Source organism: Amblyomma mixtum, chromosome 8, assembly GCF_055824585.1.
Source record: "Amblyomma mixtum isolate Tamu chromosome 8, ASM5582458v1, whole genome shotgun sequence".
NCBI classification, from domain to species: Eukaryota; Metazoa; Arthropoda; class Arachnida; order Ixodida; family Ixodidae; genus Amblyomma; species Amblyomma mixtum.
The window spans coordinates 100245046-100306542 of NC_143019.1; the positions used below are offsets into that span (position 1 = coordinate 100245046).

General features: G+C 50.1%; 1 protein-coding gene across 1 annotated transcript; it reads right to left on the minus strand.

The window, feature by feature from the left end:
- Positions 1 to 29213: 29213 nt before the first annotated feature.
- LOC149333726 ((3R)-3-hydroxyacyl-CoA dehydrogenase-like) lies at positions 29214 to 40677 on the minus strand. The gene is made up of 4 exons (XM_089556104.1): positions 40555 to 40677; positions 36824 to 36989; positions 33285 to 33481; positions 29214 to 29895 (listed from the first exon to the last, which is right to left on the minus strand). Exons 2-4 carry the CDS (start codon positions 36987 to 36989, stop codon positions 29497 to 29499), a joined length of 762 nt encoding a protein of 253 aa, XP_089412230.1. The 5' UTR covers positions 40555 to 40677; the 3' UTR covers positions 29214 to 29496.
- Positions 40678 to 61497: the final 20820 nt, after the last annotated feature.

Consider the following 61497-nt stretch of genomic DNA (forward strand, 5'->3'; position numbering starts at 1 on the left):
GGAGCTCCTCTCGCACAACTTGACGTATAACCTCCCGCAGGTCATTGCTGTTAGCGGTGTCCAGGCAGCTTGCTGAGAAAACGCGCTGCTGGCGGCCATACTGGCGGGCTCGGGCATCAAGAGTTTTTTCCATCGTGGATGCCTCTTCTACAAATTCCGCGACAGTTTTCGGTGGGTTGCGGACGAGGCCGGCAAAGAGCTGCTCTTTAACTCCTCGCATGAGCAGCTTTACTTTTTCTTCTTCCTCCATGTTTGCGTCGGTACGCCGGAAGAGACGCTTCATTTCCTCAGTGTACACAGTAACGGTCTCGTTTGGGTGTTGTATGCGAGACTGTAGCAGCTGCTGGGCTCTCTCCTTTCGCACGACGTTCGTGAAGGTCTTTAGAAGCTGCTCCTTGAAGGTTTCCCAGTTCGTGAGGTTAGCTTCCTCATTCTCAAACCAGACTTTTGCTGGTCCCTCCAAGGCGAAGAACACGTACCTAAGTTTCGTGGCATCGTCCCAGTTGTTGAAGATAGCCACACGGTCGAACTGCTCCAGCCATTCTTCGGGGTCGGCGCCAGGCGAAGCGTCGAAGGTTGGTGGCACCCGGGGCTGCTGAAGAATGATTGGAGTCATCGTCTGGGGCAGGCTCATGGTAGATGTTGCTGCTGGCTTTCGCTTCCGGGTAGGGTCCGGCAGAATCCCGAACTCAGGTTCGTCCCCCTGCAGGCGTCGGCTTGCGCGCTGGACTGGACTCAGGTCCTGCGGTAGATGACTCAAAGGGCTGGCGTCACGACTTGTAGGGGGTGTCCGGAACATGGGAGGCTACCCAGCACCTCCACCAGATGTCACGTTGTAGTGACGGCAGTCCAGTGGTCAGGAAGACACCAGCCAGTCTTGGAAATGAAGCTCTTTATTAGGGCTGACTTGCGCCCGCAAAATAACTGAATCACTCGGCGGCGGCGTAAGCAACAAACGTGCTCGTCGGTCGTCGAACTACGAATGTCCGCCGCTCGCGGCATCGCTCAATTTAAAGCCGGCAAGGAAACTTCCAGATAACAGGTCAAGATCATCTACGGTAATCTGGAAAAACCTAGATGCAGCCTTTCATGGCTGCGAACAATCGAGATTAGTCTGGTCGCTTCTCGCGCCACGAACAAAAGTGATAACGACCCTTTCCTGCTGCCTTGAGCGTGAACGAACACACACTGCAATGATACGTGGCAATATTCTGCAGCATCTACGTATGTGAGTGTTGGATTACTAGCGTAGTCCTTGTGTACGGCTGCTGCCGGAGCTGTGCGACGATCTTGATCGTGCTCAGGATGGGTGTTTCTGGGCAGACGGGGAATATAAAGATTTTTTGCAAGGTCTAGAGAAATGTCATGCTGATCCGAAATTTTGTTGTCGAGGGTGATTTTGAGTCTTTTCAGAAGATTCTGTTCAGTAGGTGTTCTAGATAGGCGATACCATTGCCCCGTGAAGTGGGCTTCAATTAGTTCTACCAGGGTGTTTATTATGCCTAGTTTGAGGAATTTGCTTGTGGGCATTGAATTCGGGAGGTGAAGGGCAGCCTTATATATACCCCTGATCATTCTATCTATCTGCTCCTCGTCTGTCCGAGTGAGGTACAGATAGGGGACAGTAAAAATTAGTTTACTGATACAGAAAAAAATAAAAAATAAAAAATAAATAAAAAAAAAACAAAAAAAAGGCTTGAACGAGGCGTCGCGTGTCTGCCTCCCTCTTGCCTCGGTGTTTATTATTAATTCTACGAATGATCGCAGTCGTATTCTGGACAGTGCGGTGGAGTGATTTAATGGTGGTCGTGTTGAAGCCCTCATTCGTGATGAGCATACCCAATACCCTTATGAGAAGTTTAATTGGAATTGATATGTCTTCAAGTTTGATGACAATTTGTGGCGGGTCAGGATCCGGGTATTGGGGTCTGATTCGAAGTAGTTCTGATTAAGCAGGGGAACATGCGAGGCCTATACTTTGTGCATAATTTTGAACCACGTCTGTTGCATTTTGTAATGTTTCCTCTATTTCACCGCAGTTTCCTGCGCTAGTCCATACGGTAATATCATCCGCATAGATCGAGTGATAGAGGTGGGGGACTTTAGACAAGATTTTAGCAAGGGGGATGAGTATGATGTTGAACAAAAAACTCGCTGTGGCTTAGCTTGGTTAAGCCCGGTAATTGCGAAAGCAATATCCGCACCTACGCCATGGTTCAGCTGGTAGTGTAGCTGGTGGTGGTGCTTGTGGTTATACTTGTGGCGATGCATCTGTTATACAATCCAATGTAATCTAATGTAATCTAATCTAATCTATTCTAATCCAATTAAATCCAATCCAGTCCAGTACAATCCAGTCCAGTAAGGCCGCCGTTCATGTGCACCGCCGTCGCACACGGACGGCGCGAGATCGCGAAGCAATGTTAAGCCGCTGGTAGTTGGCACAGCTACTGCTTTCTAGCGACGTGAGTCGAGCCTAATCTCTTCAGCGTAACGCCACAATCGCACTCCTAGCGGAGAGCGCAGAAGTTCGGCGGCAGTGGTGGCACCGCCGCGGCTTGCGACGGCGCGAGTCGGTCGCCCTTCTCTTCGACGTGACGTCACAACACCTGTTACGCTCCTAGCGGAGAGCGCAGCAGTTCGGCGCCGGTGGTGGCACTGCCGCGGCTTGCGACGGCGCGAGTCGGTCGCCCTTCTCTTCGGCGTGATGTCACACATGACGTAACACAGAGGTCAACTAAAGGTCAATGGTGGCACCGCCGCGCCACGGCAAAGGCTGAAAGTGCAAGTAGTAAAGCTTTCGCCTTAAAAGGTGAGAGAACTGCACCTTTTGGCGTGTCTCGGCTGCCTAGTGGGAAGGTAGATGTGAGTGATCCGATTTGCAACATCTTGGCCCTGCCTTTAAGGAAAGCGGTCGCACTGCTAATTTCTTCCGAATAGAATATTCAGTGGCTTCATTGAAGACTGGCTTCTTCGCAGCCTGCAGCTCCACTACTTGCATGTTTTCCGGGCCGTAGCCCTGTGAAAGACTCATGGTGGCCGTCTAGAGGCCCTGAACAAATTCCTCTACTACATTCCTTACTACCCCCCTTAGAAGTACACACCAAGACAAACTAGCCCCAGCCCTCAATACGCTATATAAAGCAATACTAGGACTCCCCCCTTCAGGCTTCTGCAGACACCATGTACAAAACAACCCTTTTCCATCCCTTCAAGCCCTACTTGATCTGCTCCGGGAGGGACAAATCATCTGCCTGTCCAGCTCACTAGCTGGGCAGTGGATACTATCCCCGACCGCCTACGCACCAATCTCATTCCCAGACCCACCGCAGTCTCCGATCTACCCCCCTAACCTCCGCCTCGCACCCATTCCCCTCAACATGCCCGCATTCACGCACTCAGCCCTTTTGCAGGGGCCGGGAAAAGGCGGTGGTTGTCGCTATAATTTGTTAATATTTCCATGAATCGCAGCAGCGGCTGATTAGTCTCCGAGCCAGAAGAGCTGAGATGAGGAGCCCGGTGAGTAAGCGCTCGGGCAGCCGCGTCAGCGGCCTCATTACCTCGTAAGCCCTGGTGGCCAGGAGCCCAAATGATTCGTTTGGGTGTTGGATCAGTGGCAGTCCGTCGTAGAAAACAAGCAGCTAAGGGGGAGATCTCCCCTGCCAAGTAATGTTCACATGCTTTTCGGGAGTCCGTGATGATTATTCTCGAATTGGCGTGGGCGGCAGCAAGCGCGATCGCTACTTCCTCGGCCCGCATTGAATTCGGGGCTCGAAAGGAGAGTCCATCAAAGTGCATTTCCTGGTGAACGACAGCGGCCGAGTAAAATCCCGTGGGCGATGGCCCTGCTGCGTCTACATAATATACACCGGGGCTGAGTAAGACGGAGGAGCGAACTTTAAGGCGCCTGCAGACAGGTACTCTACTCTGTCCTGCAATAATAAAACATTACGATCCTAACACGGATGGGCGATGCCCACACTGTGGGGAGACCTGTGATATCTTCCACATGGTGTGGGCATGTACTCAAAATCCCCACCTCCCCCCTTCCCCTACCCCTTCCAGAGAGGCATGGGAGACTGCCCTCCTCAACTGCTCCTCGCTTGAGTCCCAAAGGACTCTGGTGAAACGGGCGAGAGACGGGGCCTCGTCGTGCGGTGTCCCGGACTAGGGACGCCGACCATGTAGCGGGGCCACTCTGTGGCTCCCAAACTCTTTTTCACAAAATAAAAGTTTTCACCACCACCACCACCACACGCAGGCCGCCGCCAAGCATAAGCATACAACCACAAGCAACCTTTGGGCGCTGCGGCGGTGGCCTACACAGACGCCTGCCTCACGCAAAACGCGGGCTCCACAGCAGCCTTCTTGCTCCACCCTTGCCTGTCTACAACCAGCACTCACAGAATCGGTCTATACATTCCACCTCCACTCTCGGCCTAGAAATACATGCGGTTCTTTAACGCGCACTGACATCGCACAGTACACGGGGCTCTGTAATTTCGCCTCCATCGAAATTCGGTCGCTGCGGCCGGGTTCGAACCCGCGTCTTTCTGGTCAGCATCAGCGCCGTATTCACTGATCCACCGCGGCGGGTAGGTGCGCCAACGTGATCAACAGACAAAAGAACGTAAAATCGCGAAAAACAGGCCTACCTGGATGAAAACGATGTGTACGGGTGCGTGGTAACCTGCTGGACAATCTTCAACTAATGTTGAGCGCTGCAGATCAATGATTTGGCAGTAGGGCATCGGTTTCGCATAGCCAACGTGAAGCGCATATTCTGTCTTTGACAGCTCGCAGCGCACCCCACCCCCAATCTCAATAGAAAACACATATCACGTCTTAGAAAATCGGTGGCCAATTTTCATCGCCCTTACATCAGGAACTCAAATCAGAAGTCATCAGAAATATCTGATGAGTGTAATCTCTGAAATTAATGACTGTTTATCAGAAACTCATTCCAAATTTTACGCAGTGAGAGCAGCGCGCTGCCTTGGCTGCGGAGCTGGTTACGAGGGAGAACGACAACGCCGCAAATGTCGGAAGCAACGGGGCAGCAATCGCATGCTGCGGCGGCATCTCTACAGTGCGTAGAGGCAAAAACGTTTTTCCACCCAACTTTGACTGCCTCTGTGTCACTGACTACGAGACCAGTGGATGACGCAACACATAAATAAGCACCAATTACTAAGCAATAAACAAATTACTAAGTAATTACTTATGACTCATTACTGACTGAATACTAATTAACTAATAATTAATGACGCTTAAGCTTGGTCTTAGGAGTGGAACGCGAAAGCGTGTTGTAGCGCTGCCAAGGAGTGCACGGAAGGCCAAAACCCGTTTCGCGCGATGCCTTGCCCTTTGAACGCACCGCTTTTGGAGGAAAGGAAATGGTGCAGTAATTCTCTGTTATCTTGGTGGACACCTGAACCGCACCGTCACGACTATTTCGACCAATCTGAAAAGCGGACAAATTTGCTAACACGTCTTGGTCACGAGAGTATGAGCCATTAAAGGCTTCCACCTTAATTATGAAGAGCAGTTTATTGACTTCCAAACGATCAGGACAAAAAGGTCGTGACAGGAGCGCTGGTCACTTACAGGCCAAAAAGACAGTAAAATTGTGCAATGCATGACTAATACATGACTAATTACTAACAATACAGACCCGGAAGGAAGGCCGTGGTCTAGACGGCGCATGAAGCCGCCTGTTCAGCACTGCGCTAGAGCGCACGTACAAAGATAACACCAAACTATGCGCTGGGTTACCTGACACCACATGGTGGACTAGTTGCCAAATGTATTTTGTGCTAAACCCTTGACTAGGCGCGGTGTTTCACTCAAAGAGCGGCAACTCATTGTTATCTGCCCGAAAATCACTTATGCGAAATTAACTAAAAAAATGGCTGAGGGTTAACTTGGTTAAGCCTGGAGAATGCGAAGCATCATCGTGTCGCGTAATTTGGAGACGCACAACCACAGCGACGGCGCGAGGAGGGCCCCCGTTTCTCCACTGTCGTGACGTCATCAAGTGACGTGGCGTGACGTCATGTATCACGTGATTTGGAGGCGCACAACCACAGCAACGGCGCGAGGTGGGCCCCCGTTTCTCCACTGTCGTGACGTCATCGAGTCACGTGGTGTGACGTCGTTGTCGTGACGTCATCGTGTCACGTGGTGTGACGTCGTGTCACGTGATTTGGAGGCGCACAACCACAGCGACGGCGCGAGGTGGGCCCCCGTTTCTCCACTGTCGTGACGTCATCGTGTCACGTGGTGTGACGTCATGTATCACGTGATTTGGAGGCGCATAACCACGGTGAAGGGCTGAAGTGGTAGCTAAAGTAGTATGCTTCGCATAAAAAGAAATTGGCGGGGGCTTAGCTTTGGTTAAGCCTGGTAGGTTGCGAAAGCAAAAGCGCAGCGCCTCCAACTAAAGGAACGCAGTGCGCCGCTTCTACACTTCACGCGTGGCTACCAGCCGCCGCTGCGCGACGACTCAAAGCGTCTTCGGTAATTTTTAAGGCGGAAGCCTCTAATGTCTCATCGTTGTAAGCAGCAGTTGTCGACAGAAAATGTCACGCTTTTCAATTGGTCGAAAAGGCCATGCCGTCACAGTGCGCGAATTTCAAACGGGGCCAATTGTACTTTGGCTAGTAACCATGCAACCAAATGAAGGGATCGTATAGTGATGCTCCAAGTAAGCGGGACTGAGCTTAGTTAATTGCTTAATTACTCAATTAGCCTAATTAGCTTTACTAGTCAGGCCATATAAATAAACAAAACTGATTAAGAAATTGGTCGAGCTCAGGAATCGAACCCCGGTCTTCGGCGTGAGAGACGAGCATGCTATCCACTCCGCCATGCCAGCTCGATGGTTTGGAATGAACAAAGGCGCGTCTAGTGAATACGGTGTCTTCACTCACTCTCATCCTCCTCCATTCCCTTCCGGTGAGGTTTAGCTGTCCACCGACAAATGAGAGACAGATACATTTCCTTTCCTCAAAAACTAATTTACCGACGAGCGAGGCGTAGAACCGAATGGGCGATGGCGTTCTATGGACTCCTTGGTAGCGTTGCAAGACGCTGTCGCGTTCCACTCTTAGGGGCGAAGCTTAACATCTTGACCACACATCAGTGACCACACTTTAGGTCAGAAAAGTGCCCCCCCCCCCCCCCCTGGATTTTGTGACACAGTTACTGCGTAATTTCCTTTCCTCAAATACAATTTTCATTTTCTTCATTACGGCTCCTCTTTATCTATCTTCCTTCACTCCCACTTCCTCCCTTCCTCTACGGTGCAGTCCAGGTGTCCACCGATGACAGAGAATTACTGCGTCATTTCCTTTCCTCAAAAAGCGATGCGTTCAAAGGGCAAGGCATCGCGCCGAACGGGTGGTGGGGTTCCGTGGACTCCCTGGCAGCGCTACAACGCGCTGTCGCGTTCCACTTCTAAAGGCGAAGCTTAAGCGTCATTAATTAGCAGTTAATTAGTATTCAGGCATTAAGCAGTAATTAACCATTAATTAGTGATTTGTCATCACTTAGAAATTAGTACTCAATTACATGTGACGCCACCAGTGCCACAGAAACAGCGAAGGTGGTGCGGAAGACGCTTCCGCCTCTACCCACTTTAGACAGTCAAAGTGCCCCCTGAATTTTTTTATGCGAAGCATACTAAAATAGCCCAACCCAGCTCCTCGAGCGCGGCGGTGTCGTTACCATTGACCTTTCGTGACCTCCATGTCATACCACGTCATGCGTGACGTCACAGCAGATGAAAAACGGGGGCCCAAGTCGCGCCGTCGCGCGAGGCGTCGTGACCAAGGATGACCACGGGGTGCGTGACGTCACAGAAGATGAGAAACGGGGGCCCAGCCAATACCTCCTAGAAAGAATTTCTAGGAGGTATTGGCCCAGCTCGCGCCGTCGCGCGAGGCGTCGCGTCCAAGGAGGACCACGTGGTGCGTGACGTAACGACATAGGAGAAACGGGGCCCGAGCCAATACCTCCTAGAAAGAATTCTTTGTAGGAGGTATTGCCCCAGCTCGCGCCGTCGCGCGAGGCGTCGTGACCAATGTGTTTCCTGCTTCTGCCGCTAGGTGCGCTGTAGTGAACACGTGATGCTGGAGCGGCGGTATACAAGGGGGTGCGCCTGCCTCTGCAAGGCGTACACGGGATAGAGATGCCTCCTGGAGACAGGGCTGCTCGTTGGAATGAGAAGCAAAAGTTGTGAGTGCTACAGAGACTGATGAAGTGCGTGAAGAACGTCTAGCCAAGCGGCGTGCTCGATATGCAACTCGGCGGCAATATGTTTCGCATCTGACTAGGCTTAACCTAATCTAAGCCTCAGCCATTTTTTAATTTTGTTTTTGATGTTGTTGCAACTGAGAGAAAGAAAAATTGGCGCGCCGTCGCGCGACGCCTCGCGCGACGGCGCGAGCTGGGCCACTACCTCCTAGAAATTCTTTCTAGGAGGTATTGGCTGGGCCCCCGTTTCTCATCTTCTGTGACGTCACGCACCCCGTGGTCATCCTTGGTCACGACGCCTCGCGCGACGGCGCGACTTGGGCCCCCGTTTTTCATCTGCTGTGACGTCACGCATGACGTGGTATGACATGGAGGTCACGAAAGGTCAATGGTAACGACACCGCCGCGCTCGAGGAGCTGGGTTGGGCTATTTTAGTATGCTTCGCATAAAAAAATTCAGGGGGCACTTTGTCTAAAGTGGGTGGAGGCGGAAGCGTCTTCCGCACCACCTTCGCTGTTTCTGTGGCACTGGTGGCGTCACATGTAATTGAGTACTAATTTCTAAGTGATGACAAATCACTAATTAATGGTTAATTACTGCTTAATGCCTGAATACTAATTAACTGCTAATTAATGACGCTTAAGCTTCGCCTTTAGAAGTGGAACGCGACAGCGCGTTGTAGCGCTGCCAGGGAGTCCACGGAACCCCACCACCCGTTCGGCGCGATGCCTTGCCCTTTGAACGCAACGCTTTTTGAGGAAAGGAAATGACGCAGTAATTCTCTGTCATCTCGGTGGACACCTGGGTCCGTATTACCGAACTTTGTCAAAAACCTGTCAAAAGTTATTGACAGTGACGTCAAAATGACGAAACAATGTGACGTCGACACTTGACGCAAAATTGACGTAACGAGGGATCAGCCAATTGCAGCAGAGCGGCGCCCCGGAAGCATTTGTCTGCACGACGAGGGACCGTCTGCTAAATTTTTGCTAAAAGAGTAAAGAAATGCTCACCAATAAAAATAATTATTATTTTCTTTTGCCAAAAAAATATGTTTAAAGATGAAAAATATCAAGAAAAACAAGAAGCAGAAGAAGTTAGGCTATTAAATTTGCTAGTGGGTAACTATTGCTGCCGCGGGGGTGCGCAGACGGCGGTAAAATGTCAACAAGCCGCTTTGCACGGAGACAGCTGTTCCACGCCTTGATACTGTTTTCTTACGCGGCGTCGAAAATCAAGGTACTGTGCGGTTGATCTAAGTGCGAAAAAATCGACGAAGCCAACTTGTTAAGGCCTGTGTTGTTCGGCTCTTACGATCGATGACAAAAGTGTCAAAGCGTGAAGCGTTGTATGTGATGTGTGGTCGTCTGTTTATTTTTCCTCGACCGGACGACCACGAAGTGCGATTTGCAGGGGAAAATAAAGTTATTTTCCAGCATAAGCATGTTTTATTTGTATGTAGCTGTGGCACAGAGGTGTCGTCGGCTGCCGAAGCTTGCGTGAAAGCCGCCGGTAGCAAATAACCGCTGCCACCCGCCGCTGCACCGACAGCGCATTCGCACGCAAACCTCCAAATTCATCGGCGAGTTCGTCGCACAGCCTCACCGCAGTCTGCCTCTCCAGTCGAAAAAGGCGTCGGAACAGCTCGTCCGGCAAGTCAAACGCGTCTTCGTGCGCCCTCCTTTGCCGTTGCTCGCGTCGCCGCAGCCGCCTCAGCCACATACGACGCCGCTGCCGCCGCCGCCATTTTCTGTCAAAAACGGAACGGTCCAATTTTGACCGCCTCGAAGCCGTCAAAAAAAATCGTCAAAATGCGCCTGCATAATTAGGCGTGCAACGTCACCACTTCTGTCATGTCCGTGACGTAAACGACAGCCACCCATGACGCAAGAAAGCAACATGGCCGCCGGCCACGGCCGACCAATAGGAGCGCGGCTACGGCGGGGCTTTTTGACGAGTTTTTGACGCGTTTTTGACAAGTTTTTGATTTGACAGTTCCGTAATACCGCCCCTGGACTCCACCGTAGAGGAAGGGAGGAAGTGGGAGTGAAGGAAGATAGATAAAGAGGAGCCGTGCTGTGCGATGTCAGTGCACGTTGAAGAACCCCAGGCGGTCGAAATTTCCGGAGCCTTGCACTAAGGCGTCTCTTATAGTCTCAGTCGCTTTGGGACGTTAAACCCCAATAGGTGAGCAGCTGGGCTGAGATCGCCTCCTCTTCCTCCCATCCCTCACCCTCCCCCGTAACCGTCTCCGCACTCGATGCGGAATACAAAAAACAGATAGACGTGCTCCGGGCACAGAATGAGCTTTTGCTCAACAAAATTCAAAATTTAGAGTCAAAATTGGCGTCCGCCGCACCGAGCCCGCAGAACTCGGACGCAATGGAGAGCGACGCGGAGATATCGCCTGCCCTCGTGACAGCCATCTCTGCGATGGAGGAGCGCTTAACCTCTAAATTGCGATATATGATCGAGACCGCCATGGACCAGATCTTGACAAAGGTCAAATCTGCCGTCCCCGCGGTGGTCTCAAAACACATCTCGGACAACCCCCGCCTTCTCCGTCGGACGGGACCCAGTAGGGACGTATCCCGCCCTTCAAAATTCAACCGTCTGATTATTTATTCGGACAATGAGGATAGCTGCCCCGCTCCTTCCGTCATCACCCCCTTGATGGCGCAAGTAGCTGGCTCTGAGGCAGCCAATCCCTCCTCCTCCCCCCAAAAATTTTAAATCATGGCGAGACACCTTAATCAAAGGAGTTCCGCCATCTCCAATTCGGCCATGTCAACTTCAATAACACAGTGGAACTGTCGAGGCTTTAAGGACCGCACTAAGAGGGCCAATTTCCGCCTCTACCTTGAAACTTTCGAGTCCTTACCAGCCGTGATGGCCCTCCAAGAGCCAGGCCTGGGCGCCACAATTTCAATTTACACGACGTTCCAAAAGGATCCCGCGTCTTGTCTTCTCGTTCACAGACTACACAGCCAACCTAGTGGATCTCGACCTCCAACTAGAGTACTCTTATGTAATGGTGACCCTCCTACCAGTCCGCGGCAGGGACCCACCGTTGCATATACTCAACGTGTACTGCTCTCCCAAACTAAAGCGAGTGACTTTTGCGGACCTCTTTAGCCGCGCGCTAAGAGTAGCGGGCCGCGATCCCCTGCTGATTGTGGGCGACTTTAACGCTCCCAGTCAGCAGTGGGGGTATCGCAAGGAGGAGTCGCGCGGGCGTAAGCTGGCGGAGCTTGCGTCCACGTTGGGCCTCACCCTCCACACGGACCCTGTCCACCCAACCCGGCTAGGAAACTCCGTGACACGGGATACGTGCCCGGACTTGACCTTCACTCGCAACATACGACACGCAGACAGGCTCAACACCGAGGAGACCCTCGGTAGACACCACTCCATCATTAACACTACACTACGCACACGCCCCCTCAAGTGTCCCAGAACACAAGCCCATATCCCAGATTGGACGAAATTCAGGCAAAATTTTAACTCACTTGATAATACACCCATTTCCGCACAAGGCTACACAGCATGGTCCCAACAGCTGCTGGCACACCTTTCCTCGCATGAAAAACACATCCAGCTCTCAGAGGCGGTCACGGACGTGGATAACCACCTTTTACACCTCTGGGAAGCCCGTCGCAGCCTCGTCCGCCGTTTTCGACGCCAGAAACACAATAGAAAGCTTAAAGCTCGAATTGCCGAGCTTACCCAGAAAGCGGCAGAGTACGCGGCCCAACTCGCCGACTCCAACTGGGTAGATAGATGCAATACGGCCGCGCGACAAATGTCCAGCCGAAACACGTGGCGTCTCTTTCGAGCCCTAATCGACCCAACCCAAACACGAACCGAAACACAAAAACATTTGCAGCGAGCCATGCACGCTTTTCCTGGCAACACGACTCAACTAGCACAGAAACTTCGGGACCAGTATCTGTGTACAGCCCAAGACCCCCGTGGATCTGCGTACTCTTATGCAGGCAGAGAGAACACGCAGCTGGATCAACCTTTCCAGCTCCATGATCTGCGGGCGGCTCTCGCCAAAATGGAACGGGGCACTGCGCCAGGACGGGATAAGGTCACCGTCAAGCTTTTGACGAACCTGCCCGACTTGGCATACCAGTCCCTCCTGTAATACGTCAATGCGATTTGGCGCGGAGACACCTCCCTGCCAATCGAATGGAAAACGGCTTTGGTCACTTTTATTCTTAAACTGGCAAAGCAATTGACACAGATAACCTCCGCCCCATCTCTCTCACCTCATGTGTGGGCAAACTATTGGCGACGATGGTGCGGGATTGGTTATCTACATATCTTGAACACAAACAGGTCTTTGCGAGCGCTATGTTCGGATTCCGCCCACACAGATCCGCACAGGATGTCCTCCTGCAACGCAATCGGTAAGTCCTTGACCCCCTCGAATGCCCCCATAATGACCGGGTAGTACTCGCCTTGGATCTTAAAGGGGCATTTGACAATGTAACACATGAGATCATACTCACTAACCTAAGTCACACCGACTGTGGCCTCAACACATTCAAATACATATGCCAATTTTTAATGGATCGTCAATCCTACATTCGAATTCAAGATAGAGACCATGGTCCTTACCTACTCGGCACGCGGGGAACCCCTCAAGGCGCGGTACGTTCCCCGCTGCTCTTCAATCTGGCCATGATGCACCTGCCGGCCCAGCTGAGTGGTGTCGCCTAGGTGCAGCACGCCCTGTACGCAGGGCACCACAGGAGACATTGAAACCAGCCTGCAAACAGCGGCGACGATAGTAGACCGCTACGCCCGCCGCTGCGGTCTTCAATGTTCCCCTCAAAAATCGGAATTTGTGCACCTCCGCCCCTCACAGAAGTGCACAACTAAAATATCTCTCTCTCTTGAGAGTGGTCCCATACGCGAAAGTGATGAGATACGGGTACTCGGACTCTACATCCACAAACACAGGCGGCCAGACACTACATTGGCCAAACTCCGTAAGGTGGGGGACCAGGTGGGCCGCATGGTCCGCCGGGTTTCCAACAAACGCGGATGGTTACGAAGTAAGGATGCCTTGCGGCTGGCAAACGCCTTCGTAACTAGTCGAATTCTCTATTCGACTCCTTATCTCCACCTACGGAAACAAGAGGAAGACGCACGTGAGGTCATCCTTCGCAAAATTGTTAAACGTGCCCTTGACCTCCCCATCACTACTTCAAACAGCCGGCTTATGGCTCTTGGGGTGGTGAATACTTTCCGGGAGCTCCGGGAGGCGCACCTTACAAACCAGTACACGCGCTTGTCGCTAACGGAGTCGGATCGCCGCCTTCTTGCTCGACTCCATATCCAACACATCCCTCCAATGGAAGACAGGTTTCGCATCCCGGAACTGTGAAGACGTGCCCTCCACGTGCGGCCTCTTCCAGAAAACATGTCACATGAAGACCATAATGGTCGGTCCTGGCACGAGCGGAAGCGCTAGCCCGACTTTATGGCAACAAAACAGGTGTATACTACGTGGACGCCTCCGGCCCTCACCACGGGGGATGGTACACGGCCGCGGTAGTTCAAAACAGCAACACAGTTAACGGCCTAACTTTCAGAGCCCGCAGTGCAACACAAGCAGAAGAGGTCGCGATTGCTCTCGCGGCCTCACATTCCAATTCAAAATACATAATCACCGACTCGCGAGGGGCCTGTCGGAACGTTGAACAAGGCTGCACTCCTTTCCTAGCCTATCGAATATACCAAAATTGCATACGGGATACGGACCCCGCACACCGTTACCTCATATGGGCCCCTGCTCATCAGGGGTTGGCAGGAAACGAGGCAGCTGAAGCAGCCGCCCGCGCGCTCTCTCACCGGGCTGTTTTCTCCTCCCCATCCGATCAGGAACCCGATTTTAATCCGATCTATACATTCAAAGATATTTCAACATATTATCAAAATTGTCATCGCCTTTACCCTAGCCCATGTAAAGGCCTGAAGAAGGCGGATGAGCGGCTCCTTCTCCGCCTTCTCACCAATACTTTGCTGTGCCCGGCAGCGCTAAAACATTTTGACCCCTCTTTTAGCGGCAGCTGCCCACACTGTAGTGCGGTGTCTTCTGACACCTATCACATGGTGTGGGCCTGCCCTTCCAACCCCGCTATTCTCCCCATCCCCAACCCTACCCGGGAGGACTGGGAGGCGACCCTGCTCGGCTGCCACGACTTACAGGCCCAACAAGCCTTAGTCGGGCGCGCCCGGGCGGCGGCAACCGCCACTGGGGTCCCATACTAGGGACCTCCACCTAGTGTTTGTAAGGATCGGTCCCTTACGGGCTGATGCAAACATACCTCCTGTTCATTCGTAATAAATGTTTTCACCACCACCATTAAGTCAAACCAAACCAAACTTCCTCCCTTCCTCTACAAACGGATGACAAGTTTGCTTTGGTTTATGGGGTTTAACGTCCCAAACTAATTCAGGCTATGAGAGACGCCGTAGTGAAGGGCTCCGGAAATTTCGACCACCTGGGGTTCTTTAACGTGCACTGTCATCGCACAGTACACGGGCCTCAAGAATTTCGCCTTCATCGAAATTGAACCGCCGTGGCCGGGATCGAACCCTCGTCTTTCGGGTCAGCAGCCGAGCGCCGTAACCACTGAGCCACCGCAGCGGGGCTGTCCATCGAGATTAGCGAGATAGATACTGCTTAATTTCCCTTCCTCAAATACAATTTTCATTTTCTTCATTACGGCCAAATTTCTCTTTCTTCTTTCACTCCCACTTCCTCCCTTCCTTTACGGTGCGGATCAGGTGTCCACTGAGAAGACAGATAATTATTGCGCCATTTCTTTCCCTCAAAACCGTTGCGTTAAAAGGGCAAGGCATCGAGCCGAAACGGTGGTGGTGTTCCATGGACTCCCTGGCAGCGCTACAACACGTTGTCGAGTTCTGGTCCTTGCGACTGGCGCATGCATTTGTAACCAGTCGAATTCTATATTCGACTCCATACCTCCACCTGCGGAAGCAAGAAGAGGATTCACTCGAAGTCATCCTAAGCAAAATTATTAAGCGGGCTCTAGGCCTCCCCGTGAACACCTCCAACAAGCGCCTCCTGGAACTGGGCATGGTGAACAGATTTGGGGAGGTCCGGGAAGCCCACTTGACTAACCAATACACACGTCTCTCGAAGACATCGTCGGGTCGCCGCCTCCTTGCCCGACTACACCTCCAACACACCACTCTTATGGAAGAGCGCGTACGTATTCCATCCCAGTGGAGATGCGCCCTCCACATGCGCCCTCTTCCCGCGAACATGAACCGTGAGGACCATAATGGCCGGCGCCTGGAGCGGGCGGAAGCCCTGGCCAACCACTATGGATCGAAACCCGGCGTATTCTACGTGGATGCCCCCGGCCCCCACCATGGGGGATGGTACACAGCCGCAGTCGTCCACCAATCCAATACAGTGAACGGCCTTACTTTCCGAGCCCGTGACATAGCACACGCGAAGGAAGTCGCCATTGCGTTGGCTGCATCTGATTCCAATACAAAAACAGTTATTTCCGACTCGCCAGGGGCATGTCGGAACGTCGAGCAGGACTGGGTACCGTATCTAGCCTACCGCATCCTCCAAAACAGTGTCTACACCGGAGACCCCGCGCACCGGCGTATCATTTGGGTTCCCGCTCACACTGGCCTTGAGGGAAATGAGGCAGCTGACGCCGCCGCCCGCGCGCTCTCTCACCGCACATTCCCGTCCGACCCTGACGACCAGGAACTCGAATTCACTCCCGCTTGCTCTTTTAAAGACATTGTTTTACTTCATTAATCTCACCACGGTCTTTATCCCCTCCCGTGTAAAGGTCTCTCAAAGGCGGAGGAGCGGCTTCTGCTTCGCCTCTATACTAATGCTTTGCTGTGCCTGGCAGCTCTCAAACACTTCGACCCTTCTTTCTCTGGCAGCTGTCCGCTCTGTGCGGAGAAGTCCTCGGGCATCTACCACATTGTGTGGGCCTGCCCCTCCAACCCTGCTATCCCCCCTCACCCCAACCCAACCCGGGAGGACTGGGACGCGACCCTGCTCGGCTGCTCTGACCTGCAGGCCTAACGGGCCTTGGTCACGCGAGTCCGGGCGGCGGCCGACGCCACTGGTGTCCCGAACTAGGGACCTCCACCTAGTATTTGTAATGGCTGGCCCCCTTTGGGTCAGCTCATGCATAACCTTCTGTGTATATTTGTACATAAATGTTTTCCACCACCACCACCACCACCTAAAGGCGAAGCTTAAGCGTCATTAAGTATTAGTTAGTACTTATTGATTAATCAGTAATTAGTCATTAATTAGTAATTTTTTATTACTTGGTGATTAGTCAATAATTGTGTATGACGTCATACAGTGGTGACGTCACCAGTGCCACAGAGGCAGTCAAAGTGGGGCGGAAAACGCTTTCGCCTATAGGCACTTTAGACAGTCAAAGTGCCCCCTGAATTTTTAAGGCGAAAGCCTTAATGCGTCATCGTTGTAAGCAGGAGTTCTCGACAGAAATGTCACGCTTTTCAATTGGTCGAAATGATAGTGATGTCAGAGTGCGCGAATTCCAAACGGGGCCAATTGTACTTTGGCTAGTAACCATGCAACCAATTAAAGGTATTGTATAGTAGTGCTCCAAGTAAGAGGGGATGAGTTTAGTTCATTGATTAATTAACCAATTAGCCTAAATAAGCTTTCTAGTGAGACCAGATAAATAAATAAAACCGAGTAGGAAGTTGGCTGAGTTCGGGAATCGAACCAGGGTCTCCGGAGTGCTAGACGAGCACGCTAACCACTCCGCCATGCGAGCTCGATTGTTTGGAATGAACAAAGGCGCGTGACGAGCACGCTGACCACTCCGCCATACGAGCTCGATGATTTAGAATGAACAAAGGCGCGTCTAGTGAGTACAGTGTCTTCGTTCACTCCCATCTCCCTTCCTTCTTGTTACGGCCAGGTTCAGGCGTCCACCGAGACATACGAAACAGATCCATTTCCTTCCCTTAAAAACCAATTTACCGACAAGCAAGGCGTAGAGCCGAACGGGCGATGGCGTTCTGTGCACTCTCTGGCAGCGCTGAAAGACGCTGTTGCGTTCAACTCTTAGAGGCGAAGATTAACATCCTATCCACACATCAGTGACAAAAGCAGCCACACCGTCATAGCAAAACACTTCGATCGGAACACAGATGGGCGCTGCCCGCACTGTGGAGAGAGATCTGCGGTATCTTTCACATGGTGTGGGCATGTACTCAGAATCCTCACCTTCCCCCTTCCCCCACCCCCTCCCGAGAGACATGGGAGACTGTTCTCCTCAACTGCTCCACACTGTAGTCTCAAACGGCTCTAGTAAAGCGGGCGCGAGATGGGGCCTCGTCGTGCGGTGTCCCGGACTAAGGATACCGACCATGCAGCAGGGGTTTTTGACCCTCAAACTCTCTTTGAATATTATAGTTTTTCACCACCACCACCACCGCACTTTAGGTCAACAAAGCGACCCCAGAATTTTTTTTCTAACTGGCTTCTTTTCGTTGCGGGTGTGATAATCACCCGGTAAATGAAATGTTGTGGTTTAGCTCTGTAGACGTGGTTTGTTGCGAAAGCCACCCCTGCTTTGTTTTTCAAGACGTTCGGTCCGTTGTTCTTCGGTTTCCTCGGCACGTCTTCGTCTGCTTGCTTTATTCCGTATAGCATGGCTGGACTCGCATTCTGCACTTGTGAGTGGCTTGCTTAGCTGCCTCTAATTCTCGTCGTTTCCGAAACGTTCTTCTCATTGTTCCTCTGTTTCCTGGGCACGTTGTTTCCGCTTGGCTTTATTCCGTTTAGCTTGCCTAATCCCAGCTTCTCAACTCGATACAGCTGATTTAGCTGCTTCGGCTTCTCGTCGTTTCCGCAGTCGTTCTTCTGGCTGTTCTTCCGTTTCTTGGGCGCGTTGTAACCTCTTTCTTACATCCTTCCAGCTTGCTTGGCTGTCGCCTTAGAGTTAAAATGTTTAGAAACGGTAGAGCAACTAGATTCAGATATAGACTCTTCTTCTCTGATTTCCACGGCGAGACTCCTCGAGTAGCCCCGCCGCGGTGGCTCAGTGGTTACGGCGCTCGGCTACTGGCCCGAAAGACGCAGGTTCGATCCCGGCCGCGACGGCCGAATTTCGTTAGAGGCGACATTCTAGAGGCCCGTGTACTGTGCGCTATCAGTGCACGTTAAAGAACCCCACGTGGTCGAAATTTCTGGAACCCTTCACTACAGCGCCCCTCATTGCCTCAGTTGCTTTGGGACGTTAAACCCCAGCAATCCAATGCGAACCCCAGGTGGTCGAAATTTCCGGAGTTCTTCACTAAGGCGTCCCTCATAGCCAGAGTTGCTTTGGCACGTTAAACCAAACGAAACTCCTCGAGGAGCGCGGCACAACCGGCTCCTCCTGGCTGCGGTGGAGAGAGCAAGCTGACGTCACGCGTCGCCATAGCAACGGAGAGGTTGACGTCACATGATCTGTAAGGCGCGTTGGAGGCTTCCGAGTAGTAATGGGGTCCGCGGACCACGCGACGAGCAGTTAGACCTGCAATAGTATTGCTTTCGTAATAAAACAGTCCCGTTTTCGAATAAACAGAACACTTGTCAAAGCTACAACCGACGCTGAAGGGTAAAAACAACACACAAAGAGAAGTGTATTGTGCACAAATGCAGTTAGAGCGCCCTCCCTTGGAAGGGAATGTTACAACCGTGCTCACAAGACATCAGGCGCCGAAAAGGACCGAACAACATACGCAATGCATGGATCAAGAAAGGCATACACTGAAGAAAGGCATAGATACGCTGGACAAAAGGCAACACAAAAGGCAAATGCAAAAGACTAAATGCAGCACTCAAAGGCACAGTAAGCCCGGCTTTACACAAACATCAAGGTGAAATCACTTCAAAATGCACTGGGAAGAGGCTAATACAGCACGGCTGGCACTCGAAATGCAGCACTCAAAGGCACAGCAAAGCCGCCCGTACAAAACACTTCAAGGTGAATTCACTTGAACCGAAGATCGGGGACCCGCACGGTGCAAGAAGCGGACTGCTCAACTCTACGCTAGAGCGCACGTTCAGAGATAGCGCAATACTACGTGCTGGATTCGCCGGCATCACTTGGGGAGCTAGTTGCACAATGTTTTTTAAGCATGAAATGCTTTTAGCTCCCGTTGTCGGCAGTGTGGTGACGTCACGCCGAGACCGAGAGCCACTCATCCGGGCTTTAAGAGAAGTTTATTGAACCCAGGACCAAAAAGGGACATCGGTCCCTCTACAAAAACAAACATACATTGCGGCGACTGATATCGCCCGGTGCACACACACACGCGCAGGGCACTCATCCGGGCTCTGAATAAAAGGGAAGTTTATTCAACAGTGCAAACAAACAAAACATTGGAAACACACTCATGACTGAGGGCAAAACAAATGTATACGAAGTGGGTGGCCACCCAGAAACACCATGACCTTATTTTAACACACCGTACATATCACAAATTCCAGCCTATAGTACATAGAACGAACACTGGACAAAGAAGAATCAGCCTCCCGTAGCAACGACGCACGGGGGGGGGGGGGGGGGGGGGGGCAAGGATCTTTCTCAGGGTGATTGGCCCTTTCAAAATTATACACCACCATCCTCGAACAAACCAGCATAGTTGGTAAAGAGAGGGGGGGGGGGGGTGTCGGCACGGCTAATACCGCAGCGCTCTGAAACGAGAATATCCGGGCACCGTACGGGCCTCAACGAGATTTAACGAGACTCTGTAAGCCGTCCTACGCGACCGGCATGCAAGCGCCGGTTGGTCTCCAAACGAGTCACAAAAAATAACTGCTGCCAGTGCCTTCTCAATGTTTTTCAAGATATCAGTCGGGCTGTGCGTTTGATAATGCACGGAATTATAATTTCCGATTTCTAATAACGCGTGCAAAAAGCACATACATGCCACATCCGGGCACCGTACGAGATTTAACGAGACTCTCTAAGCCCTCCTACAGGACCGGCATACAAGCGCCGGTAGCTTCGCGCCGAACGGGTGGTGGCGTTCCTACCTTCCTGTAAGGTGCGGCTCGGATGTCCACCGAGCTGGCAGAGAATTACTGCCTAATTTCCTTTCGTCAAAAAGCGTCGCGTTCAAAAAAAAAAAGGCGCCTTCAGCTCTTGCAGAGACAGACCAAACAGGTCGCTGCACTTATCAGGCGGGTGGCAGCACGCAATCATGGGCTGTCTGAACGCGAGACCCTCAATATGACAAATGCACTAATCATTAGCCGCATTACATATCACCTTCCATACCACATACTCACTCAGCGGCAAAGACAACAGGCAGACATCCTAATACGCACGGCTGTCACCTCTGCCTTACGTCTTCCACGGACGGTTAGCACGAAACGTCTCCTGGCCACTGGTACCCACAATACAGTGACGGAATTAATAGAGGCTCAGCGCACCAACCAATTAGTCCGCCTGAGTCGCACGGAAACAGGACAATGCCTACTGCGACAGCTACGTCTCAATCCTCCAATTCCCACCCCAACAAGTCCTACACCTTACATGATTTCTCTGCACACGCAGGATCACATATATCAGAAGCCCCTACCGCGCAATATGAGTGCTAGTCTCCATCACGGTAGGCGGCAGGCGCGAGCGAGCTATTACACGAAAACATACAGCAACCGCTCCGATATCCTTTATGTCGACGCGGAACAAAATTCTAAACCAGGATATTTCACGGCAGTCGCAGCCTATGAAGACGGCACAGGGGGGGCCGCTGCCACTATTCGAACTAATTCGCCTGCAGAGGCGGAAGGAGCCGCCATCGCACTTGCTCCGGCCCACTCCTTCATTGACAAAAACATAACAGAAATTTGCACAGATTCACAGGCCGCGTACCGCCACTACCTACAGGGCGTGGCGACTCCGGCAACACACCGTATTCTTACCACGGCCACCTCTCTCGACCGAGCCGTTACTCTGTCGTGGGTCCCTGGGCATGCCTCGATCCCCGGTAATGAGCGCGTTCATGCGCTGGCCCGAGAACTCTCCTCCCGGACCCCGGAGGATCAGGCACCCAACCCTGCGCAAGAAGCCCCTTCGGTCCTCTCTACATATCACCAAATTACCACATTTTACAAATTCAGCCGCATGACACTGCCACCACCCCACAGTACCTTGTTGCCCTTATCCAGCGCCACATGGCGGCAATTACAGACAGGCTGCTTTATTTCACCCCACCGCCTCTCATGCTTTCATCCCACCTTTTCTCCTGATTGTAACACCTGTGGCGTGCCCAAATCCACACTTTTCCATTACCTTTGGGAATGTCCTTCCCCAAAGGCAGTATCCCCCATCCCCAATCCCACTCATTCTTCCTGGGAGGCTGCTTTACGGACCGCTCAGCCCGCCGGCCAGAAATGGCTAGTGGATCGGGCTCTACGTGAAGCACTAGCCCGTGGACTCCTGGACCAGTAGGGGACCACCCTGGAAGATTTTTTTTTGTGTAATAAAGTTGTTTCCATCCATCCATCATAAAGGCGCAGCTTAAGGGTCATTAATTAGCAGTTTATTAGTATTTAGTCATTAATCAGTCATTACACACTAATCAGTAATTTGTCATTACTTCGTCATGAATTATGTGTGACGTAATCCAGTGGTAACATCACCAGTGTCACATACGCAAAGTGGTTCTGAAAACGCTTTCGTCTCTACGCACTTCGAACAGTTTCGAACGCGCTGCATACACATTCTTGTCAGGCCTGCGTCTCGTCGTGTCCGCGCGCGCTTCGCATTATGCCCGTAAACATTTCATGCTTACTCTACTCTCGGTTACGGGAGAGGCAGAGATTTTTTTAAGCATGAAATGCTTTTAGCTCCCGTTGTCGGCAGTGTGGTGACGTCACGCCGAGACCGAGAGATATCATCGGGGCACTTAAATCCACTCATCCGGGCTCTGAATAAAAGGGAAGTTTATTCAACAGTGTGGGACGCTTCCGCCACCAACGCCATCATGGAGGTACAGGTGCAGGGAGAGGTTCTAAACCCCAACGACTACGACCCAAGGGACTGGACGCACATTCTTAGTGTGCCTGCCCGCTCCAAGGACGTCCTTTCAACAACCCGACGCCAGGAGGGCGCAGCCTCTGCTGCCGGTACCCCCAAGTATCCATGCCTTGAAAAGTCAGCGCACCTGCAAGCAACGCGCACAGCTGCGCAGCGTTCGCGGCAGCAGCCACCGCTTCCTGCTGCAGATTACAAGATCGTTACAAGAACACCTTACAGGAAGCAGCCACCCTCACCCAAAATTACGCACAGACCATCGGACTGTCTTGCTCCCCAGAGAAGTCCGAACTCTTCCTCATCCGGTCTAAGAACCACCGCTGCCCCCGCTCCCCCATTGCCATTGAACTGAATGGTGACCCGGTACCTGAGGTTGGAACCCTCCGTGCATTGGGCCTGCATATCCAGAACGATGGCAAAAACACCACCACCCTCAAGAAACTCAAGCAGGTTGTAGGCGCGATATCGCACCTCATCCGCAGGGTTTCGGGACGTCATAGAGGCATGAAGGAGCGCGACCTATGTCGCCTCATTCATGCCTTTGTCCTCAGCCGTGTGCTGTACACTACCCAATACTTACACCTATCCAAACATGACATAAACGCTTTGGATGCTTTGATTCGCAAGGCATTCAAGGTAGCACTTCACCTTCCCCTCAACACACCCACAGACAGATTACTAGGCCTGGGCCTCCACAATACGATCGGGGAACTGGTGGAGGCCCACCGACAGGCCCAATACATCAGGCTAACACAAACCTCCACAGGTCGGTATATCCTGGACACCCTCGGAATCAAAATACCGGCCAACGACCCAACCCTCCTCGCCATCCCACGATCCCTTCACCGAGAGCTCCTCATCAGGCCGCTCCCGAGGAATATGCACCCGTCCCACAATGAGCAGCGCCGCAGAGCCCGTGCGAAGGCACTTCATCGAGCGTACGGCCCCCAGCCGGACGCCGTGTGGGTGGACGCTGCCTGCACGGGTGATGAAGCGACAGCAGCTGTGGTGGACTCCTCTTTATCCGCCCTCCTCACACTACCTCTCCCTCCAGACACGTCCCCAGAGGCTGCAGAGGAAGCCGCCATTGCCCTTGCTATAACCCGCACGGAAGCCCGGTACATTTTAAGCGATTCTAAAACTGCGATTCTAAATTTTGCTCGAGGCCGAGTCCATGTCCCTGCTTTTGGCATACTTACTCGCCCGATGCCCCCCCGCCCCGCCAAGTGGAGCTGATATGGGTGCCCGCGCACTCCGGGAATCCCGGAAACGAGGCCGCCAACCTTTTAGCCCGAGGTTCTTTAAACCGGGCTCAGGTGGCTTCTGATCGGGGATTCACGAAGGAGCGCATGCACTCATTCAGTGAGCTGACCCAGGCGCACAGAGCCTTACGCCTGCTCTACCCCCCGCCCCACCCCTCCCTAGATAACAAACACGCAACACTCTGGCGCAGACTACAGACACACACACTCCCTTCACCCCTTACCCTAGCCAATTATCATCCCTCCTTCCCCACTCCGGCATGCACTCTATGCCGTGAACCCTTCGCTTCTTCCCTCCACATCCTTTCCCTCTGCCCGGCGGACCCTCCCCCTTGGGACCTAGAGAACCTCAAGACCTGGGAGGACTGGGAGACCCTGCTGCGCTCGGAGGACTCGGCCGTTCAGACCATCGCCACCGGCCGTGCTGCCAGTGTTATGGACCTTCGGAACATAAACACTTGAGTGCAGTGGGGTCGTGCGGGGACCCTGGGGCGTGCCCCGAATTCCTCTGTAAATAAAGTTTTCTCTCTCTCTCTCTCAACAGTGCAAACAAACAAAACATGTTTAGAAAATATTTATTTACATATGTACACATGCCAAGGTTACAAGATACATTCACATTAACAAAAACACATGACATAAATATGTAAGGTGAGCCAATTAAAGAGGTACCATAAACATTTCTAAGTAACTAACAGCAATGGGCAATGTAAAATAAGAATGCATATATACCGATTAACAGAAGAGCGAAAAGACGATAAAACGAGAACATCCGGGCACCATACGAGACTTAACAAGATTTAACGAGACTCTCTAAGCCCTGCTACGCGACCTGCATGCAAGCGCCGGTTGGTCTCCAAACGAGTCAAACAAAATAACTGCTGCCAGTGCCATCTCAATGTTTATCAAGATATCAGTCGAGCTATGCGTTTGATAATGCACGGAATTATAATTTCCGATTTCTAATAACTCTTGCAAAAAAAGCACATACATTCCACAATATCTAAGCATGAAATGCTTTACGGTGCGGTTCGGGTGTCCACCGCGATGACAGAGAATTACTGCTCCATTTCCTGTCCTCAAAAAAACGTTGCGTTCAAAGCGCAAGGCATCGTGCCGAACGGGTGGCGGCGTTCCTACCTTTCTGTAAGGTGCGGCTCGGGTGTCCACCGAGATGGCAGAGAATTACTGCGTAATCCTTTCCTTAAAAAGCGCCGCGTTCAAAGGACGAGGCATCATGTCGAACGGGTGGTGGCGTTCCGCGGACTGCCTGGCAGCTCTACAACACGCTGTCGCGTTCCACTCCTAAAGGCAAAGCTTAAGCGTCATTAATTAGCAGTTTATTAGTATTTAGTCATTAATCAGTCATTACACACTAATCAGTAATTTGTCAATACTTCTTCATGAATTATGTGTGACGTAATCCAGTGGTAACATCACCAGTGTCACATTCGCAAAGTGTTGCTCAAAACGCTTTCGCCTCTACGCACTTCGGACAGTTTCGAACGCGCTGCATATACATTCTTGTCAGGCCTGCGTCTCGTCGTGTTCGCGTGCGCTTCGCATTATGCCCGTAAACATTTCACGCTTACTCTATTCTCGGTTACGGCAGAGGCAGAGTTTCTTTAATATTTTTCTGCTACAACCCAGGCACGGTGTTTTACTCAAAGAGCTGCAACTAATTGTTAACTGCCCTAAAAACGCTTAGGAGAAATCAACGGTACAAAACAACTCCGCCGCTTCTTACGAACATTATAGTAGATAGCGAGTTCGCCCTTTCCTTGCGCGAAAGCGAAGCCAATTTCCTCGTGTAATTCGCAAAAATCACTCGCGGTTAGGTGTTCCTAAGAACTAGAGATTGCCGCGGTGGCTCTGTGGTTAAAGCGCTCGTCCACTGTACCGGAGTACCCAGGTTCGAACCAGAACGCGGCGGCCGCGTTTGGATGGAGAGGAAACGCAAAAAAATTGGCTGTGGCTTAGCTTGGTTAAGCCTGGTAATTGCGAAGCAATACGTGGTTCTGCTGCCGTTGTTGTCGCTCTTCTTGTGTCTCCGTAGCTCACTGATACTTCCTCTTTGCAACCTGCCGAGACGTATAGGCTGTAGGCGGTATCTCATGGGCTTGACGAGAAGAGTGCCGTCAGGCCGCGGCCGTGGCTATGCGCCGCGCAAGGCAACGGCGTGAGACGGGGGCCCCGTTTTTAAGCAGATGGTAAGACGCCACAAAAATTCGCGGGGGCTCAGGTTTGGTTAAGCATGGTAGGTTGCGAAAGCGAGCGCAGCGCCTCTAACGGAAGGAACGCGGCAGGCCGCATCTAAACAAGGAACGCAGTGCGCCGCATCTACAGGTCACGCGTGGCTACCGGCCGCCGTTACCCGACAAGCCGAGTTGGTAGCCCGTCTCTGGCTCCTGGTATGCCGTCAGACTATAACGTCGCTAGCGCCTCTAGCGGGAGGAGCGCGGCGCGCCGTGACTACCGGCCGCCGCTGCGCGACGAGCCGAGTTGGTAGCCCGTCTCTGGCTCCTGTTATGATGTCACGCTGTGACGTCGCTAGGCATGGTATGACGTCAGGGGTCATTCTAATTGCCACGCGTGGCTACCGGCCGCCGCTGCGCGGGGACTCGAATTGGTAGCTCATTCTCACCCTGGTATGACGTCAGAGGTCATTCTAAAGGTCAAATGGGGCTACCGACCACCGCTACGCGAAAGGCTGTTCCTGAGCGTAGTATTGCTTTCACAATAAAAGCGGCCGTGTGCTGCGCGATGTCAGTGCACGTTAAAGACCCCCAGGTGGTCGAAATTATTCCGGTGCCGACAACTGCGGCACCACTTTCTTCTTTCACTGCCACCTTCCTTCCTTCCATTACGGCTCGGTTCAGGTGTCCACCAACATATGCGCGACAGATACTGCGCCACTTCCTTTCCTAAAAAACGAATTGAGCAGTTTAAAAAAACTATTGTTACTAAGAAATTCGAGGCATGTCCTAAGTTCTAGTTCTTAAAACCGGAGTCTCTTCGGCGGCCGTGGTATTGAGTCCATATTTCCTGAATAAAAAATGAAAATCGGTTTTTAGGAAACGAAAAAGCACTGCACCTGTCTCGCTTATCTCAGTGGATACCCGTACCACGTCGTAAGGGAAGCCATGGAGGAAGTGAAAGAAGAAAGGCAGAAAGAGGTGCCGTAGTGGAGAGGCTCCGGAACAATATCAACCATCTGGCAATCTTTAGCGTGTACTAACCGCACAGCACACGGCCGCCTTTGCATTTGGCCTCCATCGAAACCCGGCCGCCGTGGTCGGGATTGAACCCGGGAAACCTGCACTCTTGAAACTTACCACCACTCCCTCCTAGTGGGAGTGGGATCAACTCCTTAGGAGGCCGGACAAGAGCATTCAAGTGGCATTCGCTTCGTGGGCTCAGGAAATCTCCACCTGGGAGCCGCACGAAGCCCGCCTGCCCTCAATCCCGACATCTTCTGCCAATGAAGCAGCTCGTCTCTCTCTCTCTCTCTCTCTCTGCGGGAACTTTGTCTCAGTAGCCGAGCGCTCTCATCACTTAGCCACCGCAGCCCTCTAACATCTCTTTCAGCTCTCCCTTGTCTGCACGCGGCAGAGATTGTGGCTCAGATCGAGCCAGTGGGCATTTGCGCGCAATTTCTTTTCAGTTCTCCCTTCAGTCACAACACCAGACACGTATACCTCTGGATGCCCACACGAACCCACTGCATTCAGGTGTTTATGTTCCTGAAGCAAATAACATTAGGGGCCTGGCCGGTGGCCATCATTTGCACGGCCGGGTCCTCGGTATTAAGCGGGGTCTAAATCTTTGGTTCGGCTCCGGTAATTTTGCAAAACTGATAAAGTGTTTTTCTGTAACATACTTATTCTCCATTTTTTTTCTGTCCTGGTTCCCCACTCTAGGCTGCAGTATGATAACCTAAAATAAACTGAAGTGTAATAAAACATTTCTTTTAAATAAAAAAGAAAAGTAATACGGATATTGCTTACGGTGGGCTAAACACCTCTCACGAATTGAGCAGCGTAACAATAATAGTCAAAATGCTAACTATTCAATATTACGTAAACAACACACTGAACTTAGTTTTATGCTGATGCAACAAACTGCTGATAATGACAAGCGGAATACAGCACTGTTTTAACTCAAAAAAGCTACTAGAAAGTCTTAGGTGGAACATCCTGTATAAGCTACTGTTGCTGTAGGTAAAATGTTATTATATTTCGATTTTTGTCTGTTATGGAGCAAGAAAGACGGTACACGCCATGCTTATTCGTACGATGCGATTTTCCTCGGCGCAGAGGCTCAAGAGATTTTGTTCAATCCGCTGGGTGTCCAAAAACTGCACAGCAACGCCCATGAGTGCACGTCGTTGCGAGGAGTAAGTGTCAGTTGACCTTCCTGTTTCGCCTGGGCTGGAACTGCAAGAGGAGGTGAACACTGCACGCAAGAGCGATATTGGCAAAAGGAATAAGCTCACAGAAAACGAAGTTATTTCTACAAAAAATACGTCCCTTTGAAACTAGTGAAATCGAGTATCATAGTTGCCCAAATTATAGATAACGGCTCAGGTGATACATTCACGAGCAGAAATGCCTCTTTTCGTCTAAGTGTATACTTCCGGTCGTCATGGGTTAAAAGTTTCTGTGGCTAAGACTGTTTCACTTATGCTGGCGCGAGAGAATGGTTAGGATTCGACGAATCTCTGATCTCATTGTACTGCGTGAACTTCGCTAATGTTGAGAAATAATGGCGTGCAGTTCGATCCCGACCGCGTGGGATGAATTTCGATGGAAATTCTAAAAACCATGTGCAGCGCGAAGCCAGTTCACGCTAAATAACCCCAGCCGGTAGAAATTTTTGGAGCCCTTCTCAGCGGCGTGCCTCAGAGCCTGAGCCATCCTGGTACGTCATCATCATCATCAGCATCAGCCTGACTACACCCACTGCAGGGCAAAGGCCTCTCCCATGTCTCCCTTATTAACCCTGTCCTTTGGCGTTGCGGCCACTGTATCCCCGCACACTTCTTAATCTCATCCACCCACCTAAGTTTCTGCCGGCCCCTGCTACGTTTGCCTTCTCTTGGAATCCACTCCGTTGCCCTTAAGGACCAGCGGTTATCTTGCCTTCGCATTACATGCCCTGTCCAAGCCCATTTCGTCCTCTTGATTTCAACTAGGATGTCATTAACCCGTGTTTGTTCCCTCACCAACTCCGCCCTCTTCCGATCACTTAACGTTCCACCTATCTTTTTTCTTCCCATAGCTCGCTGCGTTGCCCTTAGCTTAGGCTAGACCTTCTGTGTTAGCCTCCACGTTACTGCCCCATACGCGAGTACCGGTAAGGTACAGCGGTTGATACTTTTCCCTTGAGGGATACTGGTAAACTACCATTCATGATCTGAGAGAACCTGCCATATGCGCTCCTCCCCATTCTTATTCTTCTAGTTATTTCCCTCTCATGATGCGAATCAGCGGTCACTACTTGTGAAGTAAAACCCCATAAACCATAACCAGTTTATTTTCTTTCACATTGCGAAAGTCGCTGAGCTAATTCAGTGAACAGAGAAAGCGCTAGATGGAGCAAGGCTTAAAAAACGAAGGTTTATTTCAAAACCAGTTTTTATTTACATTCACGCATATGTTTAACATTATGACTAAAAACTTCAGGTCAACACTAAAAGAACTAATGAGGGATGCCAACTATCACCGCAAACAAAGAGCAAAGAGGGAAATGACCCTCACTTTTCCCTTCCCTCTTACAATAAAAATTTAGTTATTCAATTCCCAAATACACTGAATTAACGGGCCTTTGATATAGACCGAGAAGAATAACTCCAACTCCTGAACGCTTATAAATCGTTCTTTCAGGGCCTTCCTCCGGCCACCAACATGGCAGAGCCCACCACATAGGAACTCTCCGGACAACAGAGGAAACCAATAACTTCGGCTATCTCTCGAGGCCGGGCGAAGCGTCTGAGAGGAATCATCGCGCACACCGCACGTCGAATATTTTCCGGCATTTGAGTCAAAGGCGGAGAGTCTGTGGTTCCTGGGAGCACAACGTTGCAGCGAATGCCCCGTGGTGCCAGCTCGGCAGCCAGAGTTTTGGTGAAGGAGACGACGGCGGACTTGCTGGCGGCGTAGAGCGACAGAAGAGGAACGGAGTCGTTGACCGCGCGGCTGGCCACGTTCACGATGGCTCCATCAGCAATGTCAGCTTCGAGCATGGCACGTGCTGCTGCTCGGCAGACGAGGAAAGTACCCTGCAGTCAACAAAGTTGCTCTTTATACACATCACCTTCATTAAAGCGGCTCTGAAACACATTCTGAGAACACATCAACTCGCTCAATCACTACACGGTATTCTCATGGAAACCTGAGCCAAAAAAAGGCTGAGGCTTAACTTGGTTAAGCCTGGAGAAAGCGAAGCATCATCGTGTCGCGTAATTTGGAGGCGCACAACCACAGCGACGGCGCGAGGTGGGCCCCGTTTCTCCACTGTCGTGATGTCATCGTGTCACGTGGTGTGACGTCATGTATCACGTGATTTGGAGGCGCACAACCACAGCGACGGCGCGAGGTGGGCCCCCGTTTCTCCACTGACGTGACGTCATCGTGTCACGTGGTGTGGCGTCATGTATAACGTGATTTGGAGGCGCATAACCACGGTGAAGGGCTGAAGTGGTAGCTAAAGTAGTATGCTTCGCATAATAATACACTTCAACACCCACGAGAGGACCGTCAATCACGCGTGAAAGTTGGCGAGCCCTTTCCCACGACTTTTTCATGCTCGCACCCTCATCAGTCGCTCTAACCTGCGTGCACAAGTTGAGAGGTGGCTATTGGTTAGATTCTTTCACACGTCAGGCAGCTACCGTGGCCGCGGCCAATACTCCTTTGCGTCAGTAATCTTGCATACAGTCTCTCATGTGCGGTAGTTTTGAGTCTACTCGGTGGTCAATGCTTGGAATTTGGTTTTTCTGCCTTGCATCTCCGACTACAGTGGGAGAGAAGGCTTTCAGCTTTTTTAACCAGCTCCGTCCTTTTCTCTTCTTCTATTTTGTAAGCTAATGCACTTTGAATTTAAATGTAAGCTGTTGTCTATGTTCGTTGCTTTCATGGCAGCAAACCCCCTCAGACGGAGAAAGACCTGGTGCATGATACATTTTTCATGTCATTCGGAACCGCACATTCGATCAATGGCAATTCACCAAGAGCAGAAACTCACTCACATTTTTGTCGAGCAAAGGTAACCCATTACCACAACTGCGGTGACCGTTCCTTGCGCACAAGCTTTCGAATGGAAGGCGGTCGCTTATTCTTCACAAGCTACATATGCACGATGTTTAAAATTTTAGGGCGTTAGGTCTTCAGCTTCCGCTGTGTAGTTGTCTCTGAGGTCCCCCTGTGTGCCCACCGAGTTGTGGGCAACCTGTACAAAGTGACTCACCTCTCACATAGGGGAGGCACCAGGGTGGCTGGCGAGCCACCTTGAGCACGTTGTCCACCGCCCCCCCCCCCCCCCCGTCCTCCTCCTAGGACATAGTTGGGCCATCAACGACGCGGAACATTATGGCTCCACCACACCCTCCCCACCAGCTTTTGAGCTAACTGCGCAGTGTGGCAGTAGGCCTACAGTTAAATATTGTCCGTCAGAGTTTGCTTTGTAAGAGCAACCTGTGTCCCACAATCTTCACCGGTGACAGCACCTCTCATCAAAGGGCAGTGGCGCATCCTTTAACCGCTGCACCACAGCACCAGCAATGGATTGAGGACTCCCAGGGATCTATGAATATCAAGTAGAGTTAAAAAGTGCTTGGGATTGAGCTCCTTGCAATATCGTCATATCGTTATTGTGCTTAACGTCTCTTTTTGTATCTATAATACGAAGTCGTGGGTTCGGATCCCACCGGCGACATATGGTTGTTTTTTCTTCTGCTTTTTTAATCAATTAGCTTTAAGCGATAACATATTCAGTAATATTCTAAATTGATCAACAGCACAAAATAAATAAATTAATTAAAAATCCCCTCTGTCCCTTGGTTTCTGTGGCTGTTGGCTTCTGTCATATTTATAACGAGCCCCTCATTCCCCTTCCCTTGTTTGCTTAACCCCTTTCAGATGAAGTCAATTAAAGGACGACCATTTTTACATATACGAGGTCTTTTAGAAAAGTATCCGGCCTTTGACCGAAGAAAGAAAACTGGCATAACTGGAACGTTGGAAACCTAATCACCTTCAGAGTAGTCTACTTGGAACTCCACACACTCCTTCCAGCGGTGCTGCCATTGTTGGAAGTATTGAGAAAATGCCCCTTTTCGGAATGGAGTTGAGCTCAGCTGTCGTTGCAGCCATAATGTCCTCTCTTCTGTGAAATCGCGCTCCTTTCAATGGCCTCTTGATTTTGGGAAACAGCCAGAAGTCGCAGGGCGCCATATCAGGAAAGTAAGGTGTCTGTTGAACTACAGGTGTCTGATTTTTCTCCAGGAAAGTCTACATCAAGTGCGGAATGTGCAGGAGCATTGTCGTGATGGATGCGCCAATTTCCTGTTGACATCAGTTCCGGTCTCTTGTGCCGCACAACATCACGTAGGCGACCGAGGACATCCCTGTAGTACTCTTTGGTCATTGTTTGACCCTGTGGGGTGCGTACTCGTGGTGTGCCACACAGCGGGAGCCAAAGAAAGCAGTCAGGATAACTTTGATGTTGCTGCGAATTTGGCAGACCTCCTTTCGTCTTGGTGACATGGAATGCTTCCAATGTGACGACTGTGACGACCCGTACACCCAAGACTCGTCACCGGTGATTATGGTGTTGATGAAGTTGGGGTCACTGTTTGTGGACTCCAGCATGTCCTGTGAAACTTCAACACGAAGCTGCTTTTGGTCCATCGTGAGCAACTTCGGCACGAATTTCGCCGCAACTCTCTCCATGGCCAAATCTTCGGTAATAATGGGATGTGCAGAAAAATTTTTGATGTCCACCTCTTCCACAATTTCTCGGATAGTCAAATGACTGTCCCGCATCACCACAACGTTCACTTCGGCAATCACCTGGTCGTTTCGGCATGTTGATGCCTGACCAGCGCGTGGCTCGCTCTCCAGCGATGTGCGGCCGTCTTTAAACCGGTTTTACGACTACTAAATCTGTGTGCTGCTCATAGCATCGTCATCGAAAACCGTCTGAATATTCCGAATGTTTCCACTTGGTTGTCGCCCAGTTTCTGGCAAAATTTGATTCAGTAGCGCTGCTCCTGTCGCTCCGCCATTTTCCTTGCAATTAAAAACCGACGAGAGCACTGCGCACTGGCTAACTCAAACGCCGCGTCCCAGCGACTGACGCTTTCGGCAGGCGGGAAAAAATTCGGCCATGTGCATGAATGCTCAAGGTCAGCTTATGCAAGCGCGCTTGTTTAATATGCATCAGGTGCTCGCAAAAAAAAAGTCTGATACTTTTCTAGCAGACCTCGTATAGGCATTATTCCACTCATGCTATCGAGTTCTACTCTTGAGGCGGTGCCCTTACTGTACAAGTTAGACTGCGCATAACTAGTGCCAGTGCACCTGTGTCGCATTTTGCCTAACGAAGGTAATTTGGCACTTTCTTCGCCCTAGGTTTAAACATTGTTCTGTAAAGTAGTGTACCACCCACCTTGAAATTTACGCGCACCATCTCGTCGAAGATTTCGTCACTGATATCGATGGCGGCGGACCTATTGGGGTCGAAGAAACCGGCGCAGTTGACCACAATGCTGACGGCCACTGGACTAAACTCCTTAACTGCTTCGAAGAGTACTTCCACCGACCCCGCGTCACCGACGTCCAAGAGCATGGCTCTGTGGTCAGTGCCTGTGGAGAAACAATTTGCGTTGCATACCGAAGTCAGATATGGCAGCTATTATTTTGTGAAGAGGTCAGGTATATACTGCATGTGTTCCCCTCCCACTTTTCATGAAAAAAAAATATATAATTTTGGCAATATGTATCGGTCAGCGTTCTGTATCCGTAAATCCTTAAATTAGCAGCGACCTTCTACTGGAGGTAAGCAAAGAAAGACGATACCTCTTTTCTAGGAAGGCGCTATACACTCTTAGGAGTATCGATGTGGTATCAACGCCTTCCTAAGGAGTAAAAGCTATCGCCGCGGTTGCTCAGCGGTTGTGGCGCGCGGCTGCTCACACGAAAGACGCGGATGCTATGCCGCCCGCAGAGGTACATGTTTTATCGAGGTGGAATTTTAAAGTCCTATGTCCGTGGGATGTCAGTTCACTTTAAAGAATCCTAGGTGGTCGACAGTTCCAGAGTCATTCACTACGGCGTCCTTCGTAGCCTGAGTCGCTTTGGGACGTTTAACCACCATAAATTTAAACCTAAGTAAAAGCTAGTACCCGATTTCATTGCTTGCAGATTTTCCACATTAAATAATCCTTATGCGCATTGCGCACCGCTGTACAACTGATGATATACGCCTTTTATTACAAAACCTTTAGGTAGCTGGACCTCTTGAGTGTGACGTGGATGGTCGGCGTTCTTTTTGAACATATAAATGCCGTTCGAGATTTCCGGGTTTTTTCTGCTTTCATTTTGCGATCTCTAGAGATTAAACGGGCCTACAATTAAACATTCTTCACCGAAAACAATATATCTCTGCTCTATAAACGATGAAGCAATACAGAATAGCTTCACACCACAAAAAATACTAATTCAGAAGCAGTATGACTGTGTAAGGTATGATGAAGGTTTGTCGTCAGGGAAGGGAGATCACTACCATCCTGTCGCAAATTTCTTGTAATGAAAGCTCAGTGCAGCTTCTCTGATGCTCACGTCAAGCATTTACATCGTAGTACCACTACACTTATCACGCAGAACGATGCATCCAGGAAATTTGCGAAGATTCACAAGTTTTCGGGAACGTTTTTCTTGAGCCGAACCATTTGTGGTTTCATTGAAGCGTTTTACTCCGAAGGTGGCTGCTCTGAATAGGGTGATAGTTGACAGTGTTTCTCTGAAACGTATGCACGCAAGCTCATGCCACTACTGAATGGAACTTATTGACACTATTGAATGATGTAGATCACTTTCTTCTTGACGCTCTGACGGAGATAAGTTTATTTATATTCAAGGTAAACAGTAACAGAAATATTTTGCCACAGGTGCAGGTCTAGTTCCATTAGAGCTATGCTGCACTGCACAAGCGATGCGATCCTGACACTCGTTCAGCTTCTTGAGAGAGTGCACAGTTGTTTCTCTCCTATTCTGAAGGAAGTTCCTTCCGTAAGGAAATTAGCCTCAGTTACTAGCTTCTGGAGTGAGTGCAGCATCCCCTTTGTTCTTTTCCGGAGCACTATGTTATAACCCGACCGAAAAAGGACCAAAAGACACCCTCTTTCGCACCTGAAAACTCGCTGCCTCACTACGCTGGGACCATCAGTAAGAGCGAATTTTGCCCAAGCGCGGGTGAAAATTCTCGTGTGGTTCGATAGCACATGAGCGGCAATTTCCAGACAAACTGCAGGTGGACGAGTCCGGCGTCCATCTAGATATATCCGAGGAACCTCATCACCATGCAAAGTGTTTCACCTAAGATTCTGAACAAGCTGAAAAAATAGGCTTTTTGTGTTTGAAGAGCGTTTTTTCGGCATAGCATTGTAAGCGGTGAACTGAATCAGACTACAGCTAAGATGTACAAACTAACAGACAGGTTAAGCAATATTGATATCTATCTTTTTAACTATTACTGCTAGGGTCCTTAATTATTGAGAGGAATGCAGCGCCCCGCAAGTAATATTTATTTATTTATTTATTTATTTATTTATTTATTTATTTATTTATTTATTTATTTATTTATTTATTTATTACAATACCTTCAGGGCCTCAGTGGGGCGTTACAGAAGGGAGTGGATAAAAAAGTAAAAGCAATATGCTTATTAGTTTTTAGAATTTCGAAAACACGATAGCCCTCGGCGCTGTGCCCCAACAAATATTGGCTATTTTTTCGAGTTACGTGCATTGGAGAGGTTGCTTTGCCTCAAGCTTCTTGAAAGCCTATATACGTTGCCGCGATGTTGGAAAAATGAATAGACTGCTAATCTGGACTCTTTTGTGAAGAAGCGCTTCCAGTTTGTCTTCTTTAGCCTGTGTACATAATTTAAACGTAATTTGTCGTTTCCTTCATCTCAGAGGAGGTCTTGAATTGTTTTGTGCACGCAAAACGTGCGCGTCGGTCTCGATACCTCGCGAATCAAGCCAGCTTCCAATTTTGAGAGTGCAGATGATGGTATGCCACTTATCTCCATAAGCCCGCTTTGGCAGCACTAAGAGTTTATACGAATGCTTCAGGTGGATCGATAGTCCACCTAACTCGTAATTTTCGGAAAGCCAGAGGAGTAGATTTTTTTATACGGTGTGAACGGCGACTGAAACAACAGGTATGATGAAATGGGTGCAGTTTTATGCGAAACATCAGGCGCTTGGTTAGAACAAGTGTCGATGCACCGGTTCTTAGCACATTGCATTTGATTTCATGTATTCGCACCGAATAGAGTAGCGCCAAATTACTAACAGGAAGCGCAGATTACGTTATAGCGTCCGGTACAGACTTGAGATTCCAGAGAAAACAAAGAGAGCTACGTCTACATGGTCTTTAGGATTACGTGCAAAAAACTACACAACGATAAGCTGGGTGAGTGGTTTGCAGTTTGCACACTGCAACAGCTTGAAACACGACACACCAAGAGGTGAAAAAAAATAGCTGTTACAATATGAAAAAATTGAAAGCATTTCTTCCAGTTATTCACCCTCAAGAACTGCACTGCTAGTTCTCTATGATCTTTTGCATAAAGCGCTGTGTTGTCCCATCTCTTTCTTGGTCTTTCGTCTCTCCTGCTTTTACAGTGTGAGAAAAACAGCGTGTTTATATAATTTGTACGCCATGCTCGGAAAATGCTTAATGGCACAAGTGATGCTTATTACCGCAATTAAAATCAGCGACAACCGAGGAGTACAGTAGGAGCGCCAAGACGGGCCTTACGTGCTCATGTGGCGTTAAATTCATGTTTCGGAGGAATCTCTACCTAGCCGTATGCGCTATACTTGGAACAAGGCTAACAGAAAACGCCCGCTTGACGCAGTGGCATTTAAACCGCAGGCACTATTGCGGCGTTCGTATCCCGTTGGCTCTCACTCTGTTACCTGGGAGAGATGCAGCTGTGGCTTCCAGGTTCGCCAGAGTGCGCCCCGCCACCACCAGGCGGGCTCCTTTCTCCGCCAGAATCTGGCAGACCGCTCTGCCGATACCGCCTCCTCCGCCGGTCACTATCGCCAGGCGGCCAGATAAAGGTTTTCCTTCGGTGGCCATCTGCAGAGGGCGCAATATGAATTTGCCCAAAGTGAGAATAGATGGATTATGGTGAGAGGACTGCGCCCAATCGCACTCACGTTCTAACAGTTCAAAAAGCGACTACATCTCCAACAGACAAGCAGACAGGGAGTAACCGACCACCGCTAACAACTTTTGGCTGGTCATCTTCCCCCGCAGGATGTTCAGGACGGACGGCACCAGAGCACAGCGTCAAAACATCTCAGGTGCTTTTTAAAAATGGGCGAGCGGTTGATAATGTGCTCGAAAATACTAAGAAATGTCATCCGTTGATATTAATTCAACGCCTCCAAATCGCATGGCCATTTCAATGTTTACGTATCCCAGGACAGCTCCTTGGCGGAGGCCTGCATCGAATGGTTCTTGTGAGTAGACACACTGACTAATAAAAGAGATTTGAACACTTCGACGTGTTACATGAACATTTCATTTGTTGCCAATTAACCGCTAAGCGAATACGACTCCCAATCCTTCGGCTAATTTCGGTGTTAATTACGGGGCTACTAAGCACTGTGTGCTATCGCAGCACGTTGATTTCATTACTTTTATTAACGAAACATTTCATGTTTTTTTTGCGGAAATAGCAAACTAGTTATGATTATTCGCAAGTACAAATGCATTTTCTGTCTTTCGCTGCAGATATTTTGCGACTACATACAAATAAGGTCAGCGACCGCGAGTGACGTACGCTGCCCGGTAGAGAACTGCGCATAAGGAGAATATGCAGTAATTCTCGTACATAAGCACTGATAGTCAAGTCTGCAGCAAGCTCAAACAGACCGTTCAATTCACATTTATGGAAAATAATGTACGAGTTCCTACTCTGGGCAGTGGACGTGTAGGTTTCTTGTTAGAAATATTTACATTAAGATACGGGCTGCTTTCATTCTTTTATTTTTGCTTCTATGGCGAGGGCGCTTTTATTTAAGTTTGTGCCACGTCACACTCCAGTAGCGGTGTGAAAGCGGCCCCTTTGAAAGGCTATACGAGATTATCGCACTCGCGTTGAGGTACCATAATTCTTTGCCACAAGTTTAATCCGGCGTGGGCGACGTGGTATAATGCCTAAACCTATAAAACGTTCTACTGATTAGATCATTTTACAGAGTGCGCTCACTGTTACTACACGTTAGACGAAAGCCATCTGCTGTACCCTTACTTTTATATCACATCTGGAGTTCCACGTCAAGTTGCACATAACGAACGCAGATGAAGCCGAAATTCTAGATGACCGTGCACTGTGCAGTTCAGTGCACGTCACAGAACCCCAGATATTCGAAATTTCTGGAGCATTTCACAACGGTGTCCCTTATAGCCTGAGTCGGTTTGGGAGGCTAAACCCTTATAAACCAATGAACCAGACAGACGAAAATGCACCGACAATCCGAGCCACAGTAGCCCGATCTGGTTTTCACGAAGTTAAATATTTGTGTGAAAACGTGGACGCTATTCATTCGGCGAACGCGAGATTGAAAAGACAAGGGACTAAAGCACAATAATTTCGTCGGCTATATATTTAGGAAGCAGAAGTATGAGGTGGAGCGAAAACCCAATGTCCCATTGTTAAGAACGCTGAACAATTATGATAACAGTCCGGCCGATATCTTAGTTATATTTCCTTGTGGCGACGTCTGCACGACAACCGACAACGTCATTTATTTGGCGCTTTCAGCTCCTGTAGATTAGCACGTAGACGCTTTTAGTCGTATTCAGCTCAGGGATACACGGGCTTGGTTGGGAGGCTGCAGGGTGCGCATTGCAACTATACCGGATGCAGCCGTTGGAAGAGGCTTCAGACGCCGCGACGGGAGGAGGGGGGTAATTGCGGCGACATCGCCATGTCTGTTAAAGCGCATTTATACTACGACGCCCTCGGCGCGCGCGCGAGCGCCGGTGGCGGCCGGTCAGTAAGACTCGCGACGCCGCGCCAGGCGCAAATTCGGCCTTCCTACAGTCCAGCACATGTCCAACCGCTCCGGCGCGGCACAGCGGCTGCGCCCGATGAAGCGCATGTGCAGAACGTTCTAAGCGCCATCTGTCGTAGATTAGCGAATCAGCACATCCCGACGAGCGGAGGAACCGGTGTGGTTCATGGGTCTGGTCCTGCCAACTCTGGCCGGCGGGCTCGGACGTTTCTCTATAGCTCGGCGCGAAATGGAGGCGGTTTCATTCCGCACAGATTCCGGAAACAGAAGTGCCTCTGAAGCCGCCCAACGATGCTCACGCTTTCGCCAAAGTGACGTCGCTATGCCGGGCGTGCGTCCGTGCGCTCGCTACGTCGGAGTATAAACAGGCCTTGACGGGGATCTTCGTGCTTAAAACATCACTTGCGAGACTTTATCCAGCGTAACCTTCCTTCACACGCCGATACACGCGTTTTTACATCCCCAATGTTGGCACTTATTGCCGCTTTATCAGCCCTGTGTAATTTTTTATGCCTATGCATGCGCTCGGGTATGTTGTACATCACTTCAAATATTCTAAGTTTGATTTTAAAATAGAAGTTAAGGGAATGTATTTTTCGCTGCCCGCTATCTCCTATAAAAATAAGCAAGTGAGGGTACCAAACTTGCTACACAAATTATATTCACTGGGTGTTCAGTGGCTTACCAGCAAGAAAGTGAAGCAGTATGGGATAGGCTTGTGGTCATCTGTGCTGTGATAAACGCGTGTGTTTCTTTTAAGATGCAATAAAAAATCTATTTGTGAATTTCTTGATTGCAAAAAAGGTTGGGTGAAAATTAATAGTTTCGTCATTTAATAGTTCGTCATTTAAAGGTGCACTGAAGAGAAATCTGAACTCCTCTTTTTGCCGCGGGAACTCGATCTACACGTTCCTGGCATCCTTAGAAGCTGCGACTTAATGACCTCTCTGGCCGATTTCCCTAATTAAATCGAATTAACATCCAGCTCCTGCCTTTATTTTTTTAATTTTCCGCGTATGGTGGGTGGAGTCGACCAACGCGTGAAATGCCTTTCAGCCAGCTCCGTGGAGGCTTTGCTTTCGCTTTATTTTGTTTTTTAGGTTTCCAAGAATAAATAGTTTCATTCGTAGATAATATAGCCGCAAAATAAGCCCGCAGAAATAAAAATACGCGCGGACTATTTGCTACTACGGACTACTACGTATTACTGCGCCGATGGCAGAGCGGCAAGCCGCCACGGGACTGGGTGAAAGGCGCTCCACGCGTTGGTCGACTCCGCCCACCGTACGCAGGAGAATTAAAAAAAAAAGACGGGAGCCGGACGTTAATTCGATTTAATTACGGAAATCTGCCACACATGGCAATAAATCGAAGTTTCTAAGAAAGCTCGGAACGTGTAGTCGAATTCCCGCGGCAAATACAAGTTCAGAATCCTCTTCAGTGAACCTTTAAAGGTTGATTTTCGTACGAATTGCAAAAACACTGGTTTCCTATTAAAGAATAAGTCACCTAGTATGAATCAACAAGAACAAATGACTCATGCTCTTTTGTATGCTGACTAAACCTATTTTCTCGCGAGCATGAACTAGCTTCTATAAAGAGCAACGAATTTTGCTTACGTTCTTGTGTGCCAAAGTAGAGTAGAGAGCGGATTAGCTTCTTTTCCGCAATGCAAAACCTTTCAGCACAGCCTGGAGAGCGCACTGGAAAGTGGCGGCCGAGTGCTAGGTCGCCAGGTGTGGGCCGGCATGTGTAACAAATTGGCGTGCAAGTGCAGTCGAGAAGGCGGTTGTCGTAATCTATGAAAGTGACGGGAAAAACAAAGAACTATGCGCACGTTCGGAACCATGGCTAAAGAAGAGCTGGATATTTTGAGCCGCACGACAGCCGAATGAAGCAAAGCCTGGCAGTTGCGCGCAGATATGTGCTACGCTGCGGCGAAAGAGCGGTTAAAATGGCTCTAGAGGGTCAGATAGACCGGGATACATATTTTGACTCTGATAACCATTTCCTTTTTTTTCTGAGTGCCTTTTCATCCACTTTTTGACGACGTTGACAGAAAATATTCGGAATGAAAGTAAACACTGCTGGGAATTTTGACGGTTCAGAACAGGGCTGTTTTCGTTGCTCAGGCTTACAGAGGGCAGGGCGAGATGCCGACAGGATATTTTACGTCCCACGAGCACCATGAGATTTGGCAGAGCTAATTTAACCAGAACACGCTCACATTTCAGGTCAAGTAGATGGAGTCATGGCAGCTGTATACTTCTATTATGAGGAACGCCAAGAACCGATAGAATTTAGATCATGCGCTAAATCTAGGTCCTCACTATAACCCCAGGTGAAGTTTGAAAGCAACTCGCCTGGTCTAGGAATATCTGTTTTTCTTCCACTCAATATATTTGACACGACAGAAAGATACCGTCCGTGCAGCTCGAAGGCTGTTTTGAGCACGCAGTAAACCATTTCATGCATACTATGTACAATAAGAGTTCATGGTAGTTCAGTCTAAAAGTAGGCATTAAAAATGCTCGTTCCATCGCTTTCACCTTATCGAAACTATTCGAGCACATTGAGCTCTTATCTGAAAAGGCAGAAGACAGCTCTTTTGCTCAAACAGGAGCGGCTCAATTATACTGTCTCCCACAAATACGACAAACTTGTGCGCGTGTGTGTGCGTGTGCGTGTGTGTGTGTGCGTGTGCGTGTGCGTGTGTGTGTGCGTGTGTGTGTGTGAGTGTGCGTGTGTGTGCGTGTGCGTGTGCATGTGCGTGTGCGTGTGCGTGTGTGCGTGCGTGTGTGTGCGTGGGTGTGCGTGTGCGTGCGTGTGTGTGTGTGTGCGTGTGTGTGTGTGTGTGCGTGTGTGTGTGTGTGTGTGTGCGTGCGTGTGTGTGTGTGTGTGTGTGTGTGTGTGTGTGTGTGTGTGTGTGGACATCACCCATGAAACTTATTGTATTATGCCATCATCAGCCTTCATTCGCACTTTCCCTTTCCTCCCCTTCCATATCCCCTGTGTGAAGTAGCAAGCCAGGGCCATGTTACCACCGTCCGGCCTCTCCAGCTTTTCCTCACATTAAAATTCCGTTCTCTCTTCCATCACATCAACACTGGCCGCACAGGACATTAATTCGAGTAGCAATATAAAACTTTAATCCGCACAATGGGACGAGGTTTAGGGGTTGGGTTCTTGAGCTGCAGGTGGTATTCTTAGGTACAGGATCCCATCGGTTCTTGCTGCCTCTTCGGCCCGCTCAAGCAGCGCAAGCTGGTCTTGCGGGTCGGAGGTGGACAGAAGCTCCTCCCACTGCTCGACTACATATGCAGTCGCTACATGTACAGTAAGATTTCGCCTACGGAATACACTCCAGAATGCATGTGATGCAGAGACATAGCCACCCTCTGCGACTCCACATGGGGCTGTCGGGCGATCCCGATAGAGCCCGTGAATACAAACCCGTCAGACAGTAATTCGAAGCTGCTAAGATTTGCTCGGAACATATCGATCGAGTTTCCGGGATAAAAAAACTTGCTCAGATTCCTCTTCATTGTTCTTTTACACATCGACAGGTGGTAGAAATTGTTCTGGAGAACTCCACTACAGCAGCTCTTCTTTCCATTCTTCTTTCACTCCCTCCTTTATACCTTCCTTTACAGCGCGGTTCGAGTGTCCACCGAGATATGCGAAACAATTACGGCGTCATTTCCTGCCTTCAAAACAAATTTTCATTTCTATTTTGATAGCCTAGAGGGGGCAAGGATGAAAAGGTGGAACCGGGGCAGTGGTGGTAGCGAGAAAGGCGGAACAGTAAGCTGCAGTGTGGAGGAGGAGCGTTCGGCGAGGCAGGCAAGAGCCGTGCTGTGTGTTTCCGTGAGCTGTTGGGTTATGACTTTCTAGCAGCGTGGTTCCTCAGTGGTGTTAATAAACTTTTATGATGTTATTACAGACACCATCGTTTCGCCACACAGATTCTTGGAGGAAACCTTTTCTTTGAACTGCCTAACGTTCTCGTTAAGCCCATTACTTTCGTCAAAACTGCAACCGCCAGTGAGGAGGAGGAGGAGGAAACATGCTTTAATGAAGAAAGCATCTTTCGGGGATAGATCAAAGGCGCATGGAGCCGAGTGTTTTTATAAACTAGAGCAGGATCTCATAGATAAAACAAAAATATCGAGCGGATTAGCAGGCATCACTTGCTAGGCTAGTTGCAAAATGTCATACACCCTTCTCCAGGCACCTTGTTGCACTTAAAGAGCGCGAATTGTTTGTTAACTGCGCAAACAGCACTTGTTAGCAACCAACCAAAAAAACAACTCTGCAGCTATTTTACGAATTTAATAGCAGCTAAAGAGTTCGGACAGCCTCATTCGCGGGAAAGCAAGGCCCATTTCTTCTATGTTTAAAAAAAAGTGGTGGCTTGCGCTTTAACATTTCTAAGAACAAGATACTGTTCGAAAGTAATTTTTTGCAGGTGGACACATAGGTTACGTAGGTCGAACAGCTTCTAAGGTGTCCAGTTACACAGGGACAGAGTTATGCAGCTTCCATTCCCTAAACATCAGCGAGAGAAAAGCATTATTATGACCAAGGAATACTATGCACGCCGTGGGAGATTATGGGGTATGTGTTCTTCAAACGAGTTGGTTGGTAATAACTTTGCTACGCGAGGATGGTTGTAAGGGGACAGGTGTATAACAGGGGCGACGGGCCCCCAGGTCGATCTAGATCACCGGGCATTGCTGGGCCACCGCACCTTCAAGGCGCAGCCCGCGATTCGAAGCTGCATTTCCGGCTGTGAACTGCGCAGAGCAGCCTCCTTTTGCTTCTGTGATTCCATCCCTTGGAATGAAGGTTTTGGTTTGTTTGGGCAAGTCTGATAGGTGTGTTTGAAACCCGCTCTATTGATAAGGTATAAGTTACAGGCTGGAGATTTCTCCCCTCTATGTATGGGAGAATCGGAGAAAGGCGATGGCACGGTGCTGGTTTGTAATCGTCGCTACACCGCCACTCAGTTTTAGTCAGGAAAGGGTGTGGAGGTGGGTAGATTTGGCGGTAGTTTCTATAATGCATAGCGATGTCGTGATAGGTTAGGAGGCGTCCCCTCGCACTTTGTAACGAGGGCAGGCCACCCACTGCCCGGTTGACGAGAGGTCGGGCTTGCTCGTGGGCGGCCGTGTTGCCCGGGTGTACGCAGTGCGCTCGAAGCCAGAGGAGGTTGATGTGGCGGTTCGGAGAGGGACCAGATTGGAGGATCGTAGCAGGCGGAGCTTAAATTTTTGGTTTGCAAAATTGCAGATGGCTGTCCTTAAATCGGAGAAAATCTATTCTGAGGAGGAGTGGGCAACCGCAAGGGCTGTTGCCACCTCTGCCGCTTGGATGTACTGCGTGGAGTTCCGAATAGTGGCAGAGGTAACTAATTTATGAGCATTTTCGGTCACAGATATAGCGAATGTGGACAGCTGAGGATATTCAGTGGCATTCACATCGACGGGACGGGTGGATAGATGGAAAAAAACATAATTAGACAAAAAAAAGAAAAAACTTCGAGAGTGGTCCCCTACTGGTCCAGTAGTCCACGCTCTTGTGCTTCACGTAAAGCCCGATCCATCAGCCATTTCTGGCCGGCAAGCTGAGCTGTCCGTAAAGCAGCCTCCCAGGAAGAATGAGTGGGATTGGGGATAGGTGATACTGCCTTTAGGGAAGGACATTGCCAAAGGTAATGGAAAAGTGTGGATCTGAGCACGCCACATGTTTTAAAATCAGGAGAAAGTGTTGGGTGAAAGCATGAGAGACGGTAGGAAGAAATAAAACAGCCTGCCTGTGATTGTTGCCATATGGCGCTGGATAAGGGCGACGTGGTACTGGGGGGTTATGGCAGTGTCATGCAGCTGAATTTGTAGAATGTGGTTATTTGATGATATTTAGAGAGCACCGATGCGCCTCTTGCGCAGGGTTGGGTGCCTGATCGTCCGGGATCCGGTAGGAGACTTCTCTGGCCGGCGCATGAACGCGCTGATTACAGGGGATCAATGCATGCCCAGGGATCCACGACCAAGTAGCCGTTCTGTCGAGAGAGGTGGCCGTGGCAAGAATGCGGTGTGTTGCCGGCGTTCCCACGCCCTGTAGGTAGTGGCGGTACGCGGCCTGGGGATCTATGCAAATTTCGGTTATGTTTTTGTCAATGGTGGAGCGGGCTAGCGCAAATGCTATGGCGGCTCCTTCCGCCTCTCCAAGTTAATTAGTTCGGATAGTGGCGGCGGGCCCACTGTGCCGTTTTCATAGGCTGCTACTGCCGGGAAATATCCTGCTTTAGAATTTTCTGCCGCGTCGACATAAAGGACATTGGCGTGGTTGCTGTATGTTTTTGTGTAATAGCTCGCTCGTGTCTGCCGCCTATCCTGATGGAGGCTAGCGCTTATATTGCACGGTAGGAGCTTCTGATATATGTGATCCTGCGTATGCAGAGAAATCATGTAAGGTGTAGGACTTGTTGGGGTGGGAATGGCTGGATTGAGACGTACCTGTCGCAGTAGGCCTTGTCCTGTTTCCGTGCGACTCAGGCGGACTAATTGGTTTTAGCGTTGAGCTTCTATTTATTCGGTGTACCAGTGGCCAGGAGATGTTTCGTGCTAACCATGCGTGGAAGACGTAGGGCGGAGGTGACAGCCGTCCGTATTAGGATGTCTGGCTGTTGTGTTTGGGGCTGAGTGAGTATGTGGTATTGGAGGTGGTATGTAATGCAGCTAATGATTAGTGCATTTGTCATATTGAGGGTCTCGCGTTCAGACAGCCCATTACTGCGTGCTGCCACCCGCCTGATTAGTATATCCACCTGTTTGGTCTGTCTTTGCAAGAGTTGAAAGGTGGCGATTCCATCAAGTGTGTTGTTAACGAGAAGGCCTTAACCTGAGGCACAATGGGCACTAGATTCCCGTACATGTGCAGTCCAATAGGGGGGCACTGGAGAGGGGTTTCAGCTGCAAGAATTCCGATTTATTTGGAGAGCTACGAAGCCCTGTGTTTGCTAAATGGGTGGTGTAGATGTCTATGACAGATTGCAGGATATGCTGGGCTGTTCCAAGGGATCGTTCCGTTATCCAGAGGGTCATATAATGTGCGTATATGGCTGTGTGGAGCCCTGAGACAGCAGTAAGGGTGTTTGCCTGATGCGCTAGGGAAATGTTAATAAGTAAAGGTGATAGAACTGCTCCTTGTGGGGTACCCCGGTTAGGCGGGGGGAAAGGCTGGGATGCGATGTCCCCAAGGAGGAGTTCTGTCGTGCGTCCCTGAAGAAAGTCCCGAATATATTGCGATAGGCGGGTGCCGCAGCCCGTGGTGGCTAATGTCGTGAGGATATGCTCATGGCTCATTCTGTCGAAAGCCTTATGAATATTGAGGGTTAGTATGGCTAGCGTAGCGGCTGTACGGCACTTAGTGTAAAAGAGGGACGCTTTAAGGGCGAGAATTACGCATTGCGCCGAGATGTTTGGGCGGAAGCTTAATTTAACGTTGGAGATAAAGCCTGTTGTTTCTAAGAACGGTTTCAGGCGAATGATAATGCCTTGCTCGAAGAGCTTGCTGACACAGCTCGTTAAGGAGATAGGGCGCAAATTTTGAAGTGTGAGGGGTTTGCCCCGTTTGGGCATAAATCGCATGCTGGCATAGGACCAGGCTGAAGGGAACGTCGCAGCGACCCAGTGGTTATTAAAGAGCTCTGTTAGTTCCTAGAAGGAGGCTTCGTCCAGATTAAGAAGTGCCTTGTGCGGTATGCCTTCCGGCCTCCGCGCCGTAGAGCGGCAAACAAAATTTGAGGGGGCACTTTGGCTCTCTAAAGTGCTGCAAGGCGAAATCGTTTCCTGGCGCACTGTTTGTTTCTATTTACTTTTTTTGCATATTGTGTGTTTTTTTTTAATTTTTTGCTCCTTTTCTTACTTTATTGTTTTTAGTTTTTATTTCATATCTTATATTTATTTAGTTTTTATTTTTGTTTATTTAGTTATTTTATTTTTATTTTTTCTTTTCTTGATTTATTCCTTTTTTATTTATGAAACCCATGCATTCACTAGATACGCCTTTATTCATGTTCGAACGTTGAGCCTTCGTGGCGGAGTGGTAGCGTCTCCGCTGCAAATGCCAAAGGCCCTGGTTTGATTCCAACCCTCGGCGCAGTTTATTTTTAAGCAGTGAAGCCGAAAGGCGGACAAACCTACAGACACGGCTGCCGGCGGGTCGGTCGACACGGCTGCCGACGCGTCTGCTAACGACAGTATGAGGCATTAAAGGCTTTCGCCTTAATACTTAAGAGTGCTCGGCCGACTTCGTTTAAGGTGATTTCGGCATGAAAATTTCGCTTACGTGAAGGTAGATTGGGTGGATCTGTTGACTGAAGGAATGTAGTATATAAGTGTCCCGCAGTTCGCCGATTACGTCGGTGACCTTTTGGAACTCTAGTTGTATTAGACGTTTTGTGTTGACCTGTGTCTGATATTTAAGGGTTTTTGGATCTAAGAAAGCACGTAGGAGGGACGACGGGCCTTTAGTGCTTAATGTACCTTTGAGATCACTACAAAATTTCGAGCAGTTCGCGCGGGCTAGCCTGTTCGAGTATTCTTCTGGGTCACGAGTCAGAGCGGCTATGCGCAGTCTCAATTTAAGATTGCGTTGCTGGTGACGCCAGCGCTTGAGAAGTCCCTGTCAGGCCTCCCATGGACCAGATAGATTAGGATCAACCTGCGGTGCCGTAGGGGTATTTTTTAGTGTGTTTGCTGTTCCCCTAGATGGCATCCACCAGACGGCCTATCCAGTCGGCGACCGTTCGGGGTTCGGTAGAATCAGCTGCCAAGTATGAGCTCAATTTATCTTAGTCAGTGAGAAGCTGAGAACGAGGGTTGAAAATCTTGGAACCGTAAGCAATAATAGTGGAGACTAGAAAGTGGCCACTCCCAAGGCTGTCTTGGAGCACTCTATGAGGTTTAACGATTATGTTCGGTGTTGGCCATGCGATATCGGGTGTGGTGTCGCGGGTGATACTTGTGCCAATGCGAGTGGGTACGGTGGGGTTTGTGACCAGGACAAGGTTGTAATCAGCCATCGGGGTAGAAATGAGGTTACCTTTGGAGGTACCACAGGTGTACCCCCAGTGCGCGTGACGTGCATTAAAATCACCCATCACAAGGAGCTTTGACGAAGGAAAGGAGCCCAGGGTTCCCAGAATGACTTTGCCTTTATCTTTGGGATTGCTGTATATCTTAGTAATAGGGAGGCCAAGTGTGTGTCCAGGTGGTGGTGGTGGTGGAAACTTTTATTGCCAATGATGTAAATCGTGGGGGCAAAGCCCCCTACACGGCACTTGGATGCCTCCTCAATGTGAGGAGGAGGCACCCTTACAACGCGAAGGATAGCCCCTGGAGCGCAATCCTTCTGTGAGCGCTGGAGATGATCCGGCGCTGGTCTTGAGCGGACGAGCTGGTCAGAAGAGACTCCCTTTTTACCCTTTTATTGGTCCTCTAAAAAAAAAGAGGTAAAAAAAACATAAAAGAAAGAGAGAGAATGCCTGGACCAGCAATGCTTTGCCAGGCTTAACGCCAATTCAAAATAAATGAAAAATAACTAAATGTTTCAAAGAAGAAAAAAAAAATTAAGCGAAAAACAGAGCATAAAAAAAACTCATAAGAAAAGAAAACAAAAGTCTCGTCATAGTAAGTTAGACGCAGGCAGATAGCCAAAGCACAGCGTGCAGTCCGCGAAATAAATAATAATAATAATAATAAAAAGAAAACCCAAGTCACTGCAAAGTCATTGTCACCGTAACAGTCAAAGAAAGCACTGAGCGCCGGCCACATAATAAAGATCACAAAAATAAAAACATAATCAAGACAAAAGACAAAAAAACCGAAGTCACAGTCACTCAGACAAGGACACAGTCACAGTCACGCAGTCAATACAGAGTCGCAGTCACACAGTCAAGGACGTAGTCACAGTCACGCCACGACAAAGCCACCTATGCTCAATAAAGGAGCACGGGGCGCTCCGCTGTGCAAAGCTTGGGGAAAAGAGATTAGAGGAAAGAGAGAAATCAGCGTGAATAATTTGGAATTTTACTACTTATGAGGTGAACCATTTGAAGGAGAAGAGCACAAGCAGCAGGGTTTCGGAGAAGGGAGGGGTAAACAGATGGTGTGATGTCCGATGAGCAAAGAGATTTTAAACGAGAAACTAAAGAAGCAGTAACGGAACAGTCCCGGAAGTAATGACGGATATTTTCACATAACAATCCACAGGAACAAGTTGAAGACGGAGAGAGGCCAAATCTTTTAAAATAGAACGGAAATCTACCATGCCCAGTAAGTAACGTTATTAGAGGATTCCTGTGTAGACGAATAAGGGGAATGTTAAGTGTATCAGGGATCCAGTTGAATAGTTCAGTGCCACCATTATTCTCGCGCCAAAAAATGCTCCATAAAAGAAGTGAAGAATGATGCAAACGGGAACGAACGCAATGGCGTGAAAGGGTAGAAATATATAAACTTCCAAATTGGCCGGCACTACCAGCAGCTTGGTCGGCTAACTCGTTTCCAAAGATTCCAGAATGACCCCGGATGTGAAATAAAAGAAATGGGGCTAAAGAAGACAAACGATAGAGATCTTTCTTAATTGCAATAATAGTCGGATTGTAAGAAGTAACTGAAGACAGCGCAGAAAGCAGAGACAGAGAATCAGTGTAAAAATGAACAGGCGTAGAGGGAGGGTTGTGGATAGCATAAACAACAGCAGAATGAAAGGCTACAAGTTCAGCGGCATAGGCGCTAGAGGGTGGTTCTAAAGATGGACGGTGTACGTGGACAATATTTTGTGTTGAGCTAAGAACAACAAATGCTGCACCAGCTGAGCGAGGAGTGAAAGACCCATCAGTGTAAATATGCAGGGCACGTTGACAAGAAAAGAATACAGCTTCTTGAGAACTAAGTTGAACAAAAGAAAATTTAAATTTTAATGAGGGATGGTCTGACCAGGGATCAAATAAAGGTTGAATGTGAGAGGGATCATAAAAAGTATTGCCGTACACTACGGATTGACGTAACGTGAAAAGCATAAACTCTGCGCATAACTGGTCCAGATAGATAGGCAGAGGAAGAACGTTCGCAAGAACATGAAGAGCAGCGGTTCGCGTAGTATGATAGGCACCAGTAAGAGCCAGAAGGGGAATTCGTTGAAGCGATAAAACACGATCTCTTAGCCGAGAAAGGGGGCAATGAAACCACCAAGCTGGGGCTGCATAGGTAATTGTAGGGAGAATAACCTGATGATAAATTTGGCGCATATGAGAAGGAGAAACACGAAAATGGAAATGGAACCAGTTAAGGAGCCTGGTGGTAGATGCAAGAATTTTCGTTTGCAAATAATTAACATGGGGAATAAAGCTTAAGTAAGAGTCAAAGACAACACCTAATAATTTAATACTCGGTTCACACTTGAGACTGTAAGTGTCTAGTCGAATAGTCGGCTTACGCTTATGTAACGCCGGAGCTCCATTAAAAAACAAAACATAAGAACACTTTTCTCGGTTTAACTGAACGTGGGACGTGGTACACCAGTTTTGGATTAAAGTTAAAACATTTGAGCCCAGCGTTGACAACTCGCGGCTAGTTTTGCCAGGGATGAGTACAATGGTGTCATCTGCATATGCCTGAATGTGGATAGGTGAGGGCACAGGAAGGTTTAGGAGATCATATAGCAAAATGTTCCAAAGCAGTGGCGAAAGTGAACCCTGCGGACTGCCGAGGGAAGAAGGCACAGAAAGAGTACAAGAAGGAGATTGATAGGTCAAATGGCGGTTATGAAGGAAAGACTCCAGAAGGGAATATAGATTTCGAGGGCAACGATGCTTTGGTAAAAAATGTAAAACCAGACGGTGCCAAACACTATCAAATGCTCCTCTGAAATCCAGAGAAATTAGAACCACAGGAATTTTTTGTTGTTTATAACTATGTAAGAACTCCCGCAAATGATATAGAGCCTGAACAGAACTGCGACCATGCGTGAAACCATACTGATTTCTATGAAGTAATTTATTTTGGCGCAGGAAGTAATACAGCCGACCATATATTAAACGCTCGAGCACCTTACCGAAAGACGAATTAATACAGATCGGTCGGTAAGAATTTGGAAGGTGCTTTGGTCTGTTCGGTTTGGGAATGAAAGTAATTCTGCCAATTCTCCATGTCTGCGGAAAGTAATCCAAGTGCAAGGCAGAATTAAAGAGGGAGACGAAAAACAAGGGATGAGCGTTAAACAAGGCGACAACAAAACGGGGAGAGATAAGATCAGGCCCTGGAGAAGACGACAAATCTAATGAATTGATGACAGCTTCGATCTCCGCAGCAGTGAACGGTAAATCTTGGACTGGGTTATTGTAAGGCTGCGCAGTAATGTCCCGAACATGAGTATGAAAAGGGAGATCACGGGAAGAATCATCTGTAGCGACGTGAGTACGAAGGAGCAACTGTATAGCGTCAGGAAGCGTTTCAGTATATGTGCCATCAGCGTACCGTAGAGGAGGGATAATGGAAGGGCACCTGAGCTTGCCAAAAGCATGTTTATATGGCTTTCCAAAGAGATATTTACGTGTAGCTGTGGAGCAGATCTCTTTTATATAACTATCATGTGTGGTTCTGATGTTAGAGCGATACTGAGCAAGAGCTTTATAATAAATTGAACGCTGAAGAATTCTCAGCTGTGGGTCTGAAATGCGTTGAAAACGGCGACGAAGAGCGCGCACACGGGACCTCTCCATGCTCAAATCAGCCGTCCACCAAATTGAACCCTCGGGAAAATGTGGTTTAACCAAACGCAAGTTTTTCTTGTAAAGTGACATAAAGGTGGCGTTAAATTTTGAGAGGACATGATCAAGAGCACACGCCGAATGAAACTGATAATTTTAAAAAGATTTGAACCAAGGCAACGAAGTTAACTGGGCAATTAAGCGGCTGGAGCTGGCTCTGGTAAGCCACTTGAACGGCGACAACGGTTGGGAAAGAAAAGAGTATGTAATAAATCTGTGTTCGGAAAGAGATAAATCAGGAATGACTTCCCAGGAGTAGCCCATTGCAAGCAAACTAGGTGAAGCGAGACTAATGTCAATCCAACTGGAAGCATATGGAGTTTCATAAGTTGGTAAAGAGTCCGGATTATTCAGAAGAACCAGGGCATTAGAAGCCGCAAAAGCTTCAACATGAGTTCCTCTAGCATCAGTGGTATTGCCATCCCATAAAATATTTTTTGCATTAAAATCACCGCAAATGATAATTTTGTCAGTGGGTGAAGTCTGGATACAAGTGGTGAGCAAAGCCAGAGATACTGTAATATCGGCGCGAGGTGGTACATATACTGCTACAAAAAGGAATTGATCAGTCGATGTCGAACATAAGATGGAAACAACTTCAGGAAAAATTAAAGTAGGGAAAATATCAAAGGTAGGATTGTGTAGCAATATGACACACCGAGGATTTTCGGGAGACAGGATTTTGTAAAAAGTGGAGGGAATTCCTACAAATTCGTTATGGGTATTAATATATGGATCTCCGACAGTGGTGATTGTGATATTATTGTCCAAAATATATTTAACCATCGGGGCAGTCGCACACCGGGTGTGATCCAAATTGACTTGGAGAAAATTGATGTGGTCGGGCGGAGGACACGGGGTTACATGAGGAGCGCTACGAGCCATAATTAGTGCGGGAACGGATTCTCTCCGTACGTTCACGCAAGAGTGAACAAGAGACATGCCCGGCAGGATGATCGGACGAGCGACCGGCGGCCGCGCAAGGGGCGCACTTCCGTTGGGGATCCTGGATGGAAATTGGGCAGGCGGCCAAGGCATGTGACCCCGCACAGCGGGTGCAACAAGCCTTTGAAGGGTCATTTTTCAACGTGCAAGCCGTCAGAGCGTGGCCATATTGAGCGCAATAAGTGCAGAGCGGCACATGCAGGTCTTCACGCACCTCAACTGAAGTCCACCCGAGGGTCACGCGACGTGCCTCGCATAAACGGACGAAAGCAGGAGGATCCACCTCGAGGACGTGGACGAACTGTCCGGAGTTTTGGGGAAATGAGAGTCTGACCTTACAGGAGGATGGGTCCAGATGAAGATTAGGGTTCCGGCGGTTGAGTGCCGTAACTAGGTCCTGTGGCCGCACGTCGGGGTCGACCCCTGCCAGGCGAATGTGCGGGTTCCTCTGTCGCGGGACACGGACCTTAATCGCGGTTCTAGTGGCTTCGATGCGGATAATGGCGGCCTTGAGACGGTCCAGGTCTGCAGGGTCACTGGAGGCAACCGTGAGGACACGAGGGGAAGGCCGAAGGGCAACAGCTCCGATTCCCTCGGCCTCGGGATCGATGTTTTCCCTAATCAATGCAGCCACCTCACGGCCGACGTCTGCTGAAGCCGCGACGGAAGTTAAAAACATCTGATGCGGCAGGGGGTTCGGTCGGGTGTTCCAAGCAGGTGGAGGCTGTGGCTGGCCAGGGGTCGCGTCCAGGGCTTAAATTCCGATGTCCCTCTGAACCGGAACAGGAGCACCACGCAGGGCATCTGCGAAAGTCCGGGGGACCAATGCCTCCTGCCTCAGGTCGCGAAGATCCGCCTCAGCCGCGGTGACCCTAGCAGACATCTCCGCAAGCTGTACTTTAACGGCGTCCAGCTCGCGCTCTCTGGCTTCCAATGAGGTCTGCAGCGTCCTCGAAAATTTGGTCTCGGCGACCGCGCACGCAAAAAAATGCGCCGTTTGGCGGTACAGGTCGCAAACCAGAGACAGTAGGACTGCGCGAGCTGCCGGGCCTATCTTATTGTCGTTGTCCAAGATCGCTGTCATTAGCTGTTCGTGAGCCCGCATGGCAACAGCGTCCGTGCCCAACTCCAAACGGGCGGGTTGAGGCAACTCCGGAAGCCTTGCTGGCTGCGAGAGACCAGGGGACCACAAGACCTGGGAGACTCCAGGTTCTACGGGGCCACAGGAGGCGCCTCCGGAATGGTGTGCAAGGGCAGGATCCTCAAGCACGCCAGCGTGCAAAGGGATGTCCGTGTGATGGTCCGAAGACTTGTCCGAGGTAGATTCAGGATTTGCCGCACACGAAGAAGAGCCGCTCGAGGGTGGCGGGCCATCTGGAGTAACCCGATCGGCCATGGCCAAGCTGGCAGCTGGTAGGCCTAACCAGCCAGCCGCCAGAGACCACAAGCCGCCGAAAAGGGCCCCTCCGAGTAACAGGATGTCCCAAGAGGCCGTGAAACTGCAAAAAAGGCAGACGGGCAAGAGCAGCGAAATAAACCACAGCCTCTTCTTCGTCCCAGAGACTCCCAGTAAGACTCCGCCGCGGTTGGTGATGGGGGATGAGGGAAGGTGGGGCATGTGAGGAGGGTGTGTAAGAAGTCTCCTGGTTTGCCGCAAAGTTTGCATGATGACGGGAATTGGTCTGGGTATCGCGTATGCAGCAGTATTGGGTATGGAGCAGTTCGGGTTTCTAGTTGTCGCCAATGTGCAGCCTGCGGTATGGTGAGGGATGGAGCTGGGGGTGCGTATTCCCTTCGTTTGTCTCGGTAGTACGAGAGAATGTCACGGAAGGAGAGCAGGCGCTCCGAGGCTCGTAGAGGGGGCTCGACTCCTGCCCGGAATGTGAGACCTCGGGCTAGGGAATGAGCCTCCTCGTTGCCAGGGAGGCCACCATGTGCTGGCCTCCAGATGAGGGTGATGAGGCGCCGGGGCTGCCAGAAACGTAGTAAACGAGCAGCGGTGCTGGATATGTAGCCCTTCGCATAATTTAAAATTGCAGATTTGGAATCGGAGATAATTTTTGTGGCAGATGTAGAAATGAGAGCAAGCGCGATGGCTGCCTCTTCTGCCTCTGTGGTCGAATTGGTAATGATTGAGCTGGAGGTTAGAAGCTTTGCATTATTGTCGGCTACCGCCAGGGCCATACGGGAGCCTGTCGTATATCGCTACCTCAGACGCAGCTCACCCGAACGCCAACAACGCGTCGCGCCACGCAGCAGCCGTAACCGGCAGCGGCAAGACGCCGGCCCGTCTACCACCTGCGACTAAGGAGGCTCGCCTCGCAGTACAGCGGAGCAAGCAGCTGCCACCACTCCCACCTAAAGCTATTCGAGTAGTCGTTCGCCCGCGAGGTGAACTACGACTCCTAGATGTCCCAGCGCACCGGCTCTTGAAGACAGTGCAGACCCAGCTCGATATCATTCCACCGGACGACTTCTGCCTGCGCGTCCACCCGACGAACAATACTTTCACCATGGCAACCACACATTTCCCAACAGTCGAGACTCTCAAGACGCTGACCTCTCTCACCATCGGAGGCAAAACATATCCCTGCGCGGCATACGTAGCACCACCACCGGGGGCTACCAGAGGAGTCATCACGAACGCGTATGACGACGAGATGCCGACGCAACTGTACAACGACCTGGTGAAAAGAAATCCTGAATACACCATTCTACCAGCGCGACGCATGGAAAAGACACACTCCATCCTGATCACCTTCGACGAAACCACAGTCCCTCACTCCATCAAATACATGGGAGCCATCCACCGCTGCACCCCATACCGTGGCAGTCCGGATGCCTGTACAAACTGCAGACAGCCGGGTCACCGCCACGACGTATGCCCGAGTCCCAAGACAAATATCTGCCCCCGTTGTGGAACACAACACTCCCAAGAAGACACACTTTGCACGCCCAAGTGCATTCTGTGCGAGGGCCCACACCTGACAGGCACGGGATCCTGCAAGGGACGCAACATACACCAGCCACGGAAACAGCCAAACCACCGACAAACGCAGCAGCACGACTTGGTCCTCTCCAGAGAAAATTTTCACCATTTGTCATCCGGACTCCCACAGCCCAACCAAAACAAACCAGCTTGGTCAGTGCTGTTGAAACAAGTCTGGGACACCTCCGCCTCCTCACACAGGCACACGACATCCTTGCCTGCACAACCCAGTCTACAACAAGCCCTGGCAAAATCTCAGGAGGAGGCAGCAGCGGCTAAAGCAGAAGCTACAGCAGCCCGAGCAGAAGCCGCCGCCTTGCGTCAACACATCGCCAAGCTGGAAGCCCAGATAAGTGCTCTTGCCGCTGGTTCTACCCTTCCACCTGCTCCCGCTCCTACCACATCCCAAACTCCTCCTCCCAACCCGCCTACCACCGATACCTCGTCCTCCCACTCCGAGCCCAATTCCTCTCCTGATTTGCTAGCAATGGAGGCTGACACTGATCCCTTTACTAATTCACCTCCGTGCACAACGCCCTCTCCCTCCACACCCATGTCACTAAACAACATACCAACCCTGCTTGAATCATTTGCAGCTCGCTTTGAGGCAAAACTGCAGGACGCTTTAACTCGCATCAACGAGGAATACACACCCATCAAAGCCGCAGTAATCCGCATAACACAAGACAACGCTATTCTTAACCACCGATTCGATGTGCTAACTCAAGGATTCTCTGAACGCTGTAACGATCTTGAGTCCCGACTCCCAAAGCGTGACCCCACACCAAACAGACGCAAGAAGCCCAAAGCACCGGAGGAACAGGCCAACCCTATCCCTACCATAGTTCAGGGCTCCCAACCCCCCGTTAAAGCTCCCTCCTCTATAGATTATCATGATGGCAGTTCCACTCCGTAATCTTACACTCTGGCAGTGGAACTGCCGGGGATTTGGTCACAAGCGTCACGTAATCCACCAACTGCTGTCCTGCGCTACAGGACCCGACATCCTTGCCCTGCAGGAACCCTCAAACCCACTCACCCTAGCCGGCTATGCTCCTGTTCTGCCCATATCCCCCACACTCCCTCGGGTAGCATTTCTGGTTCGTCGTTCACTCACCACCATCTCCCATTCCATAGTGATTGAAGACATTGATCACCTTCTTATTGAGCTTGTGCCGCAACACACTCGAGCGAACAGTGTCTTCATCCTAAATGTATATAGCCACCCTAAGTGCCTTCAAGGTAATTTCGAGCGCCTCTTTACCCTCGCGAAGCGCATAGCCAACAAGTGCCCCTTACTCGTCGTGGGAGACGTTAACGCCCCACATACAGCCTGGGGTTACCCACACGACACACCGAAAGGACGTCGGGTATGGTTAGCCGCGCAACAAGCCGGTCTCTCCCTTCTCACAGACCCCACTTCTCCTACACGCACGGGAAACAGTGTCTGTAAAGACACTACGTCAGACCTTACGTTCGCACATCGCCTCCCTCACGCCACATGGTGCAACACACAAGAGAATCTTGGTAGCGACCATTTCATCATCGAGATTCTCTTACACATTCAACTACATCGCAGGCCTCCCAGAGGCTCCATTCTTACAAAGTGGGACTCTTTCCGCTCATGTAGAACACCACGCACTTTCGTTCCCATCACGGACATCACCGCATGGACCGAGCAGCTAAAAAGCGATGTCCGATCCGTAACTTGTACTCTACCCGAAGACTGCCCAAGCGACACAATTGACTTCCGCCTCCTACATTTATGGGAGGCTAAAACAGGCCTAGAGCGCCGCTGGCAAAGGCAGCGATGGAATCGCACACTTAAGCGTCGCCTCGCCCGCCTTAACAAAGAGATAGAAACACACGCAGCGAATCTTTCACATCAGAAATGGGAATCTATCTGCAACAAGCTTGATGGCAATATGAGTGTGCCTCAGACCTGGTACCTTTTTCGGCACTTAATAGACTCCACTCACTCTAGACTGCCCAGAGACACGCCCTCACCAAACTCATACATACTTCAGATCTACCTCCACCAGACCTCCTCCAAGACCTTCGGAATCAATACTTCCCCACATACCCTCCTGCACACCACCCTGATTATGCAGGCCCCCCTAACGACCAGCTTGACCAACCCATTACAGAAGCAGAGGTCCAGGCTGAACTCCAGACGCTTAACACGTCCGCAGCCCCCGGCCCAGACGGGGTACATAACAAGACTCTCAGGAATCTCGACGCACAATCCATTGCTGCACTTACAGCATACTTTAATGAGTGCTGGCGACTGGGCACCCTCCCACCACAATGGAAAGAGGCGAGAGTCATTTTCATACCCAAACCTGGCAAACCTCTGCTTACTTCTAACCTCAGACCCATCTCCCTCACATCTTCTGTTGGCAAAGTCATGGAGCATGTACTTCAGCGCAGGCTTTGCCAATACCTAGAAAGCAACAATCTCATGCCCACTAGCATGTTTGGATGTCGATCAGGGCTTTCCACACAGGACGTCTTTTTGCAGCTAAAACATCACATTTTCGACTCACAGACCTCCGACACTAAAGCTATCCTAGGGGTGGATCTCACTAAGGCATTTGATAACGTTACACACTCAGCTATCCTAGAAAACCTTACGACCCTGGGAGTCGGCGCCAGGATGTACAACTACATCCGAGACTTCCTCAGCCACCGCACAGCCACGCTTACCTTCGGTGATCACAGCCTACCAGGGATCACGCTGGGAGCACGAGGTACGCCCCAGGGAGCCGTGCTCTCCCCTATTTTATTCAACATAGCACTTCTTCACCTACCACAAAAGCTAGCTCAAATTCCCGACATCCATTTAAGCCTCTACGCCGACGACATCATTGTCTGGGCAAACCATGGCAGCGATGCCGAAATAGAAGAACACCTACAATTGGCACTAACCACCATCGACGCATATGTACGGGAGCGTGGCCTGACCTGCTCCCCTTCAAAATCGGAGCTTTTCCTCTACCGGCCCAAGCAACGCGATTCAGTCAATGCACCCATCTCTCTCGCTATAGGTACCCATCCCATCCCACTAGTACACAAAATCCGCGTGCTAGGACTGGTTCTCCACTCCCACGGTGCGCACGGAGAAGTCATAAAGACACTTCAAACACACGCTCAACACACCACTCGACTGATTCGCCGCATAGCGAACCGCAGGGCTGGCCTACGCGAGCGAAACACGACTCGACTCACCCAGGCTTACATCATAAGGCTCACAACATATGCCCTTCCATACTTACCCCTCAAACAGAAGGAGAGATACCGGGTTAATGCGCTCCTACGTAGTTGCACGAGAACGGCTCTACGTCTTCCCCCCAGCACATCCAACGACCGACTCCTCAAACTCGGTGTACACAACACCTTTGAGGAGCTGAAAGAAGCTACCTTTATGGCACAACTATCCCGTCTATCCAGCTCAGAGGCTGGTCGTACTTTGTTGTCCCAGTTGAGCCTGACCCCAATTACAGAGCCTACCGAGGGGGTCCCCCTTTCTGCTACCCTCCGCTCTAACCTCAACGTAACCCCCATCCCCAAGAACATGCACCCTGAGCGAGACAGGGAACGCAGAGTAGCAAGGGCTCGGGTCCTTCACAAACAGTATAGCGAGGACCATGAGGTGGTCTACGTGTCCAGGTGAGCTGAGCTCTTTCGCGGTATACTGAATGCCCTTGCTGTCGGGCGTGTTTGTCGGTGTGCGGTCTAGCACGGGCATGGATGCGAGTGTCAGGATTGCTATACGTGGCGTAAGGACTGCCATGTGATAAACACGGATTATGTGGGTAGCGCTTGAGAAGGGCCTCAGCTTTGGCAATGCGTCGCTCGTCATTGTGCTCCAGGTGACTGTTTTTAGGGAGTGGCGGTATGTAACAAATTTCAGGGGGCACTTTGTCTAATTGCGTAGATGCGAAAGCGTCTTCCGCACCACTTTGGCTGCCTCTGTGGCAGTGGGGATGCCACCACTGGATGACGCCGTGCATAATTGTTGCCTCATTACTAACTAACGAAAAATTACTAATTATTGGCTAATTACTGATGAATGACTAAATACTAATTAACTGTTAATTAATGACGCTTCAGCTTCGCCTGTAGGAGCGGAACGCGACAGTGTGTTGCAGGGGAGCCAGGGAGTCCACGGAACACCACCACCACTCGGCGCAACCCATTGCCCTTTGAACGCAACGGTTTTTGAGGAAAGGAAATGCTGCAGTAATTCTCTGTCGCCTCGGTGGACACCTTAACCACACCGTGCAGGAAGGGAGGAAGCGGGAGTGAAAGAAGAAAGAGAAAGAAGGGCCGTAATGAAGAAAAAGAAAATTGTATTTGAGGAAAGGAAATTCCGCAGTAACTGTCTCACATACCTCGGTGGACACTCGTCATCTGTTTGTAGAGCAAGGCAGGAAGTGGGAGTGAAAGAAGAAAGAGAAAGAGGGGCCGTAATGAAGAAAATGAAAATTGTATTTGAAGAAAGCAAAATTCGGCAGTAACTGTCTCACATATCTAAGTGTACAGCTGTCATCCGTTTGTATAGGAAGGCAGGAAGTGGGAGTTTAAGAAGAAAAAGAAAGAGGGGCCGTAATGAAGGAAATGAAAATTGCATTTTAGGAAAGGAAATACGCAATAACTGTTCCACATACCTGGGTGGACATCCGTCAAAAGCGTGACACCTCTGCTGATAGACTTCTGTCGACAACGATGAGGCATTAAATGCTTTCGCCTTAATATTTGCACTGATGGCATCGGGAGGGGAACACTGAGCATTGATTTGACCAGGGAAATAACTTTGTAATCGATTTAAGATTTGCTGCCCGGTTATCGCCCGGAAGAGTTGGTGGTATTGGCCCAATAAGTGTGCTTCGACTAGCTCTTCTAACGTATTAAGTACCCCCAGCTGAAGAAGTTTGACGGTAGCTGTTGTTTTTTCTTGGAGAAAGGCCGTTTTGTAGGCAGTTCTGGTTATACTGCCCACTTGCTCGGTCTCTCACGGGGAGAGGTAGAGCTGGGGGAATTAACAGGTAATTCAACGCCTTAACGAGGTGGTGATGGAAAACATTTATTTACACATGCACTACTGGAGGTATTGCATGAGCTGACCCAGAGGGGGCCAGCCCTTACAAGTACTAGGTGGAGGTCCCTAGTTCGGGACCCCAGTGGCGTCGGCCGCCCGGGCTCGCGCGACCAAGGCCCGTTGGGCCTGCAGGTCAGAGCAGCCGAGCAGGGTCGCCTCCCAGTCCTCCCGGGTTGGGTTGGGGTGAGGGGGGATAGCAGGGTTGGAGGGGCAGGCCCACACCATGTGGTAAATGTCCGAAGACTTCTCCGCACAGTGCGGACAGCTGCCCGAGAAAGAAGGGTCGAAGTGTTTGAGAGCTGCCGGGCACAGCAAAGTATTGGTATACAGGCGAAGCAGAAGCCGCTCCTCCGCCTTTGAGAGACCTTTACACGGGCGGGGATAAAGACCGTGGCCAGATATATATAGTAAAACAATGTCTTTAAAGGAGTAAGCGGGAGTGAATTCGAGGTCCTGATCGTCGGGGTCGGAGGGGAATGTCCGGTGAGAGAGCGCGCGAGCGGCGGCGTCAGCTGCCTCATTTCCCTTAAGGCCCATGTGAGCAGGAGCCCAAACGATATGCCGGTGCGCGGGGTCCCCGGTGTAGACGCTGTTTTGGAGAATGCGGTAGGCTAGGTGGCACTTGTCAGCCTCTCTCATGCCCCAGTGGCGGTTGGAGATGCTTTTATGCGAAGCATACTAAAATAGCC

Bases quoted from the DNA above. Each gene is read 5' to 3' on its own strand.
- LOC149333726 (XM_089556104.1), bottom strand. From the start codon at position 36,989: ATGGCCACCGAAGGAAAACCTTTATCTGGCCGCCTGGCGATAGTGACC. The intron at 33,482-36,823 runs GTAACAGAGTGA...GTTTCTCCACAG, and splicing joins CACAGCTGCATCTCTCCCAG to GCACTGACCACAGAGCCATG. The intron at 29,896-33,284 runs GTGGGTGGTACA...TGTTGACTGCAG, and splicing joins TGGTGCGCGTAAATTTCAAG to GGTACTTTCCTCGTCTGCCG.